The following is a 72089-nucleotide window of genomic DNA, read 5'->3' on the forward strand; positions in this document are numbered from 1 at the left end:
GTACTAAAAGGGTTAAGTACTAGATAAGTAAAGGCGTCTGTCTGTCGCGACGTTGTTTGTGTGTAGGCGTTGATAATCCTACATACAAAAACGACGCATGTTACGAGTTATTTAGCTAAGAGAATGTTCACCGTCATTTATTGTAATGAGAATAAGTTCTAAGTTATGTCGCGTATATAAAGTTATTATTGTCATTGTTCACAACTTGACTTTAGTACTTTATTTTGTCTTACAGAAATGTCGAAAGTTAGAACGTTAACTTATAAAATATAGTTAAGTAAGTAAGTATGTGTAGATGTATGTATACGGAACCTACGTGTGACGTCTTGGTGAGTTTTCTAACTTTAAAACTTCTTACCAGTGATACTTAGCCTTCATTGAAATAGCTACGTTGAAATTATTCTTCTAGCAGCAGTAACAATGTGACTAAATAAGACCAAAAAACAATATTATTGTATAAAATATTATTGTTCACGTACACTTATTTTTAAAATACAAAAACAAGGAAAGGAACATGCAAACACTTAATTTACACCAATGGAAACCAATGAGGATTTTATTGCTACAAAAAATAAACATACCGATTCCCGCTACCGTAAACACTCAACTGTCGATTTGTTTGTTTATCGATATCAATACGATGTATCGATTTAAACTCGATACACCCTCGTCAAACCGTTTGGCGATAAATAAACACGTCTTGATTTCCCATTCATAGGATTATCGATATTTATTGGATTTCGATTGAATTTTAATCGAAGAGTTTCGTCGAGGTTAATGTGGATTAGGGATTCTAGACTAGTTTCTTGACAGGGAATATTCATCATAAAGGAATCGATTATGGATATTTTATATACTTTGTTTGTTGTATATTATGTCTCGGAAGCTTAAGACACCCGCTTCTCATGCATGAGGGTGCGGGTTCGAAACCTACCAACGGCAAAGTACCAATGTAACTGAATTTTTCCGAGTTATGTAATTTATAACCATATTTAGAGCCACTGACTAACGGTGAAGAAGAACATCTTGAGGAAACTTGAACTTATCATTTCTAATTATAAATCTGAAACGTTCGTCGTCAACCCGCATTAAGCGTGGTGATTAATGCTCAAACTTTCTCAGTGCGAGAAAAGGCCTTTGCTCAGCAGCGGCCACTTATAGGCTGTTGATGTTTAAAAATTATCTTAGTAATGGTTTGTTTAGTAACACAAAACTATACACCCTAAAATATTCGATAATGATGGTATGCAAAGATCTTAGACTGACGTTTTAAAAATATTAACTCATCGCTATTTATTCCCATAAACCTAGACTAGCAACTCATTTTAAAATGCGGTATAGTTGCAACTGCATCTAAAATATGCAAGACCATGCTGGGGGAACAGGATACATGATGCCGCGTCACGTTCCTCGCCTCGCCCCGTTGCTCTAGCATAAATCATTCTAGCTTGATCACTTTCTTGGGACACAAATATGCTATGAAATTTCATATTACTAAAAGGTAAGGTAAGGTAAAATATGACTATGAACTTTGTGCAGTGGGCGGAAGGTTAAAGTTTCCACTTTTTAAGCACTAAAGATTTTTAAAAAGGAAAATACTGTTGCCTCGGAAGAATTACCAGAGGATTTACTTGTGTATTATTTTCGTGAGTTTTCCCTTAATTTTTTTTGCGTACAAACAACAATAGAGCATTAACTTTAGAACCTACGTTATCTGAAAACTGAATACCAAATTGTGAAGAAATCCTACATAAAACATCAACTCTTTAAAATATTATCACACTAATATTGTAAGTGTGAAAGTTTGTTGAAATGTTTGTCCATCAAGCACGCTGACACTACTGAACGGATTTTGTTGAAATGTGTTATACGGACAGGGTATGAGGTGACTTCGGTGATTGGATACAAACGAGGGCGAAGCCGCTGGCAGAAGCTAGTGTCTAATAAATGAGTCTATCGATTAACTTAATCATTACCTTCCTTTTTTTGATTTCCAATAAAAGTTGTAATAAATTAGGCCACTTACTAACTAACATTACTAAACCAACACATTACCCCCGATACATCAGAATCGATACTAATAAGCTGTATCGATTAGGTAAATTACTTGGTATTCAAATCTCGTGACTACACCCGTGGCGACAATCTAAGGGAATCGATACACGCGTGAAGATAATCCGTGATTGGGTACGTGTGGGATTATAGGGACCATGTCGCATGGATTATATTGTGTACAAACAACAGATCATTGGCAAGCCGGAGATCCTTGTATGATGTCATGTTTAAGGGCTTGTTGGTATTATTTCTCCTGAGGACATAAAAGATTTGTAGACTAAAGAAACATTCAGTTTTCACACAGTTATGTTAAATACTCTTGTTTTATTAGAGAGTGAGTTGTACTCAATTCTGTAAATTGATCTGGTGAGTCCTCTGATGTTTGTGTCGATGAGCGGCACTGATTGCTTACCATCAGGTGATCCGTTTGCTATTGTGCCTCCCTATTCCATAAACAATGTAACTGTAGGTACTGAGAAATATGAGGTCAGAGTAAATCCACATTGTCAAATTCTAAACTTTATTCTCAGAACTTTCAACTCAACCAATGATACACTCATTTAAAACTCGAAAACGACGAGATCGATATTAAAAATTCCCAACAGAATACCGCAGATTACTAGAAATGCAGAATTTCACCAAATCACTCGAGGGAGTACCTTCGACGTTAAACTGGAGCATCATTTATCGAATAATCGCAACAATTTGTGACGCTAACGTCGATCGATATCGCGTTCTATCGAAATGTCAGTCGAGAAGTTATCGACAACTTTGGATATTATGAATTGTTTGATGTTTTGTATCTGAAAGCGCTACGTGGATTTCGTTCGAAGATCTGTTGTGGAAGGTAAGTCTATAGTTATTACTCTTAAGGAATGCGTAATGAGTTTAGTATACATATGAATAGAAACAAATGATATTTTTTTAGTGGGGATAATTATCTAATGGTTTCTCCCACCTTGGGTGAGGCGAAAGGGAGTGTCAAACTCTTACTGACTAAAAACCACCCCGTTCCTACTCCTGCTTTTCGAGCCAGAGCCCAGGTAACCCGCAAAGCAACCCAAGATATAATTTGTATACAGGTTTACTGAACATTTTTTTTTGTACCAATTAAAGAGTGCTACGTGATTTATTTCATTGAATTAAAACCTAAGACGTATTCTATATGACGAAATTTCGTTTATATTTGTTTGGCTCTTTTTTGGCTTTCTTTTACAATACAAGAACTTGTACTTTAGTATTACTTACACCGTCGCGTCACTTAAATACAGAATACCATTCAACTTAAGACATAAATAACTGCAATGAAACACAAACAGAGTTTTCTCACCTAATAATATAAAAACAACACGATTAAACATCAAATGGAGCAGTACATTGACAAGTTTCTTCGAGAAAGAGTGACTTAGTTACGAACTAAGCCAGCGTTGTACTCGCAACAAAGCGTTTGCATCTAAAGTCGTTAGTAAAGTTGCTGAGTTTACAACACTTGAGAATTTGCTTTTAAAACTTGGCACGGTAGCGTGACTGATTCGAAACTCCTTGTAAACAAGATTTTCTTCCTTGATTATGCCTTACATAGGATGGGTTTATCTTTTGAATGACTTGATATTGCTATTCAGATTAGGATGTGAGGTGAAAATTAAGGAAGGAAAAGGAGGAAAAGCTACTAATAGGACATATATGACTAGTCAGCCAACCTTGGAAAATGACAAGCGTTATATACAATTTCATATAACATAGGACGTAAAAATAATGCCACGCCTTTTTAAACTCTGAAGAGATCGGCAGAAGGGCAAAATATGAAACTGCAAAATATAACACCTACTTTTCCCAAAGTATGTTTCGAGTGCCATTTAAAAGAGGTGAGTTCATAGCTATAAAAAAATAATCACCCTGTAACTTCGGAACGAGTTTTAAGAAAACCGAAAAGACCCGGATATTCCATGAATGATTCCTAAGAACCGTAAATATGTAAAAACATTCATAAAGTTTCGTATGTTTTCGTAATTTCCGGGGTTTTACATATTAATCGAACCACAAGATAGAAGTTTTGGAAACATAATCAAGAAGGTTTAATTAGATTCTTTGATATGAAGATAATATTGTCCCATAATGTCTTTTGTGTTTTACTTCCTAAAGGATTCAGTAATCATTAATTGCCTCTTTACCGCTAAAAGACAGTCAAGTGACATCTTTTTGATTATATTGCTTGTCATTCGCTCAAGCTTTTGATTGATTTCGTAAATTCATCTTTCGAAGTTTTGCTTTGATTGAAAATGTTTAATTTACCACACATTGAGCAAGCGTGGTGATTAATGCTCAAACCTTCTCTGTGTGAGAAAAGGCCTTTGGTTACCAGTGGCCACTTATAGGCTGTTCATGTGATGTGAATCTCCTACACATTACAAATACACTAAATAAACCAGAGATAAAAGAGGAGGCAAAATGTGTTGACGGGCATTTGAGAAAAGGCGAAAACTTGTAGTCTTTAAAAAAATTGTCATAATAAACCTAATTTCTATAAAAAAAAATACAAACTCGTAATTTCTGTAAAATAACTTACGAGTACATATTCTATAATTATAATATACAAATATTCTTTACTGTGGAAATATTAAACAGATTATAATACTCTCTCGGCATATTTAAATTGAATTATCTCAACATTCAAAGCCTTTTACAACGCTCGTGATCACGGTACATGGATGAATGATTGGCTTACAAACTCAGTAATAAATATCTATTTATGGGAAGGTTATTTATAAATTCTTTGTAAACTTTTCACATAAATAACGCAGTGAATAGCGTTTTTGTTATTTATGCAGCGTCGCATAAAACAATGTGCTTTGTAGATACGTAAATAAAAGTAATTTAAAGTACCACATTCATTTTTAGATAATAAAATTACACTGTATGAAAATGTTAGAATTAATAATACTAAAATAACAACATGGTATTGTTGTTGCTACTCTAACTGCCGTACTCAAAGATATTTAATAATTACTTAAACTATTCATTGGTAATGATGTTGTTCAGTTTCTTAAGAACTGGGTTCAGTAACCATTAAATGACACTGAGTACGGCGGTAATTCCCAAAACCAATAAGAAACACTCACAGCTATTGTTTTTTTTATTTACCAGTTGGTGCTATTGTAGAATAAAGTCTGTTTGTTCTGTAACTGTCCTACATACACTATACTAATGACACTACCAAATTCAAATTTGAACAATCAACTCCTACAAAACATAGCAAAAGATAGACGTACCATAGCAAGTACCTCTACTCTACATCACAGATCAGCCTATAAAGAACCTATAGCGTCATGTTAATCAACAGTTACCCAATAACCCCCATACAAGTCCCTATACAAACTATGAGATTAATCTCCGCCACGGTTTATCCAGCTTTGTAGACGTCGAAAGCCATGTAGTTAGTTGTACACACAAGTTTAATTAAATGTTAACAGCGACACTGGCCCGGTGTACAGTCGGCGAACTTACCTCGTATGCGGGCAAGACAAGGGAACAACTTAATAAGAGACGACTTTGTTACCATGTGCTCCTGTGTGCTTTGTGGTGGCTGACTGATGTATGCAAGGTCGGGCTGACTGATATTATGCAATGTTATATATAGTTTTTAACCGACTTCCCAAAAAGGAGGAGATTCTCAATTCGGTTGGTATGTTTTTTTTTTCTATGTCTGTATACCGATTACGTCGTAGTTTATTGACCGATTTGCGTGATTCTTTTGTTTGATGCGGATTAGCTGAAATTTGGTCTGAAACTAAAAACCTTATTAGATAGACCTAATAAAAAGTTAGTCTTTTTTAAAAAATCTTTAATATCGTTTGTATAAAGTTATATTCCTTCTAATTTGTACACCAAACTATTTCGTCGACTGTACTTCGAGGGTTTACGCATTATTATTTCAAAGACTCGGTCCTTCATACTTGACTTTGTAGGAAGACTTCAAGTTAACGTAACTTTTACGTAAAAGTTTACGCTTGCCATGAAATAATTAAGCCAAGAGATGTAAAATGCTTTTAAAACCTAATTGTTTAAGGTTCAAAGTTGCTTGAACACTGCAAAATATTAACGAAAAATAATTAATGATTACTAAGAATTAAAAAGAAAACTGTTTAGTTGCTTTTGCTAAGCACAAAGCAATATAATCCGAGACAGTTGCATACGACCATCAAAAGAATCACATTCAATTTTCTTTCTTCGTTTTTTGTGTGGATCCAACACATTTACTAGTAAGTTAAAGTGCTTATAGTTACATGAGGCGATGATTTAGAACAAACTACGAAAAAATAATAAAAAATCTTAACATTTTAAAAGATACAAGTTAAAAATAATTATCAAAGAAAACATCGTTCACCTACCCCATCGTTAACCCGTAAAGCCTTTGAAACGTATAACTTAGAAGTTTCAAAGGACTTTAGATCACATATTCATAAAGTTATACCGACCAGCTTAATGTGGCCTTCACTCACTCAAAGGTTGGATTCAGTGTTTCTCAAATGCTGGGAGACTCTGTAACCGGTTATCAAAATAAAGTCGAGGATTACTTTATGCTACACTTATCTACATATCATACGATACAACGTCACGCCTTTTATCCCCGGAGGGGTACGAAACATAATGTACATAATCGAACTAAAATTATTTTAGTTTAAATGTATAATATTTATGGACTAAACAGTAATAAGAACTAAGACTTTATTACAACTTTAACAATATAAGAATATAAGAATAAAAATATAATTTGAATGAAGTGTCCAGAAAATTGTCCTCTTCGGATTTGTGAGGTAGGGTGTCCAAAAGACTAGCAGCATTGTCACATTGAATATCAATGCCTTCTTACCTTACCTTCGACCAAGGTCGTCGCCAGCCTGACGTGTCGACCCTAAAGTTTCGACCCCAAACGGCTTAACTTTGAGAAACACTGGTAGGAAGTATTAGTCAGGAACTCCAAACCACACGCGCCGGTCACTTCAGGACAGCTGTAAAGCTGTAACTTCGCTGTACGTTGCGTCATAACTTCCGACTTCCAGTCATAGTTAAATTAAATTTTCTACGGTCGAGCGGTCGGGAGGGTAACTAGGCGAAGTATGTGGATTGGATTGGATGGGATTTTAAAGTTTGTAGTGTTATGGGGTTTTTGATTCTAATATTTTGAATGATGGCATAAGCCTGGAATTATGGCTATTGTACACTGATCTAATTAATTCAAATTATAAGCATAAGCCATTAAACGAGCATTCAGATCACCTGATGGTAAGCAATCGCCGCCGCCCATAGACATCCGAAACACCAGAGGCGTTACAAGTGCGTTGCCGGCCTTTTGAGGGTTAGGATTTTAAGGGTTGTAGGGAAATCGAGAATTAGAAAGATTGGGAAGGGGGAACTGGGCCTCCGGTAACCTCATTGTACACCTGTAATAAAAAAGAAATATAAAATAATATTAATTGAATAAACATTTCTCATATTTGATCAGCTAATTGATTAATATTTTTATATTGTTTTACTTTTAAAAGCACACACAGTTATTACGACGCAATATCGTTATTCCACAAACACATAAAAAAGTCAATCAGAAAAATTGCAATAACGCTAATAGCAATATTCTGTTGCATAGACATTCAAACGTGCGGCAAATATACATCACGATTGGTAATGTATTAAAACTATACAATTCACCTGAATGTATTTTCAAATTGAAAGGCTTATTTGTCTATACAACTGCATCAAATATTGTTCTAAATTTCCATTTATTAAATGATTTCAATATTCATAATTAAAAGGATTTTTTTTTAGTGACACATTCTTAACAATCTGCTGTGTACTCTATGAGTTCAAGTTTGCTATATAATATTTTATTTTAAAAACGTTACTCCACACTAAATTGTTTCCTGTGTCTTGGGTACGTTTATAAACATACAAATTCACATTCACATCATACTCAGACCCGAAACAACAATTTGTAGATCACTCAAAGACTGCTACGTACGGGAGTCGAACCCGTTACACACATATGTGTCACTTTGTCAATAAACATTTATTTTACGTACAAACGAACCGATTATTTTGAAAACGAACTCCAGTAACACATCGTTTACGATATTTCCTTGACCGTAATAGCCGATTGCTTCCAAAAAGGATCACGTACGGTGTCCGCTCGCAGTTTGTATTGGCATTTTACTTCGGAAGTTGCGACCCTTGACGGAGCCTTGGTTTCCTTTCCCGCACGAATTCGGCCCATCATAACAATAATGTGTGAATGTTGTCACGTATTTGACCTTTAAGATTGTCATTTGAAGTATCCTGTGTTGGCAGGAAGTATTGGAAGACCAGTGAGTGGAAAACTGTCGTTGATACGATCGTTGATTTTGACTTGTTTTGTTTGATTGTCTAGTTGAGTAAAAAGTCTCTATTTGTATTTGTATTGTAAGATATTAAAAACTCGTTGGTTGTGCGAGTTTTTAATCTGGTATTGCGTCTTTTATCTCGTATCCCCGAAGAGGTAGACAGTGGTGCAAATTACGACACGTAATGCCGCTGTACAATTTATTCCCAGTTTTCACAAACTGTTGAGTTTTTAATATCACGAAAGAATAATAGCAGTTTTACAATTAATAAAGTTTATAGGAAATATCAGTTTAGAATAACCGTTATTTCAAAGTTAGAAATGTCATAGTATACAATATAAATCCAAAACCATACAAAGAGTAACTAGATAGTTAACTGAAATACATGCAACTTTTCGCAATTAATTTTACATGCTGTAATAATTTTCACTGCCTTACTTGGCACAAAAAAAAACAAAAAAGTTTGAATAAACGACAATTGTAACTGTTCACAAAATAAAATAAAATGGTTGACCTCAGTGCTCGCAAATATAAAATTAATTTTACATTTTCTTTTCACGAACAATACAATAGCGCCACATCTTTTGTTGCAATTGTTTTGTTGCGGTTAGGCGTGCGACATCATCTAAGTAATAAGTAACAAGTATAGCAATGATTACATAAGTTAGTAACAGTTACTACTAAAAATACTACTGTACACTTGAAAAGTCAAACAAAATCACAGTCCAATTTCAATCAATATTACAGCTCAAATAATTTTATAACATTACTAGCGATCTGCCAGCGGTTTCGCCCGCGATCTAGTGTGATAAAAAGTAATCTATCACCCAAGTCAGCTCATAACCCTGTCTGTATGCTAAAATTCTGCAAAATCCGTTGAGTGGTTTCAGCGTGATTGACGGACAAACATCCAAACAAAGAAACTTTCAGATTTATAATATTAGTGTGATATGTTACAGTTGGTAACTGATGTACCAAAAAACTCTGATATACCTCTGGTGTTGCGGGTGTCCATGGGCGGCGTTGATCGCTTACCATCAGGTGACTCGATTGCCCGTTTGCCTCCTATTCCATAATAAAGGAGAATGATATCTGTTATTATCTATGTTATATTTAAAAAAAATAACAAGCTATTATTTAATAACAGGTATTGAAACTTTTTTACGTTGAACAGTAACATAGAACAGGTATTGTGTTTGACCTGTTACAACACAATTATAGTCGTGGCTTAATGTTAATTTAATGTAAGTTTTCTTTGAAATATGATTCGTAAATGTTCTAAGTTTATTTTACATGTAACTATTGTGACAAACTTAAGTTTGATTTAGTTGAACAATAAGATAAATTAATTCTAGTGATAAGTTTACTGAAAAGGTCAGACTGAAATTGAATACTATTTATTAATTGTGGTATTTGTTTTGGAGTATTTTGTGTAATGTCAGTCAGTAAACGATTGTGTAATTTAGTCAAGTTGTTTAGTTTGATTAGTAGATTAAGAAGTTTAAACAATTTTGGTTAAACAACAGTTTAATTTAATTATTCAGGCATAATGAATACTTTCTTTTTGTACTAATGTAATATAAGTTTATAATCATTCTAACTAATCAATATATTACCTAAATTTACATTTAATTCTGTCAATCTAAATGTAATTAAAACTCATTAATTATCATATTGGCCATATAAGACGTCCACGCCAAATAGGCCTCTCCAAAAAAAACGAGTCATTATTTACATAGCTCATATTGGAAAATGCTATACTATATATACACTACCTATGCCGGAAAAACAAACAAAAATATATAAAATCAACTAAATAATTCAAGCTCAAACTGGTAATTAATTAAGCTAATAAAATACTAATAGTTAAAACAAACACACAAACCTAATATTCCATTTACCCAAAACTTTTGACGTATAAGCAAAACCATGAACAGTGTACAGTAACACAGCATTAATGTTTAATTCATCTAGTTAAGCAAGATTACGTGGTATCAAAGCGGTTTGCAAACTCCATGTCACTCCTATGAATATTACATTATTATGCGACGCGACTCATATGGCCAGGCAGGCTTGTGTGCCTGTGTGACTGTGTTTGTTCGCTTACTACCAACAGATTTTATCACACTATACGTTTGTTATAGTTTACTATGCTTGCTTAGTAAATTTTGCTGAAAAAATTACAATTATTATAGTCTACTAAGCTGTGTGTGCAATTTTTGCTATGAAGATGTGAATGTTCTTAATTCAAATAAAAACACGGAACTCGTCCCATACATTAAAAGTAATAATAACAAATTCATTTTGTTAATTGTATACAGGGTGACTTTGAATTCGACGTATTTCTCGGGAGGTTTTAATACAACTAATTTCCCACAAGTAACTAAGAACGTTGTGATACATTATTATGTAAGTTTTAAAGTTTCAAAAAAGCTTCTCTACATCAACAAACTATAGCAAAAGACCTTGTCTCCCTTCTGTAAAAAAATAAGGGAAATGTAAGAAAAACTGAATAAATTTAATTGTAATTAACTTTTTTAACTTGACCTTCCAAGAAGGACTTGGAACCCTTTTATTTTGAAACAGCCTGACGCTGCGGACTGAATGATAAAATGACATTTTTTAATTACTTTTTATGTACGTACACACGAAAAAAAGTTAATTTGAAATATCTAGTTTGTAACTTTTTTTGCGAAAATAAATTATCATCTACCGTACGTATATTGCGTTAAAACTGTTAAAATTTAATGCTAAGTGTGGGAGAGCCTGTCGGCACGAATGGGTCGGCTCGATCGGAGTGATACCACGTCCTCACAGAAAACCAACGTGAAACAACGCTTGCGTTGTGTTTCGTTGTGTGAGTGAGGTTACCGGAGCATCAATTATCGCCCTTCCCAATCTTCCCAATCCCCGATACCTTAATAACCTGTAAATTCCTAACTTGTAACGCCTCTGGTGTTTCCAGTGTCCATGGGCGGCGGCGATTGCTAATACGTCTGCTCGATTGCCGGCTTGTTCCATAAAAAAAAAAAAAAAAAAAATATTGCTTTTGGCATATTTCGATGAAAAAATTGTCCAAAAGTTATCTGATATTTCTAGATATGTTGTTTTTATTTATATAGTTAACAAATTATACACACACAGATAAATAACACAAACACAACTCAATTCCATGAATTCTGCCAAGCACGCTTCTTTCTCTTATCAAAAGAAATATTTAAATCAAAATGTTATCATACTTCCATACATCAAACGGAACGTATAAAAACATTGGTTTTCAAGCGAGTCTCCTTGTAGATGTTATCACCATCCGCCTTAAGGCACGTTGGATGCTCAGGGGATTCGTAAACCGTCGCCAACATCGAAACCCTCTTTACCCAAAGAGTTTCACATTTGAGCCAATGTTGGGCAAACCCTTGGGGCTCGAAAGGAAATTCTGTTAACACTTTGGAAGGATCTTGGGAAAGTTTAATAATAGTAAATTACTTTTGAAGTTGGGTGTAGTTTTAGGTTTACACTATATTTATTACAAACGGTCACCAAATTTTATTTACTGAAAGAAGAAGAACAATATTTGTTTCTCGGACGTCTTTTTTATGATGAAAATTCTACGAGTAGGTAATTTTTTCTTAATTTACATCAAATTACACATTAATTACTTCTTTATGACAAAACAAAAAAACAAATTATATGGTAGTTTATTTACATCAAAGCTTTGTGACAATCAAATAAATTCTCGAAAGTTCTATCTTCTATCACTTTCTTGCTCCATATTGCTATCCTTGTTTCGCAATTGAGTCATCCCGAAAAGCGACATACGGGCGCTGTGTAGGCGCCTCGAAGTCTGGACATAGGGGGACCAAAAATACAAGCTAAATGCGAGAGACATAACTCTTACTTCAAAGACATAAGGTTTAATTTGTTGTATACAATCAGTATATAGCTTCCCTGTCATGGGAGCGCAGGATTACGTCATTCCCTATCTTGCCAGGTCATACTCGACCAATATAAAGTGGCCTACCATTTTATAGGGTTTTAATGGAAATGGTAGGTGCGATTAAATAGTTGACATAAACCTCTTTTTGAGCGAACGGGCCCAAGGTTGTGTTCCATTTGTACATTATATTGGATCGTGGTCAAAACAAGACCAGGGTTCAAACTAACCTTGATCCAGTAGGTTCAGAAACTGGGATACTAGGCCTGCATATATTTATATATTCTTGGCGTTGTTCGCAACCTAATTTTAAAAATAGATGGACACTAGGATTTTTTGTTATTTAGGCTTAAACTCGTCTCAGATTGAGTTTATTAACATTACATATACATACACTCCCTCTCGCCTTGTCCAATACAGCCGCAATTCCCTAAACCCTATGGAAAAGTAATTGGACGATTTTCCCTCTCGCCCAAGGCCGGAGAAGTAATAGGATGATTTTCCCCCCTCAAAAAAAAGTGCAACACAACACTAAACAAACAAACAGACAAACATGACAAAAAGCGCAACACAGGTCTCACTAGCATTACATAGTCAGTTCACGTGTGGTAGGCTTGCAAGCAAACAATATGCGTGATGAGTTCCCTTGTTTCACGCGCCACACAAAAGGTAACCTACATCACCGGTACAGCCAGGATTATGCCAAGCAGGTTTAACGAAGTACTGCCTCAAATTAGAACTGACTTACGTTATGGAATAAGGCTCATTGTTCTCGTGTCATTTTACGGTTATTGTTTCTTGTTTATGTAGGTGGTAGGTAGTTTTGTTGGTGGCTTTCTTCATACAGAGAATGATAATACTGAGTGACGTTGAGTTTAGTTTAAGATCATAGAAGCTTCCAGTTCTTATAAAAATGTCTTGACGTCTCAAATAGTCGAGCTAGAATATATCTAGTTTACCACGACACTTTTCATATCATAAAACAAGTTATAATAGAATTCAGCAGCTATCATCCACAATAATCTAATCGAACGCAGAAATCTACAGCCATTTTATGAAAACAAAAATAAAATGTCCGATGCAATGCAATTACGCGACCCATTTCCAACGCCCGTAGCACGTTGCTACGAGCTCGCTACGAGCTTGCTACGACCGCTACGCGGCTACGAAATGAAAAACAGAATACAGTATGCATGTTTGCCGGAATTAATTCGTTAATAAATTCAAAATGGCTCCCATGTAATGGTTTTTATGCTACCCTAGTCATTGTTCGTGCAATTTGAACTCGGCTATTGAAGGAAATTACTTTTTCTTAACAGCCCCGTGTAAACTGACGGTGTGGAATCCATTTGAACATTTTAATTTTAACTTTTATTAGCTACTCAGGAATTTACTTAAAGATATAGTCTAAGTACCAGGTAAAGTTCTAATTACGAGCTATGAAAAGTAATAAAGTCAAAAGAATTTTAGTACCGTATTTTTCTTTAATTCTCTTGAAGACTTTCTTGAAGGCTTTCATTTCAAAGCTGTTTGTTTAACTTACGATAATAGCTCTTATATCTTTAGGAGAGGCAAAATATTTTTTATAACTATTTAGTAAGGCGTTAAATATCAAAATTGCCTATAATGTGTATATTACGTAGTTATGTATGTATATCATGCTAAGCGGCTCATTTCCTCTGATGTCAGTTTTGGTTCCGTAACATAATTACAAAACACTATACATACAAACACCCACAGATAGTTCTGTGTACTATCGTGTGTATTGCCTGACGATTTACTTAAGTTATCTATTGCTTTAAATGGTTTTGATCCTTAAGACTTAAGACATGTTGATTTAAGTCGATGACATTCCGATATTAAAAAAAATATTGATGGTCTTTTCTCCGAAGTATAGAGTTGCACACTTCTTAACATAACACCCATATTTCACCAATTATTTTATGAGTTCCATGCAATAACGGTGCAAGAATTAGGTCACAATTCACGAAAATTACACAAGCAATGATTTATAACTAAAATTTAATTAAATATCGTGCCGCTAATTAGATGTCACCAAACGTTGCGTGCGACACGACACGCTGGTACAGCTGTTGATAACAAACAGCGAATTACAGCATTTTACATGTAGCGAAAATCCTGAATCGAATTTTTTCATGACACAGCCTTTGTAGTGAATTTTAATGAGTTTCTAATGTCGTATAACATTACCGAGTCCTTGTTGTTAGTATACTATACTTTTCATGAAATGTGTGATATAGGATTTTGATTCTATTATCGTACTAGCTTCTGCCAGTGGCTTCGCCCGCGTTCACGTGGGATAAAAAGTATCCTATCATTTAAGTCAGCTAATACCCTGTCTGTACACCGAATTCTTTATAAAGTCCGTTCAGTAGTTTCAACGTAATTGACGGACAAACACCCAAACATCCAAACAAAAAATTCTCACATTTATAATATTAGTGTGATAGGTAACGATAGATGTAAATAATAATGAATACATTCAGTAAATATAGAGAATTTCAGCTCTAGAACACCCATGCGCGATGACCACCAATACGACTTTTAAGCATAAGAATGTGAGAAGTAAGCATTGTGTAAAATATACTACGGCCTTTGTGTTAAAAAATAATGACTTTCTACTATTTTATACAACAATACAATTTGAATAAAACATGAAAAACTATCTAAATGAATTCCAAAATGTCCTAACTTAATAATCAATAGTAGGTACGCCTTCACTTTCAACGCAATAAGAGCACAGCCTCCCTGGAGCGCCGATAGTCGCGACATCTTGGCGCCCATCGGCCAAGGACACTCGGCGCCCGTAAGTCTGAACCCAAGGTAGCTTACATCAGCCAAGCTTAAAAACAATATAGACAATTTCATTGTATGCTATAGAAGTTTTATTATTTGTATTAGAGATTAATTTCATAATCCAATATTGCTTTAAAAAGAAAATAAATGAAATGTAAAATTGGTGATTCTGAAAGACGTATCCATGGTAAGATGTGTAGGCTGTAAAGTGAAAATGTAAAGAACGGTTGGTGTGGTGGCTGGGCAAACTGCTGCCGTACACAGCAACTCTTTGTGTAATCCACAAATTTTGTTTCGAGTCTGGATGTCATATGTATGTCTTTAAACGCACCCAAGACATAGGAGAAAAAAATAATAAAAAAATGGCTAATCATTTCCTTTCGCCACGCGGGCAAAGCCTCGAGGTAAAGTTAGTAAAATACATAACTAAACACTCCTTTTAGTAATCTATCTGTCTTCCCACAACAAGACGAAATCTTATACCCTTTCCAGTATTTCAATATTTACTCATAAATATTAACAAAGAATACCTTTTACCTTTTGATATTGGAAGGAAGGTTCCAGACTTTCTTTATAAATGCTGAATGGGATCTAGTCAGCTCAGATCCCTGGAGCGTCAGATGTCGCGACTTTGTGACGCCAAGCGGCGAAGGACGTTTGGCGCCGGTCAGTCTACAGCCAGAAATTAAATGCTATCGGATGCGGTATGCTTTTAGGATTTGCGTAGGAGTTTTTGATAGATAGATGTTTGCATAGTTGGTGTTTACTTTTTAGTTTCATGTTTTGGATTGATATTTTTGTGTTTAAGTCTACGCATGGATAAAAGAAGTGACCTTTAAATGTTTATGTAACAATATTAACTTCATTTGATTATCAGATTAAGATTAAAAAAGCAATAGTACCTACTCAAAACTAAGGGTGCTTTTCCACCAGAAATGTGCTATGTAGCTATGCTACGAAGATGTAATAGCTAAGATGTGAAACTATGTGACCGTTTCCACTGATACTAAGCGGTGTAGCTGTGTGAGAAAGATACGGAGTATGCAATGTATCGATAGTAGCCATCTATAACACGCATCCATAGCACGTATTTTTCCATATAAAAACAAAGCTAAGCGCTAAGCTAAGAATACCAATGAATATGATTGATGGAAACCAAACGCATTCGTAATAGCAACGAAGCATAGCAGATCTCTTGTGGAAAAACACTTTAAAGCTACTTTCTAAGATAAACTTCTACTACAAAGCCCTCCTCCTTGCTTACAATTTCGTTAAATTTATTCATTACTTAAACAACATAAAACAAATGAAGTGAGTGCACTAAAACAGTAGAATTGAAACAAGGGTTTGTTAAATAAACATATTTTATTTTAAAACAACACACAGTCACACTGAAAACACAAGAACTTTGTTGGACGGGGAACATAAAGCTGAACGCATACGTAATAAGTACTACCAAAACTGATTTTGTTATTTAAAGAATATTTTTTATAAGCAAATTGCAATCTTATCAAAATTGCATTAAACTGCGGAGTAGAAGTTGGACATCGTATTAGGCAGTATTTCCGGATACGACTTTCAAACCTTTCAAGAAAAGATCATACTCCTTTTTAAAAGGCTGGCAACGCACCTGTGAATCCTCTGGTGTTGCGGGTGTCCATAGGCGGCGCTGATCGCTTACCATCAGGTAACTCGTCTGCTCGTTTGCCTCCTATTCCATAAAAAAAGGAACGGAGTGGTTTTTAGTCAGTAAGAGTCTGGCACTCTCTCTCGCCTCGCCCAAGGCGAGAGAAGTCATTGGATAATATTCCCCCTTCAAAAAAAAAACTGACATAGAGCATAGGGTCACTTATTTTCATTACCAAATGTAAATCTGCAGATTGTTTACAGTTTGTAGCGAAGAATGTTGTTACATCGTCTTTTGGGTGTTGTAAGAAGAAGATTAAGCTCCAGATTACATTAGCCTTTTGAGACGACTTTGTAAACTGAGTAATTAGAAATTAAAGTACCTTATATACAATGTTTTTAGTACGTGACACGATAAAATATGCTTACTTATATGTACAATTAGTGATTGGAAAAATGTATCAGAGAAATTGTAAATATATATATTTTTTAAAGATTAACGAATATAATTTCTTGCTCTTTCTTCTCCATTCGAAGCTACACATACATGTTTCAAGAATGGTAAAGGTGCAAGAAAAAATATTAGGTTATATTTGCTTGTACGATTACCCTAATGATAACAGACCATATATTGTGTTGAAAGCATGTTATGTTCACACAGTATGCTGTCATAACTCATGCCGCGGAACGTATGACGTCACAGATTTAATTTAATGAAACACTTCGTGTTACACTTTTATTAAAAACCTAAAGAAATATTAATAAAGCAACACGTTAGAAGTTATGGGCAATCACCTTTGCCTCAGCTTTTACTTTGTAAAACATTTTACTTTATGAAAAATCCACGATTTAATTTTTTATTTTTTTGTTGAAAAATCATGCAATGAATGAAGAACTAAAAGAAAACTTAGGTATAATATTTTTTGCCCAAGGTGCTCCTGGCGGCATAAAAGAAAATTGTTTTTTTCTAAGCTTTGGTCTAGGTACAATTTGTACTGAAAGAGATAAGACCAATGAAAGCAATATGCAATGCAAATATTGTTTTATATTATAACGGTGCCATTTTATAAAAAAAAATCTAATCTCATACTCAATGAAAGAATAATATACGTAAGTAGCCTAAACATATCTATACATATATGGTAGGTAAGTAATAGTCAGGTATTTCAATGTACCTATCAGTACCTACTCCTGCCATCTTTAATAGAGTAGTTCAAACCCTAACCCATTTCTAAGAATTTCCTAAATTGAAACTCCTTTCTCCTGAACGAAGCAGTTGTATACTATACATGGATAGATGGATACCCCATTATCACCCCTTTTCGCATAAAACGGGTACCTTTTTAGTAGGTATAAAAGGCTGTTAGTAAAATATACGGGATCGTAACGTGTCTGCTGCGTCATTGATGGCCACCGCTATTTACAATGCTAAACGATACCTGGTATTCCAGACTACAAAATTTATCTATGTTTAGGGTAATAATGGGTATTGGTTTCTTTTTTGCAAGGCGTTCTTGTTGGTTGTTCACTTGGTAGAAAGTGCTACGGAAAAAATATGTCATTGTCGATCACTTAGTACTAGTAACGCACTAGTAAACCCCTATTGTGGCAGGTATAGCACAGTCTCACAGAAAACCGACGTGAAACAACGCTTGCGTTGTGTTTCGTTGTGTGAGTGAGCTTACCGGAGGCCCAATTACCCCCTTCCTAATCTTTCCAATCCCCGATTTCCCATAACTCTAGTTTTTCGGGTGTCCGTAGGCGGCGGCAGTTGCTAATCATCAGGTGATCTGTCTGCTCGCTTTGTAGCTTATACTATAAAAAAACGACATCTACGAGTGTGACTGATCAAACGCAATCAAAAAACACGTTTGGCTCCTATTCTATTTAAAAATACATAATAGAAACGTAGATACTATAGATCACTTTCATTAACATTTATTATGCATCTTATCATAGAAGTCATCTAGTCAGTTAAGAGTACAGCTAACTTTTTCTTTTCGTCTTTTCTCTAAATAAAATATTTCTATGTATAATAGAAAGGCTAACCAAAAGAGCTAAAGTACTATTTCACCACATTTACTGCCTTGGTGACTTGAGTGAGTAGTAAAAAGTATTTATATGGGCACAATTAATGGGGCAATCAAATTGAAAAATGCGAAAATCAAGTGAATTTACTGACATTGTTAAAGTTCCATTTTATTCGAACGATCGATTGTCAGAGAGTGGTCGCCATAAAATCGTACTCGGTTGTATATCGAAAGTTGTATTTCATTCTGCTTTAAAGAGTAATCAAAAAGACATTGAACTTCAGACTCCTGACTTGATTAGAAATTGCTACTGCATTTTATAACTTGAAAACATTACATGCATAAAAAATTACTAATTAGCATCAAAAATCTCGAATCTGAGTTAGACATACGAAAGATTTCTTTATATTGTTCAATACGCAAGACTTAGTTATAGCTTAACTTAACCTCAATACTACATTTAGTATAACTCTAAACCGTCAACAAATATCCTACACCACATAAAAACCAATCTTAAATAATACTCCACAGAGCTCATAATAAAACCGACACGGTTACACACAATAATATGAAACTGAGATACTGCAGCTCTCATTCTAATAAGGCAAATGGGCCATCTGTTCGCGGATCATTTCGTTTAGACGACCAGCTCTGAACACGAAGTTTGTGAAATGAAAAGTACACATGCAATGTTCCTATTTACCGCTAACAATGTAGTAAACTTCTGTGGGATTTTAAATTGTGGATTGTTTGTATTATTTTGAACGTTGATAGAACTATAATCTACAATACAGATATGAAAGTGTTAAAGTACTATCACCTCTAATTACCACTACTAAAGGAATGAAAATTATGTTTGCTTCTCCTAAAGTAATAATTGGAAAGTAAAAATCGTCCCTGTTATCAGGAGTGAACATATTATACCCACTTTTATGTCCCAATTCTAGGTACAGGCTAAATATTTTCTGATATAGGTACGTAGCGAAGCGATGTCGATGCATTCACAATACCGCACTCTGGGGACCTTTTGCGAATAGCACGAAGATTTCCATTCAAAAAGTAACCTATACAGAATGTACGAATTCCATAAAATATTCAACTTATAAGTCAAACCATCATGAACAGAACGAAGCGTAATCTTATAAACTTCCACCCAAAACAGAATTTATTCAAGCCCAGATGTGATTCCCTCAGTATCAGCAAAGTAATTCGTTTTATACACATAGGTACATAGAATTTCTTTGAAAATGGCCGCCGTATCCGTCCTTTGTTGGGTACAGAGTGATAAATATCTTATAGCTAAGGTGAGGCGGGAATAAATCCGGTAAAACTTGTATTCTTGATAGATGATCACGAATTTTTCACGATCCCTCGCGTAATCTTAAAACACCTTGTTTTTCCTTCTTTCCTCTAAATTTTTTGGCGTGAAACCGGCTGGAATTCGATGTGCATATTTTTTGTAACTTTGAATCAGATAAAGTATAGAAGTTGGCGAAAGGGTTTTTATTTTCTTTTTAACTTTTCGTGAGACATACTAAATTAATTTATTTCGTTATCGGCTTACTGATGTAACTGTTTAAGCAGCAGTAGTCGTGTGTCGTAAAATTCTGCTCATGAATATGAGCCTCTAGCATGGCTTGAAATCGCAGCGGTAAGTCCCCTCTTTGAGGAGTGGCTAGAGAGGCGCCACGGCGTCCTCACCTACCGCCTGACGCAGGTGCTTACCGGACATGGGAGTTTCGGTAGGTTCCTGTTCCTTATTGGGCGGGAGGAAACGCCCGGGTGTCATCACTGTGAGGACCGCCCGGAGGACACGGTAGAACATACGGTGGCGGTGTGCCCTGCGTGGGCAGAGCACCGCCAAGTCCTCAGGGATGTGGTCGGCGACGGCGACCTCTCGCGCCCGGCACTGGTTCAGGCCATGGTGCGGAGCGAGAGGGACTGGGAGCTAAGCTAGCTAAGGAGGAGGCGGGGCGCGTGAGAGAACAAACCTCCTCACGCCCCAGCCGTCGCGAGAGACACTCCGGGCGTAGGGGATCGCGAGACGATCTCCGGCCACCGTAAGTGCGGGCCTGCGGACGGCGAGCAAGGGTAGCTCGCCGCCCGAACAGATCCAGACCCGTACCCGTGCGTGCGGCGCGTCGCGTTCCGCGCGCGCCTCAAAGAGCCATCAGACCACCACAGATGGGGCCCAGCAGGGCTGATGCCTGATCCGGAGCTGCGGACTACCTAGCGGGTTTACCGGAGCTCCGGGTCGAAAAGCAGGAGAAGGAACGGGGTGGTTTTTAGTCAGTAAGAGTCTGACACTCCCTCTCGCCTTGCCCAAGGCGGGAGAAGTCATTGGACGATTTTCCCCCATCAAAAAAAAAAAAAAATAGCATGGCTTGAAAATAATCGAGTTTCTCATCAAACAGTTATGTGAGTAAGCCAATAACATAATAATTAATTGGCGGATATTTTATTGGATGTATCTTAAATCAGTTAAAATTACAATCTACTTTGAAATACTTGAATATAACATCAAACTAAACTTCGAAACTAACCAAACTGGCCATTTATGTCGGTAAAGTTGACCGAGTCTGGCCACATTAGAACATTTACTGGGAGACGTAAGACGTTGTATTGAATTATTCATGCGTTCGCCAGTGACACCGTCCTGTCAGCATTTTAGTTTGGTAGGTTTTGGTATCTTCCTTCTATATAGCACATAGGTACTAAGTATGTATGCACTTTGTTCCTAGATATGCACTAACTAACCACTTACTGAGAAAAAGTGTTTTTTATGTCATAAAAGTTTCTTTTTATGGAATTGGGGATAAATGAGCAGATGAGTTACCTGATGGTAAACGATCATCGCGCCCATGAACACCCGCAGCACCAGAGGTGCGTGGCCGGCCTTTTAACAGGAAATACGCTCTTTTCTTAAAGTTTTAAGGTCGTATTGGTTCGGAAAGGTTGTTTGACGAGTAGCCGCTAATATTCGGATTTCGGATTAAAGTCCTAAATCAAGCATAATAATTTTTTGATTGCTATGCCATATTATGCAATATTCTTTATTGCAAGATTATGTTTCTGTAATGTTTTGTTCAACAATGTAATACCTCTCAGGTAAGAATATTTCTTCATATTTTACATCAAGGTCGCGAGCTCCGATAACCTCATCTTTAAGCTTAATCCTATCCATCAATTTGTTAGCCGAGTCGATATTTGATAAAGGATATTGGTTTTCTTTTTACAAAGTACCTACAACATTTGTGTGCTATTTGTAAAAAAAGATAGATTTATGTGTAGATATTTGTAGTACACTAACTCCTCAAGTAGGTAATTAGTGTCTACTTGAGATAAATAGATACATTTATAAAATCTACACCATGAAAAATCGCCGTACTCAACTCAAAGTCATTTGATGGTTACTTAACCCAACCCTTAGTTATTGTTTGCGGATCAAAATCGTTACTACGGTTAAATGTCTCTGAGTACGACAGTAGGTCCTTACAAAGCACATTTAGTTTCGATTTAAAATAACTCGTAGAAACTTTCACCTATCTTTTAAAATCCATAGGATTTTCGATCGACCAGCCATACAACTAAGTTACAAGATCAATACAGCAATTATTAGAATAAGTCGTTAAAATGGTCTATTGAAGTCATTTGCAAACATTAATTCTATCAGTAGAGCCAGTCGGGAACATTTATTGGTTCTCTTAGTTTTACAGCGGGAAAACCGATAAAACTCAAAGTACTTTTATTTCATTATCATCCGTCGTCGTTCCAGTAACGTAGTTAAGTAGCTGGTATCATAATAGTACGACTTTTTAATCTCCGAATGGGTAAGTAGAGTTATTTATATAATGCGTCCACTATTCACTAGTTCATAGTCCCATGTAACATGAAGTTATGTGGAGTCAGGGTATCTAATATGAAGCCAAGATACATACACTAACCGGAGCTGCGGACTGCCTAGCGGGTTACCGGGGCTCCGGCTCGAAAGGCAGGAGTAGGAACGGGGTGGTTTTCAGTATGAGTCTGACACTCCCTCTCACCTCTCCCATGGCGGGAGAAGTTATGGGATGATTTTCTCCCCTCAAAAAGGGTACATACACTGAGCATAATTCCAAACTCAATGCTATCACTTAAACATTTTCAAATAAACTCAAAACACCCAATAATTCGATGGGACGACTGACTAGATCGAAGTAAAAACACTAAGTTTGGAATTGTTGAAAAGACTGAAAGTATAGGCTAATGCCCTATTGCGTGAGTCCACCTTTACCTGCTCATACAGATATAAGTAGTGTAAGTAAAAAATATGTTTGTCAGGTAACTTACTAAATATAGGAAAAAACTAGCATAAATATGAAATGAGGTATAAAAGAGCAGCATCCATCTGCACGAGAGTCACGTTATAATGCGGTTGTCCTATGCATTATCTAGGTTAGGAGGTCAGTCTAGGTAAATATAATACCTTTATTCCATCTCTGTTAACTTGTGAGATAAAATTATATGGAAACTTGGTTGTTTTTTTTTAGATTTAACGAGAATTGGTGAGGTCACTAGTAACATCATTAGAACTAAACTAAACTAAGAAAAAAAAAATTAAAAGCATGGTAATATCCCGTTTTAAGTTCTAATGGTGAGAATATTATTGAACAAACAGTGATAACTCATTGATCAAAAGCTATTATATACTCATACAACAAACTATTAAGTCCGCTTTAAGTTAGTACTAGATCATCATACAATATGTCACCTTCTGATACCTAAAGTCTCTACCACTTCAGGTAGAGGTACACAAATAAAATGTTATGAATCCGTGCTGTTACGCTCATATAGATACATGCCCCGTTTCCATTCGACGGTCCCAGAGACTACACTTACGACACCCACAGAAAGAATAGACGTGAACAAATGTCCTACCGTACTATGCCTTCACCACGATTTTAGTTATTTAATAAGACAACATAGGGTTCGATTCCCGGGTCGGGTAAAATATTACTGAGCTTTTTTCGGCTTTTCGAAAATATCTCAGTAGTAGCACGGAGCCTGGAGATTTGTCCAGTATATGGCAATAGGCTCACCACCTATTACATGGGACTTATAAATTGTGAAAAGTGAGTGTACATTGTATGACGGCATTACGTGCCGTAATGTGCACCTCTGCCTACCCCTTCGGGGATAAAAGGCGTGACGCTGCACGTAATTAGACAACATACACCTTTAAAACAAAACCAATTACCTAACTACAAACAAAATCAATAAAAACATATCACAAAAACGGACACCAAAATAAAACAATAGCCATCATTGACAAAAACAGGGTAAGAATGTCACTTATTTATTTGTTCGGTAACAATTTGGTACTGTGGAGATAATACACATGTAGGGTTGACCCTCGTCACAACGCGTCACTGACAACACATTACACGGAAACTAAAAATATTACAGCCCTGTTATACTTTATTACGAGCACATTATATAACATTAATTTTGATACAAATTAGGGTCGTTGAGAGTTTTGAGTTAGTGTTTTGTTTGTGGAATTTGATTAGTAACTTAGTACTACGGCTACCTGTGACTATTATTGAAATGTGACTGTAAGGGTTCTTTTCCACCAGAGATGTGCAGCTATGCTACGAAGATGAAATAGCTAAGCTGTAAAACTATATAACCGTTTCCACTGATACTAAGCGAGTGCGAGAAAGATGCGCAGGTTAAGTATATAAGCCATCCATGGTACGCATCTTTCCAAATAAAAAAACAACTTATTTTAAATAAAGTATGATGTGTACCAACAAATATGATTTGTGGAAGACCAACGCATCCACAGCAACGTAGTGTAATCGCTGGTCGAAAAGCACCCTAAAGCTTGGAGTCTCGAGTTCAATCTTAGACATTGCATCTCACCTATTCATAGAAGGCATTTAAGAAGACAAAGATACAATGTAATGTATACCTTATGATTATCAAATCAAAGAACAATGTAAGACTGTTTTTCTATAATTTAAAATTCCTAATTCAGTCAGACAGTCGGTTGACACATGGTTGTTAATTCCCGTGTGAGTATGTTACGCTCAAAAAATAAATTCACCTATCCGAAGCTGAATTACGGTACGTACGTGATACTATGGTATGTTGTTATATATATTTCACGGGGGTGATATCCCATGGGCGCAAAACGATAGAATATTTAATTGACCTTATCCGACATTTTATCGATCCACGTGGAGGACTAAGGGGGAGGCCTTTGTTTAGCAGTGGGCGTCTCTCGACTGATGAAGATGATGATGATGATACAACATCTTAAATGTTAAAATATTAAATTCACGTTTACTCTGAATACAGTCTACGATACATAGGTAGTTAAAACGGTCTCAACAAACTTGCTAACCCAATAAAGTTTAAAATTCTAGCAGTTATTACTAGAACTATGAATCAACAAAGTTCATCGAACTAGGTTGCTGATAAAGCAAATCCCCATGAACAAGGTAAATAGACCCAAAAATAGACTGCCGACAACCTAAAATGCCAAAGGAAACAAATTAAAACAGGGCCCATTACTAAACCCCTAGTTGTTTCAGCAAATCAGCCTTTTATCCATAGCCGAGGTAGTGTAACGAAATAATTTTCGGTTCAAGTCGTTAAGCCTCCATAAAGGTCCACTTTGTACCCTGTAAAACGCTCATTTTGAACCCAAAGAATATTGTTTACACTCTGTACCCATTTTGGTGTTTATGAAACATTCTGTATATATTTTTTGCATAAATATCGTAATATACACCTTTTTATTATAATAGTCTGTTAATTTATAGATACGCAAATAAAGTTCACTTTAAGTTTCGGTTCTTATTAGTACTTTATGTACAAAGTAAAGAGACATGCAATTGAGTCATAACTTTAAAAAATGCGGATATATAAAATGCTTAATCAGTGAACTTCTATCGCCACCTTTTTATAAACATTCAATCAGTATTTTCGTCTGTATCCCTGCGTATATAAGCACTGATATCACATACATATTACATGTAAACTCAAAACGTTTATATGAACCAAATACAGAGTTCCAATCTAGAATTAAACGTACAAACGTTGCGCATTAACCACCAACTCGAGTGAAAATACCCATTTATTTATGTCCCATAATAAACAACTAGCGAACAAGTAAACTCTCGTAATAGGACATCAGTTAGCGATCCTACTGATATAATAGCAATAAGCTCTGACAATAGGCTTTCAGGCAGTCTGGAATTGTGCCAACCACAATCCAATAACACTATACCCGGGATTGAAACTGGATTTATCACGTGCTCAGTAATCGCACAGCAATAAAGCTTTCTGTAACAATAATAACATCATTGGTAGTACGATTTTCGGAGCGTCTGTTGTGATGATTATGGGCCCCGGTTGTAGCTCGAAACTAGTTGAATGATTTAGTTTTTTTCTCTTAATTTTAATTTTCAATCGAAAATTGGGAGCATTTAAAAAAATGATTATGATATTTATATTATATTGGCTCTGCTCCGACACATTAAGTATTTTTGTAACTTACTGGAGCTGTTTTTGTTTATGCATGAGACAATGTTTTTGATATGAATTTTTTTTTTGCATTTATATTGGCTTATTTTAAATCTCTTTAACACTATCTAACCAGGTATTTTTTTAGTTCATCTTAAAGACTAACTTTGTACCCAGTGAGTGCCAATTAAGAGAAGCACCAAACTACTTAACTGTCCCCTTAATGGTTAATAGTTTAGAGGCCATTGAAGAGTTAGTAAGTACTTAATGGAATAGCCGTGTACAAGTGGAATAGTGGTGTTATTATTCACTTTTCATTGGTTATGTAATGATTAGAGGCTTTTTTCCGGAGTTGAGTAATATCAAGAAGACTGGAATTAGGCTTTTTACGGAATGAGAAACAAACTAGTAGACGGTGAGACGGACCTAGTGGTAAGCGATCAGTGCCGCCCATACACACCCGCAGCACTAGAGGATTCATAAGCTCAATGCACTTAATATAATCATTTCTATAAATATATTGAATTTGTGCAGCTCTACCCTTTCGATTTCAGGGATTAAAAGATATCAAAGTCCTTAGAAATAAAAGGTTAATCTTTCATGTGTATTTTATTTCACTGTTTCTTTTTGTTTCTTCTTTTATTATTTTGTATTATATAAGTATTTATGTGTCTGTTTTTCTTTTTTTTAATCCATGTCTTATGTTGAATAAATGATTTGTTTATTTCTTTTCATGTTTTTACTAGGTAAAACACGAAAGGTTTCATCAATATTACTCAGGTACTATGTTATTGAGATTGCCGATAAATTACAAGTCTAACTTAGTTACTAGGTAACGGTAAGTAAGCAAAAGTTTTGCTTGTTTATGTTTTGACTTGATCGCTCGAACAATTTGGAAGTAATCAGTTTTCCATATTATTTAAATATTATATATTGTGTACCAATTATTTGTGTAAGAACTTATATGGTGTTTTGCTACTTTTAGCTTTTCCGGATATGTTTGCTTCAAGCACCTACCACTGGTATGTCTCTGCATCACCCAAAGGTTTGGATAGTAGAAAATGCCTACGACATTAAGCCCGTCTTGTATCCACATTTTATATGCATGAAAGTACAACCTAAAGAAATAACTTGCTTAATGCCATGGAATTTGAAACAAGACAAATTACTAATTTTATGACTCTCAAATTACCGGGATTGGGACCAGTAGGGCTTTCCTAAAAATCTAGAGCCAGTTTGGCGGCATTCACTTTACTTACATTAACGAATTTAAACCTTCCTAATAAATACTACAGAAAATTAAATACAGATACTATTTATATTTACTGTCGCCATTTCATCTCATTTCCAACAAAAATCTCATAGGCCTAATCTTTAAAAGATTTGTCCTTTATCCTTTATAAAAACTGGAAACGACGTAACTTGATTAAGCTATAGCCAAGCCACCGAGAACCCACTTCAATTCAGTCGTAGTCCGACTCATTTGTGAAACGGCTGCGTCATTGCGGAACCCAAATTCATTAACGGAGACGAACCCGCCAGTCATCGAGCCCGCAAAACGTTTTGACTAATCTTTTGGAAAAACAAATCAAGAGATTATTTTTTGATTATAAATATCGTCACGCCTTTTGTCTCTGAAGGGGTAGGCAGAGGTGCATTAGGGCACGTTATGTCACGCACTGTACAATGTACACTCATTTTTCACCTATGTGAGCACATTTCCAGACTTCGTGCTACTACTGGAAAATCTTCGAAATACCGAAAAAAATTTGGCCGGCAGTTGCACTTGCGACCACTCGGCCAACTATGTAGTCCGTTTTTAAATTCTGTTTTTCGGCTGCCACACTTGCATGTGATTCAAGTGACGTTGTTTTGTTTCTTTAACTTTTACCCTGTTTTTGAAGACAATTTCCAAAGAAGTAGAACAAGTAACACATAAACAAATAAATATGTACTGAAATTAAGATAAAAACCTTCACATCTTTACTTTAAAGCCAGCAATCAAAGCCGGTCAACATTTGTAAGCAAAAACAGAACAATCTGCCACTTTAATTGAATCTATCATAATTATTTAAAACAAAAAATATAAATGAAATCTTTTAACAATTAACTGCCCGTCTCTCCTTCTTAATAAGTCTACCAAACAGACAGACAACGTTTTTATACCCACTCAAAGTGAGTACTTACAATGTTACCTAAAACAAATGCTCAAAAGCTTTTTGGTTCAGTTATAAAAACAAAGATATTTACACGGCCCTCTCACTCCGAATCATAATGAAGCCAAACTTATTAGTACCTAGTCTTGTTTTGTTTTCTAACAACAATAAACGCTGAAATAACTGGACCATTTCTTTCACTCAAAGAATATGTCTGACTCGTCATCAAGAGTCTTGTGAGTGTCCACTTTTGGAGTCTTTTGGAGTAAGGGTTCTCTATATAAGAGGGTGTTTCCATACATCTCTCTTCGAAGATGGCAGTATACGAAGAACAATTTTGTAAGAGAGTACTGCTGCTCGGTTTATGTAGGTTCAGCTTCTTTTGTTTATAATTCTATTTATATTAGTTCTCCACGGACTCTTGGTCCGTGCCCTTGTCATATATTTTGTCGATTTAGCTTAGACACTGCAAGAAAAATATTCGATTTTGCTGTCAACCAGACGACAAAAGACTCTGATGACTCTAGCTGAATTTGTAACAAATATGTCCAAGAACAGTAATGGTACAAAATCTTACTTCGAAACAAACATTTCCCTTACCAAACAGTATCATTAAAAATTAAAACACCGAACAAAATTTACATAAGCCACGAAAATAAATGGCGTTCTCTGGTTAAACGAGCGCAACTTAGCAATTAGCAAAAAGCCTTCAATATTGCCGAAGTTGACATACCATTTAATACCTTCGGGCGGACCTAATGAGACCTTGGATACTTGCAAACAGAGCGGGATTTACGAGCGGCCATTGACGATGAAATAGCGAATGTTTGGCGAGAACTTGGTGAATGGTTTTTTTATGAAAAAGCAAGTAGACGTCTCACCTGATGGTAAGCAATCATCGCCGCCCATGGACACTTGAAACACCAAAGGCGTTACAAGTGCGTTGCCGGCTTTTTAGGGGTTAGGAATTTAAGGGTTGTTTTTCGGGAATCGGAGATTGGGAAAGGAGGAATTGGGCCTCCGGTAACCTCACTCATACAACAAAACACAACGCAAGCGTTATTTCACGTCAGTTTTCTGTGAGGCCGTGGTGTCACTCCGGTCGAGCCGGCCTATTTGTGCCGAAGTATGGCTCTCCCACACTTACTACACTATATTTGCAAACAGAGCGGGATTTACGAGTAGCCATTGACAATGAAATAGCGAATGTTTGGCGAGAACTTGGTAAATGGTTGCAGGATAGCAACCTAATTAGTCGGTCGACGGAACAATAATTGATGGGCCGACTCCCACCGACTTCTAGACTACACAACTTGTTTTGACAACACAACTTCGAATCGACTTGGAAGACTTTTATGCCTTTTTGATGACCAAGTTGGGAAGGAATAGGAATTTAGAGTGGAAGGAAAACGTGTATTTTATACTGATGACTTTTGTTGATTGATTTCATGGAATTATATTTGCATAACAATTTGATACGTAAAAAACTTAGTATTTAATGTCACTTTATTGATTAAGTAATGTTAAGGCTATTATACTCAACCAGGGAGGTCCTTATGAGCATATACTGCTGAGCCACGGCGGCAGATATATGAATAATTCCGATGTCGAAATGACGATGAGTCCAGGTTACGTGTGGCTACATTTATTTTAATGTAGAAGGACTTGAATGTCTTTCTACGTACCTATTTTCCTTCAATACAGATGAAAATACTCCTTAAAAATAAATAATAGATATATTTACAAACGTATACACAGTCTTACATACAAAGGGAAGTCAATATTAGTCGAACCGAACCCAATTTCGGGGTTACCGAGTTAGACAGTTCGACATTTCTCGATTACTATGTCATTTCGATTCCAAAACAAATTTCCTTTTTTCATCTCCTTCTATAAATTACTGAACAAGATAACGTTTCCTTTGTTTTCAAATTAGACTAATCTTTACCTACGTCTAGGTTTATTTCGGTTGTTCAAACACCTAAGCAACATTAAGCTATTTAGAGCTTAAGGCTTTATTTATCTAGGGTCCATTAAAACCTCAATTACTGAACGTTCCCAGAGACTTAGAAAGTTATTTTACGAAAATACCCGCACGTCAAACTTGAGGATTTTCTTTTCTTAGCTTTGTGACCAGCTATGAATAAACCATCGGATCATTTCTTGTGGGATTATATCAGGAGAATAGACCACGTCTTCCTATTGTATACCTACCTATTTTATTTCCAATCATGGGATACTTCGTAGACTTTAATATTATATTTCGAGACATATAAATCTTTGGTTTTTATCAAAACTTAATGCAACACATTGTAACTCTGTCTTAAAAAAACATCTAGTAAACATCTTTAACAATAGTTATGCCGCATGAATGATTATTATTTTCGTTGCGATTTTTTTTTTTATTTGTTTTAATACTCGGTAAACCTAGCCACCTCTTGCTTTTTGTTGCACATTCCCCAAATTCGAGATTTAACCCTGATTGACGTATTATGCAGACAAATTCACACTACATTAATTAATGATAAGTACACTGAAATTGCCGCCACACAGTCATAAACATCACAACGCAAAAGTTGACTTGAAAAGTAAACTCGAAACAGGAATAGAACCGCGATCAATCCATCAATACTTGTGCAAGTTGGTGGCAGTTGAGAAGTACATTGACTGCTCAGTGGCGGCTGATTGATCACCAGTCACCAGCCGTTTGTCGAGCGATCACTGTGGGTAATAAAACTCAAAAGAAATTAAGAACTTCTCGCTTTTATGGGTTCGGTAAGAGTGTCCTCATGATAAAATATAGGTACTCTCTCTGAGGTGCGATTTAATATATAATAGTTAAGTTGTGAAACTATGTGACCGTTTCCATTGATACTAAGCTATGTAGGTGTGCGAGTAAGATATACTATGAAGATGCGCCGCCGTAAAGTAGTTGTGCGAGGAAGATGCGTAGCTCGAGTATGCAATGTATCGATAGTAGGGAAGCCATCCATAGCACGCATCTTTCCATATAAAAAACATAGCTTAGCTGAGTCCGTTTCCACCAATCCTAAGCTATGTGTACCAATGAATATGATTGGTGGAAGCCAAACGCATCCACAGCAACGTAGCATAACACACCTCTGGTGGAAAAACACTCTAATTGTCTAAATATCAGCGCTTACATAAAGACCTAAAGATAGAACCTATATCCTACACTAACGTAAACTAAACAATACACCTACAGTACAAATTAAACAAACTTAGACTATTACCACACACATAGTTTGGTTTGTAATTACCTACATAATGGACACCGTGGTCTCACAGACCCTAGATTACTGCTACACCTACGAACCCGACCCTACATAGTTACAGGGTTAGGTATACTTTAGGCCCCGTAACGAGGATAAAGCTACTTAGAGTATAAACGTCTACACGTCAACCGAACATACACTTTTAAATATACTAGTGGTCGCCTAGTGGTTGAAATTCAACCATATACAATACCACTTAACATACGTTCAAGGATAATTTTTATTTAACTCAAACTCAAACAAACTCTTTTATAAAACTCTATTCATATGAGACGTCAATATCATCGCAATGTCTATCGATTTTGACGTTTTGTCAAATACGATCAGATACTATGCATTAGGGTGGAGTGAAAAAATCTTTTTCTTAATTTGAAGTTTCCTGTGTTTTCAAACATTGACCCATAGTAATAGAAATGTTCATGCAAAATTACAGCTTTCTAACTCAATATCTTGAGGTGGCGCATTAGGTATGAAGTTTGAAAAAAATAACAAAAGTAGAGTTACAAGCCAATATTTATTTCTAACTATATTACCATACATTTAAATGAATTTAAACTTTAAACCACTAGAATAATAAAATACTATATGAAATTACCATAAAAATAAAATTTTGATGTCCAGTATCAGAGGTTCCAGTGTCTTCATTTTGGCAAAAATACTGAGATTTAGTGTCAAAAATAGGTATTTCTTGCCTGGATTTTATTTTAGTACGGGTGAAGCCATTTCTATCATCGGGTCCACAAACAGATGCCGAAGCCTCCGTTATACGTTTGACACACCTTTCTACTGTTTTAGTAGACTCAATTAATTATTATGATTTGATAGAATTGGCGAAAAAAAGACAACCTCCTCTAACAATGAAATACAGCGACTCGGAAATCACTACAATGATTGTACCTGGAGGTAAATTGTTTGAAATTGAGAAGTATCCTTGCCACACTCAAGCAGTAAAGGTGTGTCAAACGTATAGCAGAGGCTTCGGCGTCTGTTTGTGGACCCGATATATTTTGCAGCAAACTCATCATATTATCGCTTCTTAATTTCATGACATCGCATAGATTGAGTTGTCATCTTATCTACAGAACCAATGTACATTTTGCGCTCATTTCGTTGACCTTTTAAGAAGTTTTCCTCAGCAGCAGGTGCTTTATTCACACATTTGCATACTTCTCGGGATAAATATATACGTGGCGCGATATAAAAAAAAATTGTAAAATATTGCTTTTTGGGGCATTGCGTAACATTTTACATATTTGTACTTTTGAAAGTACAAAATAGACAACCTAGACACGACTTGTTGATGGATAATTGTAGAGATAGATGCCTTATTCTATATCGCTTTACTATAGAAAGTCAAAGTCAAAATTATTTATTACAAATAGACCGGGAAGGCACTTTTGAACGCCAAAGCAAATATTACAATGTAAAGAAAACAAAATGTCTGTCTGTCGGTCAGTCCTCTAGTTGCTCTATTTGCTCGTTCCAAAGTGTAGATTCGTATGGAGAAGAACGAGCAAGAAACTCCATAGGTCTTTTACAGTCAGGTTCACAATACAATAGTTGGCTAAAAGCAATCATTTCACATTTTTCTTCTAAGGATCCTTTCCATCATTCAATTCTAACATATTGTTTTTTATCTATAAGTAGTGTTTTATCACATCACAATATGTAGGTAACATAAATTACCGTTTAATTTGATTGGATCGCCAAGTAAAGGACATCAGAAGTCTTTGCCCGTTTTAGGCATTTTTTAATAAAATTTACTTAACTTTGGCACTATTTTACAAGTATATATTAAAGTTTTATAAGAAAATACTGAATTTGCATACGAGATAACACTTAGTAGAAGTTAAAAACAATACATTTGTAAGGAAAACATATAAGCACAACTCTTTTTTGTGGGAGGTCTTAAAAGTAAAAATATGAATTTTCTAGAAACTATTTCCTCGATGCGCCACCTGAAGATAATGTCGTAGAGCTTTGATTTTTTGCATAAACAAAGCTTTTACATATGGTCACCAATTAATAATACAGGACAAATGAATAGAGAAAAAAAATTTTTTTTGGTATGTTTCACTCCACCCTACTATGCATGTGTGTGTAATGTTTTATTTATTGATTTAATGTACTTTATAAGCATTATTTTTGAAAAATATTAGCGTTTCGCACTTCTCCTACACATAAACTATAAGTGTACCAAATTTTATGCTCCTACGTCCGCGTAATTTTCGTAAAAAGCGGTCCAAAGTTTTTGCATCACGTAATATATAGATGAATGATTTAGAAATTTATTTTTATAATAACTATCGTGCGATATATTAAATTAACTAAAAATTACGGTTGTGATCTTCGACTTTATGTATTAAAGTAGAAATTGTATAAACATTTTCGTATATTGAAGGTTGTGATAAAATATTAAATTTATGTCAGCCCTAACGTAGTCCTTATAATTTTCCAATGTTTGCATTCGATTATTAATACCAACAAAATGTTGTAAGCATTTATCGTAAATTAAACATACTCTAGCAATTTTAGGTATGCAATGCAACGTCACGCCGTTTATCCCCGAAGGGGTAGGCAGAGGTGCACATTACGACATGCCACTATACAATGTACACCCAATGTACAATTTTAGGTATGTAATACATTATTATATTTAAAATACATTTAGTAGAACTTCTTTTTTAAGTAGAACTTCTTAAACATTAGCATGCAATAAGGCCTCCGGTAACCTTACTCATACAACGAAACACAACGCAAGTTGTTTCACGACGGTTTTGTGTGAGGCCGTGGTATCACTTCTGTTGACCCGCCCCATTCGTACCGAAGCATGGCTTTCCCACTCTTGAAACAACCGAAAAATGCAGGTGTTTCATAGATCAGAGTCCTCCAGTAACCACTCAACCAACACTTACTTATTCATAATATCAAAATCGTAAACATGCTGCTTCGATTTTAACAATATTATATTAAAAGCAAATTCTTAATCATATTTACGTATCGATCACTAATTTGGAATGTAACCCGTTCCGCGCTAATTAATTTAATTATCGGCTGGCACAATTAGAAAAGCTATAATAACGATCGACGCAGATACCATATTAATCTAATTTATCGTCTACTCAAGTGATTCTCAGTAATTAATTTGTATAATATTAATCAACTAGCTTCTGCCTGCGGCTTCGCCCGCATGGGATGAAAAGTATCCTATCACCCAAGGCTCGGTAGGAGTGATACCACGGCCTCACAGAAAACCAACGTGAAACTACGGTTGTGTTGTGTTTCAACGTGTGAGTGAGGTTACTGGAGGCCCAATTACCCCCTTTCCCAATCTTCTCAATCTCCGATTCAAAAGGCTGGCAACGCATTTGTAACGCCTCTAGTGTTTCGGGTGGCCGCGGGCTGCGGCGATTGCTTATCATCAGGTGATCTGCTATCTGCTCGCATTATATCATAAAATAAACTTCTCACACGCAGAAGATTAATTAGCTATACCTACTTTAGTTTCCTATACTCCAATACCAACATACAAAACTAAATACAAACAAAAACAAAATAGAATTCCCGGAAAACAAGAATAACAGAATTGAATACGTCCGCATTTCGGAACAGGGATATTAAACACGCCAGAAAATGCCCCCTAACACCTTTTGAACCCCCAAAAGCTGTTCACAAAGTTGTAAATGTTACCCCATCGACCACCGTACAGGGAAATCTTACTGGGAATGTATGGGCATACTTTATGACGCAGCTCCTGACAAGCACATCAAAATACCCCTTTATGGAAATTTTCTGTAACAGATTTTGAACCTTATGTTCCCCAGTTATAAAGTTGAAAATTGATTAAAGCATTTCGACTGTTAAGGGTAGCGTGATGTGCGTGCATTTGCACCGACCTATGTGTATGTTGCTCTAAAAATAGAATGTAGGTAGAGGTTTTCCTGTTTCCTCTCTGATTTGAAATCTGAGAATGGTGATGTTCTTTCCGTATTTATCCTTTCGTCATTAAGTGGGTTCGTGTATAAGCCCACTTAATAAAAATAAAGAAATGATAAAATAGAATACTCTTTTTTTGAGGGGGGAAAATTATCCAATGACTTCTCCCGCCTTGGACGAAGCGAGAGGGAGTGTCAGACTCTTACTGACCAAATCCACCCTGTTCCTACTCCTGCTTTTCGAGCCGGAGCCCCGGTAATCCATTAGGCAGTCCGCAGCTCCGGGTCAAAATAAAATACTCTATGATTTGACTCTTAACACGTTAACCATCCGTACAAGTCACTACGCGATCCAAGTTAGTGGAGGATTTCCTCTCAATGGTTTTCAATCGGCTGACAAAGGCTTATAGTATCCAATTTGTATTATGTCTGTCTGTGGCTACATTCCCGGCAAGTATTTATAAAACAATACAGTAAAGTTATTGCCATTTAAGAAGCTTAACGTCCAATACGTCCATTCACTCTGTCCCATTCAGAATCGCTCTGTGTATTGTGAAAACCACGTAAAACTCAATACAGTTGCTTTTAACTTTATCGCAAATAGTCAGACGTGGTAATATTCATTCATTCATATATCTATATATTAATACGTGATGCAAAAACTTTGGACCGCTTTTTACGAAAATTGCGCGGACGTAGGAGCATAAAATTTGGTACACTTATAGTTTATGTGTAGAAGAAGTACAGAACGCTAATATTTTTCAAAAATAATGCTTATAAAGTACATTAAATCAATAAATAAAACATTACACACACATGCATAGTATCTGATCGTATTTGACAAAACGTCAAAATCGATAGACATTGCGATGATATTCTCACGTCTCATATGAAAAGAGTTTTATAAAAGAGTTTGTTTGAGTTTGAGTTAAATAAAAATTATCCTTGAACGTATGTTAAGTGGTATTGTAAATTAAATCGTATATGGTTGAATTTCGACCACTAGGCGACCACTAGTATACATTAATTTTTAACCTTTTTTTATAAAACTAGGTATCAAAATCTCCTGATCTCGAGCTGTGGACTACCTAACGATTTTAGCGGGGCTCCGGCTCGAAAAGTAGTAGTAGGAACGGGGTGGTTTTTAGTCAGTAAGAGTCTGACACTACCTCTCGCTTTATCCAAGGCGTTTGAAGTCATTGGAAGATTTTACGCCCTGGAAAAAGGTATCTAACACTCATTCGAAAAAGTACTAAATATTAAGGTGTACAACATACCTATATCTTAAATAATGCATTATTAAAATATATCATGTGAAATTATTCAAATAATGTGACCCACCCAACAGACTTGGAGAAACTCCCAAGTTTCCAATCCACGTGTCCTAGGAATCCTAAAATCTAAGTGTATCTAAAATTAGACCCAAACCTACAGATCTAACATTAGGTTTATTCTTAGCAGAAACATATTAAAACCAATCCATGTGAACGATAACGTTTCAGGTGTAACCACTTTAAAGCCAAGTGTAGTGAAGAAGATTAGAACTTGCACGATTTATTAAAAGGTTCCTTTACTTTAAAGGGTGAAGCCAAAGTTTCTATGAAATCTGGTCCCACCTTCCAATAGCTATGTATGTTACATCAATGGATAGGTAATTTTGAGCTGAATAAAAGTTCCAAACCTTAGTCTGTTCAGAGTTATTATTAAACAAGGTAGTAGTTTTATCAGTAGCCAAGTAATGTTGTTTTTAGGTCATAGTTGCATTTGAGCTTTATACACCAGGATTTGTATCCTCCTTTATTTAAATTTTCACAGCAGTGTGGCTCTTTATAGAGAATGATTGGAGTTCTTAAATACATATACCAAATACAGCATATTAATGTTCAATTGTCTCGTTTTCGAGTTGTACACAATTAATATCTTACCTAAATAAGTATTAAGTAATTGCTATAATTAATCAAAACTTAATCCCCTTGTTCATCTGCTATAAGTAATTTTGATGAAAAAGATAAAAGCAGTTTACCTCAACACAATCATACGCATACTATTCCCCGGAGAGGCAAGCAAGAATGTATTTACATATATTTACCACAAGCAATTTGCAGTAACACATTTTACTGGAGAAAAATTTTACACACCACAATAAAGCCTTACATTCTGGCGTGACGTCATATCTTTTTCACCCTTTTTTAAGGGGGGAAAATCATCCAATTACTTTTCCCGCCTTGGGCGAGAGTGAGTGTCAGACTTGCTAACTAAAAACCACCACGTTCATACTCCTGCTTTTCGAGCCGGAGCCCCTGTAAAACCGCTAGGTAGTCCGCAGCGGTTTTCACCCTTATCTTTAACTCTCTGTAGTGTAATCTATGGTATAGAAAGCTTCCTTATAAAGATATTTCAAAGGCTTCCCTCATACATATTAAGTAGGGGACATAAAAGAAGAACCACATTGTCACATTGCATGGAGCGATAAGCCTAGCTTTTCATCTGCGCTCGTTTCGTTCGCTATCGCCGTCGACCACCGATCAGCCATGTCGAGTGTCGAGCTATCGATAAATCTGTCAACCAAACGGATGTTTTTATCGACACATTGCTGCTCTAGCTGCTATGATTTTAGAGGGATTCCAATGTGATTTACTAGGGGATAGTGGTGGGTATTTTAACGAATTTGTTCTTTGGATTTTGATTGTGGTGAGTAATGGAAGTGTTTGGTTTTCATTCGTAACAAACATATAACCTAATGATGGTTTAGACGAAGAAACTTATAAAGATATCTTAAATTTTAAACTTTAAAACTTCAGACACTTATGTCGCAGTTAGAGAAACTTTCCGATGTTTTTTCTTACATACATTTGAAATATTGTATAATCGTAGCATGTGCTACGGTGTAGCATGTAGCAATCTACAAGACATTAAATTGCATGCATAGTAATTATTTTAATTTTACATTATTAATTAGACTATACTCCTCCTAATAGAATTTGAAGCAATATAATATGCATAAAAATACTAACTGACTGCACTTTGATAAGTTCGAGAATGTGCCCTAAGCGAGCTCACTGGAGCTTCAAACCTAATTAACATTTTCGCTGTACACGCTAAATAGGCACCTAATAAGATTGCAGTCAGTTAGTCGAATGTGTACTGAGACTAGGATATTTTACTCTCAAACAAACCTTTGACTGCCAACAAAAAAAAAACTGTCGTGTTAATAAACCTTCTAAATCACAGCAGTAAACAAACCATTTCTGGTCAAATAGTTACAGATAAGTGTGAGACAGCCATGCTTCGGCACGAATGGGCCGGCTCGACCGGAGTGATACCACGGCCTTACAGAATACCGACGTGAAACAACGCTTGCGTTGTGTAAGTCAGGTTACCGGAGGCCCAATTATCCCCCATCCCAATATTCCCAATCCCTGATTCCAAATCAACCCTTATTCCTAACCCCCAAAAGACCCCGACAACGCACTTGTAACGTTTCTGGTGTTTCAGGTACCCATGAGTGGCGGCGATTGCTTATTATCAGGTCATGAAAAAAAAAGGTTTACGTCGTACCTATATTTAAGTACTTAAGCAGAAGTCAGTGACTGTCTACTCGGTAGGTACTAAAGCGTAAATGTACCTACTCTTATATTCTTACATATATACCTACCTATGTATGCAAATGTAGGTACGTACTAAGTGACTGGATAATCTGGATATTGTTTATCTGGATGATATCAAGAGGATTATCCCTTAATGGACGTTGGGAGTACATTAGTAGTCCTACCTATCTACTGTACCTAATGGGTAACTGAGTAAGTACCTACTTAAGTACGAAAGAAAAGCAAAGGCAGTAACGATTTAGTACGTCAGGCTATGTTTTTTAGAATAAATAATCGAAAATGACTTATGGTCAAATACTCAAACGTCTATCAATTTTAAGACGCGCTCAATTATAGTTCTGTCTGTGTGAGATAGAACGATATTTAAGTACATACAACTTAAAATTTGAGTAGCGTTTCAGTATTTGGACGATAGTTCCATGGTTAACGAACAGAGTGAGAGATTGTTTGCTGCATATGTCGTCGGAAAAATTCTCCGTGTGGTACTTACTGTGGTCTGCAAATACCTAGTTATTCATAATCTGGATGTATACTTAAGTGAAATTTTGGGTTTGTAAACTCACCCTTGACCTATGCCAACCCGCATTGAGCAAGCGTGGTGATTAAAACACAAACCTTCTCTGTGAGGCATGGTGCCAGCAGTGGCCACTTATAGGTTAGGTAATGATGTGATGATGTGAAACTCACTCATGCGTCTGGCGAAAATCCTTGTATACATGTGGCAACATTTTATTAAAAGGGAAAGGATATATATCTCTATCAGAATAACATCATATTATCTTACTGATTCAACAAAATTGTATTTAGTTTTACAACGCATAACCATGTAAGTACACAGAGGATACTTATAATAAATCACTTGACAAAAATTGGCTGCGAGTACCAAGACTCGGGTTCCGTGTTGCTAAAGCCCCGGGGGAGTCGCAAAGCTTGTCAAAGACAGACGGGACTCTAGTCGGGCTTGCACCTCGAGGCGATTTAGTACAAAAGCCACTTTGTGGACATTTCAACGACTATCTTCGAATTATTTTACCATTTGAAATAGGGTAGGTATTGTATTTTCTTTGTTAATATCGAAACATGTATATTTTAGAGGTCATTTATTTTTCAAGCTGTTTTAAATAGGTATGTATAGTAACCTAACCAAATAAGGCCTATGCCCCAATAAAGCCTATTTTGAAAATTTCCCTCTTCCCGATGTCAAATGGTCGCCAAAGTTTGTAGAAGTGTGCATGCACATTACTTAACTAATTTAAGCACAGCAAGCAAACCTTGCCGTGATTATGTTGGAACCTACAGTCGAAAACAATCACGACGTGGAGCGCACTTTAGTTTTTATAAAATTCGAGTAGCGTAAACTGTTAGTATTTTTATATTTATCAGTATACGACGTGCCGTGTTTTGTCTATATGACAATTATACATTTAGCCATCTCCTCACATTAGTGAAATAGCTATAATATCGGTGTATTTCATATAATCGTTGTTTTGTTTACCTATGTGCCATGCCCTAATAAAGCCTACAAAAAAAACGTGTAGGCCTTATTACGGCATAGTTGTTTTTCAGTAATTTCAAAGAAAACGGATCACCAGCTTCTGTCAAAAAGAAAGCCAATGGATTTTGCAAAAGATGGAAAACGCTGTTAAAATGGTAGAAAGGGGTAAACGGGGTGAATAGATACAGAAAAAGGGTGAATGGATATCGGGAAATTCTTCATAGTATCTAATCACCCTTCGAATTTTATGCACCCTGTTTTACCCGGTAGGCTGCTGCAGCCAGATATAACTTCCAAAGAAGTACGCACCATCTAAAGAGTGGTTTCCACTACACGAAAGCTAGGTCGGTCGCTAAATTGGCTACAGAACAAGAAGTTATTCTCATTTGTTTGACTGATGCTGGGGTACCGATGACTTCAAAGATGGGCATTACATGATGAGAAACTCGTTTACCCTGATGTATAATGACCAAAATTAATTAATAAGATCTCATTACATTTATTATAAGCATTGACAAAGTTTTGTTATAATTAAGAAGTTGAATACTTACTAGTTTTTATTGAGGCCTTATTAAGACATAGGGTTCCCAATAAGGCCAAAGTGACACTTTAGTTATTTGTGTTTACAAAATTGTAATTTTTGTTTCTAAAGCCATTTTGATTCCATTATTACAAAGTTTAATAAATAAATATAAGATTTTGAAATTATCAGCCCATTGTCATTTTAAACCTACGAGCTAGGCGGTAATAAAAATAAGGTAGGCCTTATTTGGTTAGGTTACCTTATGTTTTAAATAGGTAGATACCTTTGTATTGTCTTACTCTGTAAATTATTGTAATTACAATATAATTTTAGAACCAGTAAATAAATACCGTATTTTTTCAAAATAATGTACTTCATAAATATCTTTACAATAATTTATTTATCAAGAGTCTTATCCAAGAAGTTTGTTTAGCTTTTAAAACTTTTTGATAATTTATAGTTACGTCTAACAAAACTAGATGGCGTAACGTTCGTATCATGAAGTAATTCTCCTTTATTTGTCTAGATGGCACTGTTCACAATTTTGTTTGTAATTTGAATACGTAATTTCAAGTTTGTATTAATTTAAAAACATTTTACGTATTTTTTTAGAAATAAATACATAATTTTGTAATTGTTTTTTTATGGTTAAGTTAAAACGAAACCATAGACAACATGCAATCTATTTTACTTTAGTAAACTGGCAACACTCAGCAGTTTGGTTTGGTTTATGGTTTCATCACATGACCCTTTTATTTTGTTCCCGTGATCAAATTGTGGAAATTCAAAAATAATTACAATGGCAATGGCCAAAGTGGAAATTGACGTTGATGACATGCATGAAAATTCACTTGATAACAGGTAATATGCTGTTGAATTTGGTGTTATTTGTTTAGTGCATTATATAATATGATTTTAAGGCACCGAAGGTCATCGCTTTATAGTTTTGCAACTTGGCAGTCGACGCAGTATCTCTCGATTTAGATTTTATTTTCAAGTGTTGTATTTTAATTTATCGCATTTGTTTGCAGTGCAGATATTGAATATTTGGGCATGGTAGATGAAGGATCTTTTGGTATGTAATATCTATGTGTTTTGTTTTCCTTTTATTTTTATTTTCTTCTTCGTAACAAGTAGTCACAACTAATTTGTTTACCATTGCACAGAAGTAACCCTAATTCGCTGTAACATGTTTCAATTTAATTATGTGCGTGCATTATAGTGCTGTCGTGTGTTATTCAATTAGTGATAGATTTGATTATTATTAATTTCAGGGAGTAACGAAGAGAAATCCCAACTAGTGTCTCAGCCCTACTTGGAGCCCCACGACACTAATACTACGTATAGCTTCAAAGATCTATGTAAGTAAAGTTCTTTTTTTAAACTAGAGTTACACAGATAATGTCTAATTTGAGTATTTCTTACTGGGAGACTCATAAGCTGCTCAATTTACTGACTATTTTTAATTTGATTTGCTAATTGAACTAATTCTATGTAACACCAAACTTTGTTGTATGAATCGTAAACTAAATGTCCTGGTAATATAATATTAATCTTGAAGTTTTGAAATACATTTTATTTACATTGAAACTTTTTAAATGAGTGGATAGCTTTGACTAAGTTTGTGGGAAGCGAAAACGCTGAAACGGTCATTATTTCTTTACCAATAAGATTTAGAATGCAATCAACATTGTAACCTTTTAATTGTAAATATTTTCTCAATGAAGAGAGTTGTTGGATCATCTCTGCTATCAGTGTTTGTTTACAGTATTTAATATTGTAAATACCTATGTATACTTACACATAATGTTGTTATTTTATCATCCTGATTATAACTTTGAATGTCATCATAACATAATTATAAATTGATGAATGCTTCCTGAAGTGTGATACTTAACATTATTTCCTTAATGTTAAATAAATGATTATATGTATATGAAGCTCAAACTCATTTATTGCATTAATGTGTAGGTATGTAGATTATGCTGGTGTTTGAGAAAACGTCTATAACAAATTCAACTTTTCTATATTCTCATCCTATACATATTATAGTCCTTTTTTGATTACATACATTATTTATTTTGTATTTAAAATTAAAATAATTTAAATTGTTAATATTATCTCGGCTCCTTTTGATCAAAGCATTATGTTTTATAGCCTTCCTCGATAACTTGAATATCCAACACAAAATATATTTTACAAATCGGAGTAGTAGTACCTGAGATTAGCATGTTTCAAACAAACAAAACAACTCTTCAACTTTATATAACAGTTAAGATTTATCATATTATACTAGTACATAACACTTGTAATACAAAATGCATGCTGTAACTTGATACTTCGGTAGTGGTGCACCTCGCCTCATGCTATTTGTGTTATTCATTAATTATTATGTCAAATTATCAGCCATTAGTCACCCGCTGCTGAACATAGACCCGTCCTAATACTACAACAACAGATAAATAATACAAAATATTTGTCCTTCCAGCTGGTGCAGTCAAATACAAATTAATAACTATGACAGGGGAAGAAGCTGGCATCAACATCACACACTCGCCATCTCCTGGTAAGGATTCATTGGTATAACTTATAACTACGAAATTATACATAATATTTGTCCTTCCAGCTGGTGCAGCCTGAAATACAAATGTAATAACTGCTGGACTATGGGGCAGAAGCTGGCATCAACATCACACACTCGCCATCTCCTGGTAAGGATTAGATTATTGATATAACATAAGAAGTAATAAACAATAACATAATAATATGTCAGCAATAGCCTGACAGTATCATGGACTATGGGGCAGTTTAAAGGATCACCTGATGGTAAGCAATAGCCGCCGCCCATGGACACCCGAATTACCAGAGGTATTTTCATTGTGAGCCAGCCTTTAGGAATTTAAGAGTTGTTGGGGAATTGGGTATTGGGAAGATTGGGGAACGGGTAATTGGCTTTCAGTAACCTCTCTCACACAAACGTCGAAACACGTCAATTTTAGTACTGTGGTATAATTGCTCTAATTTTTATGTTCTTTTCAGATGCAGAATATTTTGTAATTAGCAATCCTGTAGAAGTTTTTGGCACTACAACTACACCAAAGAAAAATGCACGTAGAGATCCACTGCAGACAAAAGCAGTCACAGCAAAAAAGGTTTGTGTTAACTTATAATTCTCTAACACAGTATTATCCTGATATAATATCCTATATTCGGGTCAATGACAAATAATTATGTATTTCTTCAAATGAGAAAAACCATGCTCAATCAACTCTTAATGATATCTATATATTAATACGTGATACAAAAACTTTGGACCGCTTTTTACGAAAATTGCGCGGACGTAGGAGCATAAAATTTGGTACACTTATAGTTTATGTGTAGGAGAAGTGTAGAACGCTAATATTTTTCAAAAATAATGCTTATAAAGTACTTTAAATCAATAAATAAAACATTACACACACATGCATAGTATCTGATCGTATTTGACAAAACGTCAAAATCAATAGACATTGCGATGATATTCTGACGTCTCATATGAATAGAGTTTTATAAAAGAGTTTGTTCGAGTTTGAGTTAAATAAAAATTATCCTTGAACGTATGTTAAGTGGTATTGTAAATTAAATCGTATATGGTCGAATTTCGACCACTAGGCGACCACTAGTTTTAATTAAAGCATTAACTGCCGAAAGAAAACTATTGAAAGCAAATCCTCCACTAAACGTTGGTCATCAGTATCCGACGTGGCAGTTAACATGTTAAAAAGCTCCCATTTTCTATTCAACCATAACCACTGTCTCTTTCAGCGTGACGACAAAAGGCGAGCAACCCACAACGAGGTCGAAAGACGTCGTCGAGACAAAATCAACAGCTGGATTTCTAAACTGGCCAACTTAGTTCCCAATTCTGGTTTACCGGACTCTGCGAGTAAAGGGGGAATATTAGCTAAAGCATGTGACCATATCACAGACTTAACGGAGAAACAAAAGAGGTTAGTATACTTTTCTTTTTATTCCATATTCCATACTATGACTTTCAATATTGTTTTCCACCTGTGTAAATTCTTTGTGGTACAAAAACATACAATTTGAGATGAAAATATTAATTTATTCACCTTCAGTTGTTATTTCCTTATATTGTAATTCTATCTACTGTACTAAGCTACTGCAATAAATAACAAAAATGGGTTAAAAAATAAAACTGATAAAGTTGGGCAAGTCTAATGCTGTATTTCTTATCTTTGTATTTAATCTCTAATCAATGTTAAGTGATAATGTGGTGTCGGTCAGTAGTGTAGACTGTGTAATATTTTTGTTTTGTTTTTAGAGATAAGTATTAAGTGATTAGGAAGAAACAGAGAGCTTAGTATGAGTTTGTTTTACGTTTAACGAAATCGAAACGTTCGGCGCTCAGTTGGTTGGTTCATTCGATCCGGCCAATCAGAGTACAAGTACCAACTAAGGGTACAAATTTACATGATGTGCTTCTTTACCTCCTTGGTTATATACTTTACTTTTCGATTTCAAAGTCCCAAAGTCGTCAATAGTGAAAGCTGGCTGTCTTCAAAGACATTATTTTCAATTTTGTAATGTTTTAAAAAGTCTAATCCAATTATAAACTGTTTCAGATTAGAAAAACTGGAAGTTGAGAATGAAAAACTCGTACTAGAAATATTGAGACTAAACCAAGAGCTGACTGAAGTGCGCAAAGAGAACAGCTCAATGCGCAACCAACTCGCGGACAACTGCATAGTGCTATCACACAGGCCTAAGGGTCAGAAATCTTAGTTCAAAGTGATGTGTAGGACTTGATGACTGACTAAACCAAGGTGCTGAATGCTGTGTGAAGTGACAACTGAATGATTAAGCTAAGTACACATTGGAATCAATACTGTCATTTTGACAGGCTGTATGAGTTATCTGTGGTGATATTCAACCTTTTTTTTAATCTAAGATGTTGTGTCATTGGTGTAGATGTAATTGGGTAGTTTCCTCAGTCAAAAATAAATTATTTCGACTTTTCAATACAATAAAATAATAAAAAATAATCACACTTTCATTCATAGATTTGATGATCTACTGGATTGTTAATTTTTTCTAGAAATAAGTCTGCTATTTGACGCAAAAATCTGATGACGTCATAACCGTACCGAACCGAAAATATCGTTTTTGACGCTTCGAAAAAAGTATTGAATTTGACTAGTAGGAAACTAGCCTATTGCAAGTAATGAAAACGTTCAATGTGCAATCATTTATTTTTTCTTAATTTTTAATGATTACTAGTTAAATTAAACCGTGGTCTTGCTGTGGCAGCTAGCTGAGACAGTATTGTGCCAATGTGTTGTTTATTGTCCTATTTATGCATGTGCATTATGAACACCAATGTTTTGTTGTTATTATTTTCGTTTTATGAATATAATTAGTTGATGTTTTAAATTGATTTTGTGAGTTATTATGTGCATATACAAGTTGTATCATCTCTTTCATTTGATTGCAAATAAGCAATACTGTACAATTGATCTTGTTATTGTGCTATTTTGCAATTTATCTGTCTCCACTTAAAGTTCACTTTGCATAATTATATTTGTTCAAAGATTTGTAGTCAAAAGTAATTAGTTAAATTAATAGATGTGTCTGTGATCAATGGCACTAAAGTTTAGACGCCTAATACTTAGATGTAAGAATTGAAATCCAAAAGAGTATGATTTTAAAATTTATATACATAAATTATGTAATATAATGTTGTTTGTGTATTGAAGTGGGGTTCCGAACTGTAAAATAATGTTTGAAGTAAAATGTTAAGCCAAAAATTATAAAAAAGCGCCATAGCTGTTACTTATCGACTATGAAACCGATATTAGGTGATGGAACAGTAATATGCCTAAAGTTTACGCATTTCGTTGTTTTTAGGCTTGTTAGATAAATTAATAATCTGTGTTCCGCCATGACAGGCAAAGGTACACTGCAATACTGCCTTACAATGAATCATTGCTTATTTTACAGTTAGGAAGCTTTAGTAAAATCCGTTTTATAATTATAATCAAGTTCAAGATGTTCTGTGTGTGATGTCACACACGTACTGTTGTCTATCACTGGTTAAATCTGAACAAATATTATATTTAAATACTTGGCACCCATTTGCACTGAATGACGGCTAACTTATTATCGAAACAATAATTATTATTTATTAACTTCCTTCGTGCTAATGGGTCCAAAACCTGTATGAATGTTCTAAAGTAACTATGTATGTTGTTCTAGTTATACATTTTTATATGATACTAGTTATAGCTACTTACAAAATGTGTAAGGATAGTACTAAAGTAGGGTATACTAGCTTTAAGAGTTGAGTTGTTCTTAATTTAACAATTGGCTTACATTTGCATTTAATTTGAAATCCTCATACAAATGATCACATACTGTATACCGGTCATGTTTCAGAATGAATCAGGTATTTTGTATTCGATTTTTTTTTATTGTAGCACAGTCCTACTTGAATATAATCAGATGTTGTTGAAGATTTTGTGTTTTATTGATATTTTCTTTCTTACTACATATCAGATTTGTAAGTGGTTTAGCATATTACAGAACTACAGGTGTGTGATTTAATCTTATATTTACGCTAAAAATTCAAAACTATGGATTATTTCCTATCAGACTGTTAAGTACATTAAAATGTGAGGAAGAAAATAAAACAATACAAAACCATTTTAAAATTAAAATATGTTTTCTTTATATCTTTTTAATTATTCAGTTCAGTTTCCAAAAACGGTAGCTCCTTTTTAATAGTTTCGTTATCTCCTACAGCATATAGTACAGTGATATTATTATCTAATTTTGCCACTTTTTTAATCAGTCTGTTCTTTACTTGTCTATCAACATCTTTATTTGGTTTCGGTCCGCACTTATTTTTCTTTAAAAGGTGTAGATACACATCATACTTTCTTTTGAATTTTAGATGACACGTGTCGCATTCGTATTTCTTAAAATCTGCAAAAAAAATAGTTTTATTGAGTGATTACAGAACCTTTAGTACGAGTTTGCTTTACGTATAAAGCAATCGAACGAAGGCGCTTTCGGCACTCCGATTGATTGGTTCATTCGTGCCGACCAATCAGTGTCGAAAGCGCTCTCGTTTCTTTTTAAACTTGTACTAAGGGTACAGATATTTGATAAATCGTACAAAAAGGGTTAGTTGGGTAGATATAAAACAAGTGCAAAAACATAGATTTTAATTAGGATATGATTAGCATTTATGTGCCTTTGAAATCATTCTGAAAATTTTTGATTAATAAATACTTATTTGCTAAGTATGGATCAGCCAGATCAATGAATTTTCGCGCTGATCTATGGAAACAAAATGTTTTAGTAATGAAACAAACATACCAAAATGAACTTTCATGTGCCTACTCAATATGTCTTGTCGGGTGAATAAACGGGTGCAGTAGTTACAGCTAAACGGAGTTTCACCTGTATGTTGTCTGTGAAATAAAAAAAATAATATTATAAACAGCCACTCAATTATTAGCAGTTAAAACGGCAATTAAAATACAGAATAAACTATCGTTCTCCAACCCCCCACTATAACGTTTTAATTTATTCATAGTTGATACGTATGCGGATAAACTAACGAAAAACTACAAAGCGATACAATGACAAATTGGGTTTGTGTAGTTCGATGTGTAACCATAACATGTTTGCGTTTTTATCCTAGTTATACTTACATAAAAATGCAAATATGATACTATAATTTTTTTAACCTGGTTATTAATAACTAGCTTAAAAAAATAACAATATCAAATCAACTAGCTTAAAAAAGTCTTGAATCATCTAATCAGCCAGTCATGATTCCGGAGCTGCAGACTACCTAGCGGTTTACCGGGGCTTCGGTTCAAAAAGCAGGAGTAGGAATGGGGTGGTTTTTAGTCAGTAAGAGTCTGATACTCCCTCTCGCCTCGCCCAAGGCGGGAGAAGTTATTGGATCATTTTCCCTCATCAAAAAATAAAGCTAGCCACAATGAAAGTTATATCAAAGATAGCAATAAAAAAATCTTAGTTCTCTTACCTCATATGAGCCGTCAAATCTGAAGCTCTATAGAAACCTCTGCCACACTCTTTGCACCTTATGGAATAATTCTTCTCATGTCTTCTAATATGCAGAATAAAGTTGTTGCGCTTATGCATTATAGCGTTGCAAATCGAACAAATATATTGCTAGAACAAAAAGTTGAATAATTTTAAAATTTTATAAACATAGGATACTTATGAAATTGCCTTTGTAGGCAGTATTTTTTTTTCACAATGATTTTCTCCTCTGTTGTGACCATTTACAAACATACAAGTTCACATACACATGACACCCAGATTCGAAACAACAATTTGTGGATCACACAAAGAGTTGCTCCGAGTAGGAATCGAAACCGCTATACGTTACGCGGTAGCCGGTTGCCCAGCCACCGCACTAACCGTGTAGTCAATATTCAGCCAATCTAGAAACGTGCTTATAGTATTTTAAAATGCGGGTGAAGCCAGCGCAAAAGCTAGTTAAATTATAATAAAATAGATTTACGTTTTGAGATTTCTGTCTTGGGTTTGCCGAATGGGCCCTCTTATGTTTCTTCAGTTTACTTTGTGAAGTAAACGATTCTCCACAACATTCACAATCATATTTAGCCTTAGGTTTCTGAAAAAAAAATAAAAAAAATTAAAATCTAAACTTTAGTCACGTTTAAACTACTTCGTATTTTATGTTAAAAAAAGAAATTTTGCTGAAAAGTCTGCAAAAAGATTTTCCGATACCGGGAATCGAACCCGAGCCTCCTGGGTGAGAGCCAGGTATCCTAGCCACTAGACCATATCGGATATGAACATCGCGTCGAAATAGCATTACTTATTCTCTCATTGAATTTCCCCAACTTTACGCTTTTTATCCCCGAGGTGACAAGCAGAGATACACATTACGACACGTAATGCCGCTACACAATATACAACCACTTTTCACCATTTGTGTTATAAGTCCCGAGCCTATTGCCATATTATTATACTGGGCACAATTCCAGACTCCATGTTGCTACCTTTTTTTATGTTTTTTTTTTAACTTATTTTTGTGCAATTGAAAATGACGAATAGTTATAGTATTATTTCAGTTATTCGAAAAAAAATAATAATAATAATAGCAAGGAGTTTGGAATTGTGTCTGGTACCTCCAATAATTAAGAACTGATAGAACTCATAAATAAAATAATTGATAAAAGTGGGTGTTACATTGTCTACCCTTTCGGGGACTAAAGGTGTGACATTATAATATTCTACCAGTTCTACTTACCCCACAAACTTTCAAATGTCTTTTAAAATTTGACGTATCTGTCGTCTCCAATCCACATTGAGTACATAATATTTTAGAACTTTTATTATTTAATACTTTCTTTTTCGCCAGTCCATGTATTTTGGCCAGATGAATATTCAGTGCTCTGGCGTTTTTATATTCCTTGTTACATGATTCACAGTGCGATTTCTTATTCACTTCACTTTCTTCAACAGTTGGAATTATTTCTTCATGATTTTCAATTTGTCTATTTTCATTATGTATAAAATCCATGTCATTTGAATCTCCATTTTCAACTTTAATACCAATCGACTGTGGGTCTCTTTTCCATTGCCCTTTCGTATCTACATAAGCCCTTTTAATATCATCAATGTCAAATTCTTTAGTATCGTTTTGGAAGAATTCTTCGAATATTTCTATATCGCCTTGGACATTGTCGTACGGTTCTATGCATTGTCCTATTTTTTTATTGGTGTTCACGTCAGTGTCAGATAATCCGTATTTCACATTAAATAATATATTTCTGATAGTTGGTGTTGATGCTGCTGATGTTTTTTGGAATTCTGAAAGTTCAAATTATTAAAATTAATAAAACAGGATACAATTGAGCAGGCTGCGCGACGTCACCTCGTTTGCGCACGCTGCTCATGATGAAGAGTCTCTCTGTCACAGAGGCTCTGTGACTCGAAATTAGTAGATAGAGCCTTTCTTCATTAATATACGTGATTTTTAGTTAATTTAGTAAGTATGTCTCACGATAAGAAAAATATAGGATACAAACGATTGCATGTCTACATAATAATTACTCTTATATACAATTTTTAATTACCTGGTGGAGAAACAAGTAATTCATCCAGAGAAAATTCTTTATTGTCAGGATTCTTTAATGCTTCTTCTAAGTTCCTATCTATCGTACACGGCTTGTCTTTTAAAAGGGCTTCAATATTAATACTACTGTTGCTCATTTCTGCAACTGATTTAACTGATCCCATATTTTCAGTATAAAAATTCATGGCACTAGTTCTATCCTTATCTGAATAGTCTAATGATGGTAGATCTAAATTGCTAACAGATTTATCAAGACCATCAATTTCATCAATACTAAAATCACTAATTACTTTATCCTCATTCTTTGCATTATTTACTGATTTTACTTCACCAAATTCATTTAAAGTTGCATCACATAATTCTTTTAAACTATCATTTTTATTGCTATCTGGCTTTTCTAAAGGACTATCTAAACTAAAATCGCATAGTTCTTTCAGATTTTTGTTTGCAAAAGTTCTTTTCAGTGCAATCTCTTTGGTGGATATTTCTTTAGTTGCAAAACTGGTGATCTCTTTAATGTTTTTTGTATTGGGTTTATATGGTTCCTCTGTTGATTTTACAGGATCAACATGAACAATTGGTTCATCTGCTTCAAACGGATAAAGGCTTTTAAAACTTTCAGGTTTCTCCATAACTTTGTTTTCAAAACTATCTGGTTCCTTAATATTTTCGTCATTTTGGAAAGCTTTTGTAAAGTCGTTGAGTATTCTAGTTTGTTTCTCAGTATTTACAGTTTCAAAGCTGATTTGTTCCTCTTTTTGCTCAACATACTTTTTAGGTGTATAGCAATGATCGTTGTTTACGGACCGAGGTGTTGAAAATGGGCTGAAACTGAGAAAGATAGCAACATTAATAGATGATAAATAACAATGAGAAAAATATAGTGATAATCCCACCGTAGTAAACATAAGAAATCTATTAAAATGTTTAAAAATGTATGATTGTGACGGAATGAAGTCACATGAAATTATTCTAATTCTTAATTAATGGTTTCCAATAAAGGGAACATGCAAATTGAGGATAGTCCTCAAAGAAAGCTGGGTAACTAAGTAATGCCAGATAAGAATCAGTGGTGTAGCATGCCTTAGGTGGGCTCTGTATAAAAATTTGTTTAGGAGGGGGAGGTGGTAATATGACCCAATGACTCTTCCCACCCTAGTTTTCAAACCTCAAAGAGACTTATCGATGCTACAACAGCTGAGCTGATGACACTAGTTTTGCTGTAGTTGATGCCAACTTATTGATTATTTGCAATTTCTTGAAAAATTGGTAAATTTGTTATTTGCTTACCTACGGCCCCCAGGTAACGGGGGCTCTGAAAAAATTAAAATTTAATATATAGAATAGTTCTCTGTACCTACCTAAAATCTAATCTGAAGTCCGTATCAATAGACACGTCATCTTGTAGCCAGTGGGAGTCCAGTGAGTCTTCCAGCACATCAGCCTCCTCTTCAATGACCTCTCTGATGATCCGAGCCTCCGTGTCAGGCATCTCCTCTCCTTGTAGGATGTCCGTCATGAAGTTACGTATACTTGTGCATGTTGATTCTGAAATCAAGTTTTAGATTGTTAAAATGTGCAACACCAATTAGGTATTTTATATTATTATTTCTGGTCCTCCACCTCTGCGGTTTAACAAAAACACAATCTACTTCATATTCTGGATGGTATGTGTTAAATAGGTAATAACTATGTGTAATTGTATTGATATTTGTTTCAATATAACAGCAACGAATCTTACCGTTGTCATCATCTCTCTTCTGTGTAGCTGGTGTACTACTTCCACTTGCTAATGGTAATCTGAAATGTCAATAGTAAAAGGTTTTATTCCAAATCCTGTAGTAGATAAAAAATCGTACATAATAAAATTTTGTGACAACTTTTCCTTTATTTTTAATAAATGTGATGGTCCACATTTATTAGGCTTTTCTTCTGTGTCGTGGGTGCTTTTACATACATACAAGTTCACATACACAAGAAACCCAGACCCGAGACAACAATTTGTGGATCACACAAAGAGTTATTCCGGGAGGGAATCGATTCGCTATTAATTGCGTGGCAACCGATTGCCAGTCACTGCCCCAACTGCCAACTATGAGGTGCTTGCCTAGGGCGCATTCTAGGTTTGGGCATGGACAGAATACGCTTTGCTGTAGTTATACACATAACTAAGTATATTGTCACTTTAACCTAATTAAGACTTAAGTTGAGTTTAAACTTACCGGAATGTTAAAGCATCATCACAATTTTTAAGGAATGTACAAAAATCTATCGGGTCTCCTACATCTTTCAACGCTTTGTAGTTTTTAAACTGTTTGTCTGTGGTTCTACATTGTTTCTTAAACTTACAAGCTTGCTTCATATTCAGGAAACAATCTCTACATAGTTGGAATGTGAATGTGTCATTTCTTTTCACCTGGAATTAAAATAAAATATTTTTGAAGTGATGTACAAACTATGTGATTAACTATAATGTTGATTTATTTCATGTTTCATCAGGAATGGGCCGGCTTGACCGGAGTGATACCATGGCCTCATAAAAAAAGCAACATGAAACTATGCTTTTGTGGTGTGAGTGAGATTACTGGAGGTCCAATATGATCTTCCCAATCAACGATTCCCCTACAACCCTTCAATTCTTAACCCATCAGTAATCTGTCTGGACATTTACCGGCTTATATCATAAAAAAAAAAAGTTATATGTAATGATTGGATTAAGCTGGATATGAAGGAAGCAATAGATAATATTTACACATTATTTTACTGCTCATCATTGTTTACACTTCATTACTATGTACTAGTAATAGACAGTACTACCTACAGTGGATTTTATATTTTTTATTTTTACCTGTATCCCAGTGGAATACACGAACAGTCTTCTATATTTCTCTGTATACTGTAGCAGCTCCATTGGATCATTGTATTTTATAAGACAACCCCTGCAAAATCCTTCCATAGTTCCCATGTTATTGCAAACCTTATTGTTTACTTTTACTATGTTTTAACTTTAACGTAAATAGAATTGGATAAAATGATTATTTTTCACAAGAATTATACCGTCGTATTACTTGTTTTAATACCTACAATATTTAAAACTACATCTTATACAGGTTGTTAGTTTCTGTTATTGTTTTTAAAAGATATTATTTGGAAAAATCCGCTTTCCATATACAGACTTTGACATTATGTACACAAATCACTAATTACAGTAGTGACATAATTATACTGACATGACAGTGACAAGTTGGTGAAATTGCTCTTTCTACGGCGCGAAGCAAGAAAGCAAGACATGCCACAACACGCCGCTGCATCGTGGTATCAAGATAAATTATAAACACTATCTCGAAATTTATTGAAATAAGATTCAAAATAACTTGATTACTAATCAAATTGTTTGTTATGCTGTGCATACCGTGCTGAACCGGCAGTGATGTATTGAATAATATGCAAATTAAATATTATTTAAGATAAATATGTATTTTGCATGTCATTGTATTTTGACTGAATACTGAACCCATAGACATTTTGTGACACCTTTTATATAACTTCATTAGCAAATAAATCCTTTGACTTTGATTTTGAGCGGTGGCCCTAAATTTAAATGAATTCGGAAAGTTACAAAGTTTGTAGAACGGAACAGTGTAAAGAAACGTCGTCGTCAAATTGACGTCTCACGTCATTCGATAGAAATAAACAGTGACGACTACTTGACAACATTGCTCTTTTGTAAATAATTTTAAAATGGAAAATAGTTCGGAAGTTCAAGTTACAATTAAAAAACCTGGAAGGGTTCTGCATTTCAGCGATGGTGTTGAAGAAGAAATAGAACAAGAAGAAGTAGCGGAGTTAGCAAGCGAACCTCAAGAAACAAATGTTGATCCGGTGAGTAACCATAATGCATACATTGTTTGTTTTATTACCTCCAGCAAAGGTAAGGCCTTGATGTTATTCGTTTCTAATAATATCAATGACGGTAAAGATCCGCTTTTAAGGCTTTTTACGCGTTTCATTTAATTTTATTTGCATACTAAGTTGATAAAGGATCTAATGCACAAAGATGATGTTTGTTGTTTTTACTCTTTGTTCTTTATTATTTATATGATAAATAAATTAAATTTGACACGGTGTATATTATTACCGTAAATCCATGCACTATGAGAAATTGATTTTTTTTACTGTTTGTTACACAGTATGAAATAATTCGATTTTCTGCTTTGATTAATATGGTAATTGCACTGTTAAATATTGTTTACTATTTATAATATGAATACCTAAGTGATCTACTGCCCAAAATCTATAAAAAATCAACAATAAGTTATTAAAAATTAGCATACAAGCACAAATAATTAGTATACAAAATTACAATATATCAAAAATATCTGTATCAATACTGTCTTTTTAATTTCCAGAAAACTCTAGAATGGGGTCCATGGTTCTCCCATTACGCATGGAAGTCAGGTAACAAAGTTCTTAATGCAGTGGACTATGCTGGCGAGTCACTGGCTAGTTTCTTTGGTATTACTACACCGAAATACCAAATAGAAATAGATGAATATGAAAGAATGAAGGAGGAAAAAAGAAAAATGGATGAAGATGCTGTTGGTTGGGTACCCAAGAATGGTGGTGGAGACATACCCTTAGTTCTTAATGAACCTGGCAAGGACAAAGCAGAAGTTTAGAAAAAAAAAACCTATTTTAGGTTCTACAGATGTAACTAGTGACCATGTCAGTTTAAAAACTTATAAAAAAAAATAGATTAGTCTACTTCTCTTTGGAGTAATCAGTATTGGTATTCAAAATGTGACATTATTGATATTACTTTAAGATTTATTTTTCAATAACCAGTTATGAGTATCTGTCAAATAATAAATATTTATTTTATTTGTTCTGTAAGTCATAATTTATTTATAGTCTGTTATAGTTTTTTTTTTTTGTGAAATGCAACTAGTAAAGTTCTGAGTACATTATATTTAAGCAATAATGAATTTATTTTAATATATTTATAGAATGATATTGATCAATTTGTTTCTGGATATTAATAAGAAAGGAATTTGATTATGGGTCGATTTTATTTGTGTTATATTGTAAAACAATTTTAACTAACATAGTATTAGATGTGACTAAATCTATGTGCTAATGTAATTCGCATATTACGAGGGACTGAATGTATTAGAGCTTTATTTTGTTGTACATATTAATAATAAAATTAATATTTAACTCAATATTTGTTTTTAATTTCAAACATGAATCAATTCATCATCAAACATGATTCAATGTCTACAAAAATGAATCAATTGTTTTTTTTTTTTTTTGTCTACAAAATTTAAATGAATAAAAAAGAAATAACAGTATTTTAATATTATTGGTGCCAAAAATATGAATGGTCACAGAACAGCAACTGTTTTTGTGTGCACTCTGTGTATGTTCAAAATCTATGAAGATTTCTTTTTTAATTTTAGTAAAAAAATATATTATCAGAAGATGTATTAAATAAGTTAATGCATAAGCAATAATACTTTCAAATAAGAATTTGAATTGGAATTTCAATGTGTAGTTATTTGATTACAGCGACATCTATGTTAGCAATAAAATGTCGACGAACAGCGACATCTTTTAACTGGTAGCAAACACTAATTGAACTTATTGTCACTTTAGTTGATATGAACTCCGCTAGATGGCAACATATTTGATAATTTTATGTTTATAAAAATCTTAATAATTCGTGTTAAATACATTTTTAGTAGTCACAACTACTTGTCTGAAATAATGTTAAGTTCAAAAAATATTGAGACAAGATTGCGCTTACTATTTTATATCTTTCGAATTTTGACGAACACCAACAAATTATTTTCCCTGTTTGAATTAAATACCTATTTAAACTTAGCTAAATACTTTTGAACCTAGTTACAAAATATTTTAGTAGAAATTTAAAATAATCCGTTTTAATCATTTTAATTTCATGGCCTTATGCACTAAGTAACAAGGTCCACTATCGTACGAAGTCCACACACATTATAAATTACACCCATTCTAAACAGCTAAACGTAGTATGCGACATGAATTTCTCCTTCCAATTTTCGACCATACACCTAGGAGATAAGGTTGAAACTCGCATAGCAATTAACATATGTTATTGTTTGTCGGTGTTTAGCATGTGATATGTCGAAATGTAAACGGTTCGAGCGGTGTCCGCAGATCAATATGCGTGTTGCGCGGCCCGTGAGGGTGTTCGCCCCGTGCGATTGGCCGGCGTGTGGGGGGCGGGGCGAGCGTGTGTGAGGCGGCGCGCGTTCTCGCACGCGACGCGCCGTTTTGGCGCCAAATTGGGCAATAGGCATTCCATTTTCAAGTTTCGCGAATGAGTATTAGGCCGTAAGCCACTAAGATAAGCTAAGGCCGTAGACTAGGGTAATACTTTTTGGATTTTATCGTCTATGGTACGATCTGTATGTAGGTACGGGTTAGAATTAGAGGTTAGGGACCTATTAGAACTTTACCTATAATATTTTGTATAAGTATTCCCTATAGGTACGTCTACTTCGATTCGGTACCTATCTACCTACTTAAGCAGTCTTTTAGTTTTTTCGGCCGCTGTAGGTACCTATAACGGAATTCTAAACTTTTTAAAGTAGGTACCTAGGTACTTAGCCGAATCATACCAATGCGACTATCGAATGCCGAGGTTTTGGGTTATTTTTTTTTCAGTCGGGCAAAGCACCCGTTTTCCAAAAAATAATTTTAATTAGATCTTGTAACTTAATAAAATTAATTACAATATTGGCACAGTAGGCTGGGTGACCGGATGCTATGCAATGTACCAACTTTCCTACCTATCGTAGATTAAATTCTTGCGTCAGGCGGATTGCACTACCAAATGAATTTTGGTAGACCAGAGTTAGGACATTCAACGCTGTAAACTCCTGTGCATCGGAGAACACATTACCCCTTCGATATTCGTTTAGGTACCTATATAGGAATATCCAGATAGGCACCTAAGACATCCATAGCATGCATCTTTCCATATAAAAAACATAGCTTACTGAGTGCTGAGTCCGTTTTCACCAGTGCTAAGCGAATATGATTGGTGGACCGTGGAAGCCAAACGCATCCACAGCAACGTAGCATAGCACATCTCAGGTGGAAAAGCACCTTTTTTGTGGGGAAAATCATCCAATGTCTTCTCCGGCATTGGGTGCGGCGAGAAGGAGAATCAGACTCTTATTGACTAAAAACCACCCCGTTCCTACTCCTGCTCTTCGAGCCGGAGCCCCGTAAACCCACTAGGCAGTTCGCAGCTCCGGAGGAACCACCCTTAAGAATGGATCTCCCTCCTGATACCAAAAAAGTGAATCAGAACCAAAATTGTCAAGCAACAATACCACAAAATGATTTACGTTCTCCGTCCAATTGCAACATAAAATTTACTACAAACGCGTATAATTATAAACTAATTCAATAATTCGTTAACATTACAGGTCATTCCAGACAATATGGCACGGGACATGGGACAATAAACACGCACCAAGGTTGCCAGTTCAAAAAATATTGCGAATTAAAGGCGCGTGGTCCGTGGCCGAACGGGTTTTACTTTTTAAATAGAAATGAACTTGAATTTCTGGTTTTTGGCTCGCTTCATCTATTGTGTCAGAATTTTGCGCGAATTTGCCAAACATAATGATTTTCTATAGATTTTGAACTAGTTTTCTAGTAGGTTTGTAAAGGTGTTAGTTTTTGTAGTAAAACGTATTTCTATGGTTGTCAGGGAATTATTGCGGAATCCTGTGGGCTGGTCAGCTGTTATTGTGCACGTGGATTTTATTAAAGAATTAGGAAAACTGGTTTTATGCACGTGCTCAAACGCAATAATAATTAGGTAGGTAATCTAAGTTAGTGTGGGTTATACTTACACCTATTTTATGTTATATTCTTTTACAACTTTATTTGGGACCTTTTGAATCCAAATGTGACCAAATAATTAAATTGTTGCCTCACAGAGGTACAGTTTAGACATACTTAGGTTTGTCTTAATTGGGTGGATGTAACAACTCCTTTCAGCAGACGCAACTGTAACAGGTGTGGTGGCAATAGTGGGGTAAACTTCGGTTAATTTTTTTTCTATTATGTATTTCAACACCGAGATAATGTCGTCGTTTCCTTCATACACACGAATGAACATATTCAGTTCTTCGTACAATTCATGTCCATCAATATCACATGATTCTCCTACTGTCATTGATATTTGCAAGTCGCTGCATCGTTTCAAAAGTTTACTATCACTAATTTCGTTTAATCTTTTTGTATTACCTATACATGAAACCAAATATGCTCTCATGGTGTTTAAGTGCCTCAAACCTAGGATGACAGCTTGCGCGCACGTTGTCGACAATAACATAAAAATAGTTTATTTTGAAAATCTCTTCCGCATTCAATTCATGAACTGTAATTATGCAACAAATGCGTTGGAAGTACACTACTTCACGCCTTTTATCCCCGAAGGTAGGCAGAGGTGCACATTACGGCACGTAATGCCGCTATACAATGTACACCCACTTTTCACCATTTTGTATTTAAGTCCCATGTAATAGGGGGTGAGCCTATTGCCATATCCTGGACACAATTCCAGACTCCGTGCTACTACCGAGAAATTTTCGAAAATCCGAAAAAAGCCCAGAATCGAACCCGAGACCCCTTGTTCGGCAGTCGCACTTGCGACCACTCGACCAACGAGGCAGTCCAAGACATTTTTGTAAAATTAAAGCTGTTTTAGTAATTTTAATGGAATTAGTTAAGTAACTAACTTTATTTTAATTTACCGCTATGTTATAACCTGAATAAGTAATTAAGGATCAAAATAAAAAGTTTAAAAAAATCTACTTATATTTTTTTAAATTTGCTTGGGTTGTGTAGCGCGAGGCCCTTGCAAGAGCGAGGCCCCGGGCGATTGCCCTGTTCGCCACCCCCTAAGGCCGCCTCTGCTATTAACCTTTTAATAAAAGTTAATAATAAGTATCTTTTTATCCTTTTCCAATCCACACAGGTACGAGTAGGTAGAATGTGCAACAACGCTAATTCTATCGATATTCAAATTTCTGCGCAAGCGGTCTCTCCGACCCCACACAGCAGATGTTCTACTTTTAACTTTGCATGCATTCGCAATGTTGTTTATTAAAAAAATCTTTTGTGGCCATTTACAAAATAAAGCTTGCAACACAATACCTCATGCAAATTAGGACCCAACTTGATACGACAGGTCATAAATGCATTGCAATCATTTTGCGAATTTCAACTGTATTAGCGCGCAAAAGCTCTCAAATTAAACTGCATAGCTATAAACTTTTTATTGCAACATCAAAAATTGTAACAACCGACCTTATTGTGTACGTGATAAGACTTAAATTTGCGCAGCGTATGCAGATTAAGAGAGAAATTTGCATAAACGACGCACACCTTTCGCGTTTGATCCTTTTTATGCAATTTGACTGACAGCTTTTATTGAATAGCCGATATTATTAGAATTTATATTTACTGCTATTGGTGCTTATGTACTTCCGATTTAATGCAGATTATAAACCATGTACAATACCTATTGTAAGTACAGTTTAGGATCTAATAAATAATAATAGGTAATAAAACAATATTTCTGAATTAAATATAATAATATAAATTACTACATTTTAATTCTGGCAACACTACTAGATAAAAAAAAACAACAGTCAGTTACCAAACATATTCTAATTTCAAAATAAAACAAAAGAAGAAAAAAACAGAAATGCTTTATAAACAGCCTTACCTACTTTTGAAACAACCATTAAAAAAGTTTGTATACCGAAATTATGTCCGTTGGAACACCTTAAAATATTAGTGTTAGCTTGGCCTGAGTAAGTTGGTAGCTTTGGGCCCAAAGCTCATCTAAGATGCACATCTGTAGCACCGCTAGTTACACACGAGGGTAACATTTCCGGTGCATAAATAATAACAATAAATTGTTAACTATTAGAAAGGGGTGTGTTGCTGTATGCAAAATAGTTGTAGGTTCGTTGCAAACGTTGCTGATTTTTGTGTCGTGTGTGCATGTGTTGTGTCGTTTACTGGTTGTATTGGCTGTTGTGTGATGATGATGATGATGAGTATTCGTTGTTGAGGAGTATTAGAGTTTTGTGGTTGGATTTGAATAATATTCATTGAATCAAAGTCTTTGTTGAATCCAAGGTATTTAATGTGAGATGAAATGTGCTAGGTTTAATGAATCTCATTGTATCAAAAACTAGCTACTTCCGCGCGGTTTCACCCGCTCTGCTTGGCTCCTATTGGTCATAGCGTGATGTTATATAGCCTATTGCCTTCCTCGATAAATACACTATTCCGAAATCCACTATAATTAACTATAATTCCACTATAAATACACTATAGGTCGATTTGAATAATTCTGTATTGAAACAGAATTATTCAAATCGAACTAGTTCTGGAGATTAGCGTGTTCAAACAAACAAACAAACTCTTCAGCTTTATAATATTAGTATAGATACCCAATATTGAACTGTTCACGTACAAATATCGAACTATCTACTCTTAACAAATATGGATTGTTTTTATATAATTATTTTCACCTATAAATTCGACAAAAATGAGATAAAATACTTATTTATTTTAATAACACCACGTAAGAGATTAAAAATAAAAATAATCTAACCGACCGACGGACGCATTTATTTGCCAAATCTAAAATAGATAAAAATGATAACTCACAATAGACACAATACGAAACCAGTTTTGACCGCTGCGCCGAACTAAAGCAAAAGCAAAAAAAAAAAATTCGCCAACCAGTTTCGCAAACCCTAAACTGCAAGGGGGACACTTAAAAACTTTTAATATAAACACAATGACCGACGAACGAATAACGGGTGGGCAGTGTCCATACAATGGACATACTAGCCGATTAATTCGCTACACAATGACCAGGGGCTAGGCCGAGAGGTCATATTTAGGTAGAAGGGTTAAGGGTCAGTAAGGGTTATTGGTAAATAGGAGCGTATGCCTGAATGCCAGGGGAGTGACGCGGCCGCCAAGTTTTGGAAAACATGTCGCCGTTGACGGGTTAAAAATTTATGTGTTTTCATGTTTGGTTTGTAGTCGTAGTTGTGCTGTTTTTAAATTGTTGTGCGTAGTGTTTTGTGGTTGTAAAAAATAAATGAAATAAAAATAAAATATTGAACAAAATCAATTATATGGTACCGAGATTAACTTGACCATAATTAGACTGTTTAGTATTTCCGGAGCTGCGGACTATTTAGCTGGTTTACCGGGGCTTCGGCTAGAAAAGCAAGAGTAGGAACGGAGTGGTTTTTAGTCAGTAAGAGTCTGAGACTCCCTGTCATCTCGCCCAAGGCGAGAGAAGTCATTGGATACTTTTCCCCCTTAAAAAGACTGTTTAGTATCTACTTTGGAGTAGAATACATTTTCTGTTTTCTTCTATTCTGCAGATGTAGTAAACAGTGAACTAAGCGTGACGTACGGACTGCACATTTGACAGTGTCTGGCCAGAAACGTTCTCTGTTATACTTGAATTTTGTTCCATTCTCGCACCTGCTTGTTCAATGACTAATAATTGAATTATCTTCTATTCTGCACTAAGTATGTACCTTCCCCATACAAAGGAGGTCTACATTCAATAGTGGTCTTATTTGAAATATTGAGGACAAAAAGAACGAAATTGTATATTTTTAAATGTAAAGCGTAAAATGTAAAACGTCTATTTTATAAACAATACCTAATAATTTAAGATAAAGACTATTCTATACAATAATAATTATTAAAAGACCTTAATACAATCATATTTAAAGAACAACATGGTCTATTTACGTCTAAACTTAAAAAAAAACACACACCAGAAGCAAAACACAATAGCATAGCAATACAAATAAATTACAAAATCATTGAAAACTTTTTATCTTAATTATAAAATCACATAAAAAGTCAATAAGACCAGCACACTCGAACATAATGTCATCAAATGGAATCAGGAGCGATACTTATCGCACTAAATAAAGCACTCTTCTGTCAAATTGAAAATATGTGACGCATGCGCACTAGGTGTGAAATCGTTGATGATATCTCTTAGGCTTTTTGTCTGATAGTTTTTTTTGTGTTCTGGTACTATTGTACCCTCGCGGGCTTTAAAGGGTTGGTAGGTATACTTTCTATTGAAGACGGTTTGAGAATTGTAACGTTCGATTTTGTTTCGTTGTTGCTTTTAAAATTAGTTTTTTTATGAAATAAGAAAGTGATTGGTGACACAGGACGATACAAAGATTAGTTTACATGTCATTGTTTTCTGCTTACTTTTAGAATAAGAAGAATAGAATAAGAATTAGAACTCAAGTGCGGGAGAGCCATGCTTCGGCATGAATTTGCTAGATCGACTGGAGTGATACCACGGCCTCACAGAAAACCGACGTGAAACAACGCTTGCATCCTGTTCCGTTGTAAAGTGATTACCAATCTTCCCAATCCCCGATTCCAAAACAACCCTTAAATTCCTTACCCCTAAAAGGCCGGCAACGCACTTGTAACGCCTCTGGTATATCTGGTGTCTATAGGCGGCAGCGATTGCTTACCATCAGGTGATCCGTATGCTCGTTTACGGATTTATACTCGTATCATAAAAAAAAAACTAAATAATCAGAATGCAATGTTTTATACGACCCAAATAATTTTCCTGACGAAAATTTAAAGATCAAATCATAACTTTCCCAAATAAAAGTCATCACAATATTTACCAATACAAAAGTCACAAAAAAAATCAGTCGTTGCAAAACGCAAATTCAACTTTAACACTAATATAACGAACCGTCACGAACCGCATACGCAGGGTTAACTCATTGTATGTAGGTACGTCTCAAAAAAAAAATCACATTCAAATCACTACCGATGCGTCTAACCCTTTCGCCGAGCACAAAAAGACCAATTTTGTATGCGTACCCGGTGTCTCATTTCAATAAAGTGTAATAAAAAAAAAAGATAAAACTTTTTTACCCACGATGCTTTTGGGGTCACATTTTTTTTATAAGGGTTGAATCCTTAATTTGCAACAAGGTGCAACGCAGGCAAAGTAGGGTGCATCGAGAGATTTAAATGAGTTGCATAGAGAAAAAGTCGATGGGGTACTAGGTACTATGGAGTAGAGATCACTCTCGGTTATTTTTTCCCATCGATATGACAAAAGATGTTATGGTGTTTGACATTGATGTGTGGATCGTTAAATAATATTGACCTGTGCTTTTCTCATGATCTGTTTAGAAATGGTTTATTAAGTGCCTAGCTTCACTGACGGACAGACTGACAGACTTTTATTTATTTTTTCTTTGTTGGCGTTTCAAAAGTACCTAAGTATTTATGATTTAATTCGAATATTTGACATTGACTTTAGATGGCTTTCATGGTACTCAAAATTATTGATTTGTAATTATGTTACGAATAGAGTTTCTTGCTCGTTCTCACGTTCTCCATTCGAAGCTACGCTTTGGAACGAGCACCTAGCTTCACTGACGGACAAACTATTATTTCTTTATTTGTTGACATTTCTAAAGTAATTGGAATAAATGATTTTATTCTACTTTGAATTTGGCTTATTGTAATTATAGTTTTCGGAGTAGTTTTCTACTATACAAAGTTTTCTACTATTTTTATCATCTTTGAGTGTCTAAAACACATTAAATTACACTCAAAGTAGATAACTAAACTTTACTATATAGAAATATCATTGTAGATACATCAGGTTAACCAAAAAAACTAATTTATTCATTTCCAAACTAATTACTGTACCACAACATACATTTAGATACATTACGATTCCATTTGCTCTAATATTCTATACATACATACATAACAACATATATACATAGACCTACTTTCACCACTCGCACCGTATAATATATTCACGCCGTGTTAAATTATTAACACGTCCATTACTGTTCGCTATCAATCAATAGAGCTTTGAATTTTCTAAGGAGACGCCACTTGAGTACCTGTGCTGAGTAGCGGGTATAAAATGTGGGTAAGAAATGTTCTAGATGTCTTGTGGAGTATTAGGGAATATTTTTCTTTTAATGTCTGAAGTTAATTATATCGTAATTTAGTTAAAACTATGAAAGTTTTTCTGGTCCTGCTTCACAATGTCTCGGATTACGGATTTTGTGACTAATAAAAGAAGCCTAAATTACTGTTAAGTACATCAGCTACTTGCTCGTTAAAATCGGTTCATCCATCTCAGAGATTAGCTAGGCAATCAGACAGTAAAAAATTGTAAAAAAATATTATGATAGTGTATGTATCGTATGTAAAAAGCAGTTATTTCAATATTCCAAACAGCCACTCCAATTTTATTTTTTATTCAGATCTGGACTAGATAAATCGAAATAGGCTTTCCTCAGTGATATAGTAATACATTCATTATGTATTATTACAAAAATCCTGATTTTGGAAGAAAAAGGGATATTTTTAGCTCATCCTCCAAATACTGGTCAACAAACCCCTGTTTCAAAGTAAAAGTGGACTCCATACTTGGAATCGAATTGTGCCTCTAAAAGGAATAAGCCCTTTCATCTGCAAGTATCATCTGCAAGGGATTACGTTAAGTGACACACCAGTGGCAATCTTCCGTGTGATGATGATCAGGTGCTGTACTTTGTCCATCAAGTGGTGAAGGATCACTTCTCTCCAAAATTCAAAGCAGTTTATTTCGGTTGATCCGTGTGGATCAATTACCTGTATAGGAAGGTATGGGCACTTTTTAACGTTTTTAGAATTTTATTATAACTCTCATGAGACATAATAAAAGTTACGCACGTAACTGTTTGACAAGGAACTGGACTAGTTTCAAGCCATGAATAAGCTATAGTTGCCTACTCATAAATACTACTCTCCGAGTCCAAACTTCATACAACGAAGAGTAACTGAGTGTTAGTAAGCATTAACCAATGAAAATGAGTATTTGGGAACATAATATGAACTTAGGAAACCACACGAAAGTGTGTGTGTTTTTTTGTCTGGTTTTGAAGTAACATACTTCAAAAACCTTCTAAAAAAATCCTACTCTTTATTACATTTCATTTCGTTCACATACACGTTACCATAGCAACGAAAACCCTCAAATAAAATAACAAGTAGTGAAACCTATGTACACTGTACAGTCTTCCCATAATCTCAGGCATAATCATAGATACTTACGTTTATTCATACTAGCTTCTCCCAGCGGCTTCGCCTGCGTCTCCGGGATTAATTACTCCATATGTTATTTCAGACTTTACCTCATCTATCTTTTTTTATATGAAACACCGCCGGTAAACGAGCAGACGTATCACCCGATGGTAAGCAATCGCCGCCGCCCATGGACACTTGAAACACCAGAGGCGTTACAAGTGCGTTGCCGGCCGGTTAGAAATTTAAGGGTTGTTGTGGAATCGGGGATTGGGAAGATTAGGAATGGGGGAATTGGGATCTCTGTATTAAAGTATTTATTTGTTCAGTATTTTTTCCTGATAGTATAACAAACAAATAACCAAATATATACAATATACATCCATACTCACAAACTTTCGCATTTATAATATTTATAGTACGTTACCATGATTACCGAGAGCTCTTAAGCCCTCAGACAACTAGTAAAAGCATTATACAGCGTTCCCATAATCTTCTCAGTAATAATCCTAGATACTCGTACCTGCCTACTATCACAACGGGCAATTTTAGCGTTCTGTCCTGTACAGGATTTCCCTTTGCGACGTGTGCCTTCATAGAGGAAAACGTTACCCCCTCATACACCCGTTGAAACACCCTCCTCCCTGCTTAGTTGACGAATAAATGTTGTTTGAGTTATAAGCGGTGAGCGGGGAGTTGATTAGACAAAGGAATAGTTGTTAATTATTAAACTGACATGGTCACTAACACTAGAATTGGAATTTAACAGGATATGGCGCTTGCAACAGTGCCAAAATATCGGAAATTAATAAAAATTTAAAAACATGGTAAATATCCCGTTTTAAGTTCAAATATTAAAGGAATAGTTGTTAATTATTGTACATCGAAATAAAAGTTCGACCATTAGCGGCAACAACGTCACACCTTTTATCCCTGAAGAGGTCGGCAGAGGTGCATATTACGGCGTGTAATGTCGGCTTGTAATCCTGTAATACATTATATACGTATATGGAGATTAATTGTAATTACTTATGTTATTGGTGCTCTCAAATGTCCACTCTGTGGAAGAATATTTATAAATAAAGGTGGATTCGCTAGCCACATGTGAGCCCATGATAGACCAGTATTCGTGAAACGATCAGATTTTATACGACTACTCAGAATTATGAAATTGTCGTTTTGCTTGTCACTAAATAGGAAATGAAACAAACATTTATTTTAAAGATGTTTATTAGAAAAAATATTTGCAATTAAGTAAGTAAAATATAAGAAGAAGCTAGTCAAACAGGTTAAGTGGCGTACCATTGAAGAGCCTTGGATCCAGTGATGAACCAATACGAATGATCAGGTATCTGAAACCCATAACATGTATTAAGTTTTAATACCGCAGCACTAACTCACTAATATTTTTTTAAATGACTAAGAATTAGGTATGTTTATAAAATAACTATCGTGAGACATGCTAAATTAACTAAACAACACGGTTTCCTCACGTACATTAGGCTGCGCCACGCCTACACACGCTACTTTTGATAAAGAGTCCCTCTGTGACTCGAAACTAGAAGAATTTTAGTTAAACTAGGTATATTTCCTTCTGCGGAAGAATCTGGACTCCCGCCCCCACGTTCACATGCGAGAAGACACCGGGGGGTTTTAGCCGGTAAGAGTCCAGCATACCCCTCTGTCTTTCCCCGGACGGAGGAAGTCCCTGAGGATTTCCCCCCGACAAAAAAAAGGTATATTTCCTTAATTTTATTGTAACTTTCGTGAGACATACTAAATTAATTATTATATGTTATCGGCTTACTCACGTAACGTAGTTTCAAGCCATGCTAGAGGCTCATATTCATGAGCAGCATTCGGCGACACACGACGAGTTTTCGAGTCCCTCGTCAAACCGTTACGTGAGTAAGCCGATAACATATAATAATTAATTTAGTATATTTCCTTGATGTAGTTTTCCCCTCATAACAACCCACAGATACAACCATCCGGCATCAGCTCAAACCTTGTACCCCACACCTAAACATGCGTTACAGGACCACCCTGCTTAGGCGACCAAACAGGCGGGGTGGCTACATACCGCCATCGCATGATATATAGTGCCCCTTAAACTTAAACGGATTACCTTTGATATATTACGTGGATTCGCAATTCAATCTCGGATAGTCGATCTCTCCGTACCTACTCGTACATAGATGTGATTGCTTTTTGAAAGACATTCGTCGTAATTACGTGTTGGCAAGTCGTGATTGGAATTGAGGTATTTTTATTGCTATATGTAGTATGTGTGTATATGTTTTATGGCTGTATATTATGGTTTTGGAATGTTATTTTATTAGTCGTGTGGTCCTAATTATAAGTGCCTAGAAAGGCGTCTCCGGTTCGATTTCTGGATCGGTCAAAGTATCTTTGGGTTGTACTCGGGTTTTGAAAAAAATCTTAGAAGCACGAAATATGGAATCGGAACCCTTATTATATGGGACTTATTACATAACTCATTCATAAAAAAATAACTAGTATAAAGTTAGTGTAACATTGTGTGTAATACGGTGTGTAATACGTTGCTGAATCAATATCTTTTCTTTCTTCTTTCTAATATAATTATGATAATAATGCTTTATTGGATTTATACAAACAAAATACATACGTGCTTTTCTACTGCTTCGCCTTATTCAGGGATTAAAAGCCTTGACACTGTAAATTCTTTCAGAATTGTAATATGTAACATTCAATTAAAAAAGTATTACAAACCTACCATAAAATTAATCACCACATTCTTGAAAATCTCTTACGAAGCCAATCTTTTACTTCAAACAATCTTCAATATTAGTAGGAGGTGTTTTTAAATTAAAAGTCCTACTTCGCAAGGCAGGTGAGGGTGCTGGGTTCCCCTTGTGTACCTCAGGTTGGTTGCTGTGAAACAACCACAATAGGGGGTGCATCACACATCCTTTCATCACTTACCACGGAACGAAGGCCTTGGGAAGACGAAGATTGAAGTTGATAGGTTTTTGGATGTGGTATCATTGTTTTAAATTTAGAAATAAGTGTTCAAATAGGCTAGTTTCGTACTGGCCAAATTCAATACTTTTTTCGAAACGTCTGAAACGATACTGGCTATGAATTTTGTATGAAATGGTGAGTTATGACGTCATCATAGTTTTACGTCAAATACCAGATTTAGTTCTAGAAAATTAGGTAGAAATAATCGAAAATTAAGATCGTGACATCTATTAATGAAAGTGTGATTATTATTGAACATGTTACTGTGTTGAAATAGTTTATTTTTGACTGAGAAACCTACCCAATTAAGTATGTTTTAATTTGTAAGAATATCAATATGATAGACTAGATGATTACTAAGATGGTAACCGAATTTATTCATTGAATTTTGGTTCATTGTATGAATAACGATATCATAGGATATGGGGAGTAAGCTAGAGCTTGTGTCTCTAATAAATCTTTCGATACCATGACAAAACTTCAAATTAAGCTTCTAGAAGAAATTAAGATATTTAAAGTTAAAATAAATAGTGTTACTAACTTTACTACGCTTTTGTAGCCACGCGTAGCATTGTAGCTACATATCGTAGCGGTCGTAGCTAGCTACGAAGATATTTCGTAGCTAATTAGTTCACCACCTACGTCGATAATAACTCACAATGTTTTTAAACCTTTGACATTAACTTTGGTATATATTTCACATACATAGTTAAATGTATGTCATTACCAGTCAAAATCTTTACTCTTTTTTTTACTAAAGTCTCCAAATTAAGTCATGTCTTATTTCCTTATATAAAATGTAAGCAAGTCGCCTGTATCGTGCGACATATCGGCGAGTTCGTTGTTCTGTATCCCGATAGGGGGTGTACACACTGGGGTAGCGCGGGGCGCGCGTGGACAGGCATTCGAAATGAAGAGTGCTCACAACTACGTCTGTCTGCCCTCTGATGTTGTTGGGTGAGGAAGTGGATTCTTTTATCAGTAATTTTTTTTTTGTAATTTTTTTTCAATATTTCTTTTGTATTATGTTTTGATATGGAAAGTAAAAGGAGCATTCTACAGCCTGTTTTTATCAAACACCAGCTGATCAGGCAAAATTCGTACCGCTTCAAACATTATTTTTCGCACCTCTTAAACCTTCCCTGAGCTTCTACAAAATTTGCTAAAATGGGTCAGCCTTTCTCGAGTTTTAGCGAGACTGACGAACAGCAATTGATTTTTTATAAAGATATATTTGTGTATCTTGTACAGTATTAAATAGTGTTGATATATTTGACAAGCGGATACTGTTGGTATAATTAACATCTCTCGGAAAGACATTTGACAAATGTAAGAAGCAGTAATAAAAAGTTGTAACATTATACGTCTAAAATCCCATATAATAATTGTATTAACTTTTTTATTAAATTGTAATCGACAAGCGTTTACGCCAACATTTGTTTGCAGGGAGCTATCGAGGTTGCTCTGTTTAAAAAAATATCTATATTTTATAGGATTCCCTTTCCACACTTAACAAGCCAAAGCCCGCAGCTACTCATATCTTGGGCCGCGACTCCGCCTGCCAACGACGGACCAACGTTTATATTGAAATACTCCATCGAATTGCTGTACACCACTACCGAGGAATCCTAAGATGAGGACAATGCACTCCTTGTGCCACTTTAATACCCTCTTGCTTTACGACCGGATTGAGACAAGGGAAATGCATTCCTTTGAATAGGCGTGCAAGGTATAAATTTGAATGGTTTGGGTAATTAGGTAGGGGTCAGGAATAGAGTGATGTGTCGTTTGTCTTGTTTGTCCCTATATTGGTGAGACATGATCCAGGGTGAGTGTAACTTCACTAAGGGTTTTATTTATTGGGAAATGGAACATTTGTTTCTTCTTTGTGCCTTATTCCAGACTACATTTGTGCAAGTTCATTCCGTGATATATGCCAGTAGAGCTGCTATAACGTTTTTTTTAAGATTCTAACGTTTTACATATTATACTAAAATCTACTATAGCTGCTCACCTTGATATAGGTTTTATATAAGCTAATTTTAATATAAAATATTTTATTACTTAGAACTACTGGGCTTTTTTAGTCTTTTTGATAATTTCTGTAGTGGCACGCAGTCTGGTAATGTGCCCGGTATATGACAATAAACTCACTCCCTATTACATGGAACTTGTAACACAAATAGTGAAAAGTTGGTAGACATTATACAATGGCATTACATACCGTACCTCTTTGAAGTGAGAAATATTTTAGTACAGACTTGTAACTACGCCTACTATAGAATCCACTACGTTTGTAGTCAAAACAAAACAGCTATCCATGTCCATCCCACCTTTCCAAAAAACCACTCATTCACATCCCCATCACAATATCCTCATA

At 35.1% G+C, this 72089-nt stretch overlaps 3 protein-coding genes and 1 non-coding gene across 6 annotated transcripts; 2 read left to right on the plus strand and 2 right to left on the minus strand.

Moving 5' to 3' along the window:
• Positions 1-42055: 42055 nt before the first annotated feature.
• On the plus strand, positions 42056-47873 carry LOC118267669 (upstream stimulatory factor 2). Of its 3 annotated transcripts, none has more exons than XM_035581779.2 (7): positions 42056-42222; positions 42393-42436; positions 42636-42722; positions 43850-43927; positions 44401-44513; positions 45166-45350; positions 45987-47873. In XM_035581779.2, the coding sequence occupies exons 1-7, from the start codon at positions 42161-42163 to the stop codon at positions 46144-46146; spliced, it is 729 nt and encodes a 242-aa protein (XP_035437672.1). In that variant the 5' UTR covers positions 42056-42160; the 3' UTR covers positions 46147-47873. The 3 variants fall into 3 exon arrangements, with proteins under 3 accessions (XP_035437672.1, XP_050550047.1, XP_035437673.1); XM_035581780.2 differs by having other exon boundaries at positions 42094-42222; positions 42398-42436; XM_050694090.1 differs by lacking the exon at positions 42393-42436 and having other exon boundaries at positions 42084-42222.
• Positions 47874-48072: 199 nt separating this feature from the next.
• LOC118267803 (uncharacterized) lies at positions 48073-54705 on the minus strand. Its single transcript, XM_035581996.2, has 10 exons — positions 54357-54705; positions 53731-53924; positions 53250-53308; positions 52870-53056; positions 51510-52339; positions 50681-51243; positions 49925-50038; positions 49421-49569; positions 48742-48836; positions 48073-48345 (listed from the first exon to the last, which is right to left on the minus strand). Exons 1-10 carry the CDS (start codon positions 54471-54473, stop codon positions 48098-48100), a joined length of 2556 nt encoding a protein of 851 aa, XP_035437889.2. The 5' UTR covers positions 54474-54705; the 3' UTR covers positions 48073-48097.
• On the minus strand, positions 50146-50217 carry Trnae-cuc (transfer RNA glutamic acid (anticodon CUC)). Its single transcript has one exon. It is a non-coding gene; the product is annotated as a tRNA-Glu (tRNA).
• A 464-nt stretch (positions 54706-55169) lies between the features above and the next one.
• LOC118267554 (protein FAM177A1) lies at positions 55170-56730 on the plus strand. The gene is made up of 2 exons (XM_035581615.2): positions 55170-55390; positions 55918-56730. The coding sequence occupies exons 1-2, from the start codon at positions 55250-55252 to the stop codon at positions 56185-56187; spliced, it is 411 nt and encodes a 136-aa protein (XP_035437508.1). The 5' UTR covers positions 55170-55249; the 3' UTR covers positions 56188-56730.
• Positions 56731-72089: the final 15359 nt, after the last annotated feature.

The sequence above is a fragment of the Spodoptera frugiperda genome, chromosome 6 (genome assembly GCF_023101765.2).
Source record: "Spodoptera frugiperda isolate SF20-4 chromosome 6, AGI-APGP_CSIRO_Sfru_2.0, whole genome shotgun sequence".
In the NCBI taxonomy this organism is placed as follows: domain Eukaryota; kingdom Metazoa; phylum Arthropoda; class Insecta; order Lepidoptera; family Noctuidae; genus Spodoptera; species Spodoptera frugiperda.

What these genes read in the sequence shown, in the direction of transcription:
- LOC118267669 (XM_035581779.2), top strand. Translation starts at nt 42,161, where the DNA reads ATGGCAATGGCCAAAGTGGAAATTGACGTTGATGACATGCATGAAAAT. An exon ending in GGTAGATGAAGGATCTTTTG is followed by an intron (nt 42,437 to 42,635) that starts GTATGTAATATC and finishes TATTAATTTCAG; the next exon opens with GGAGTAACGAAGAGAAATCC. An exon ending in GTATAGCTTCAAAGATCTAT is followed by an intron (nt 42,723 to 43,849) that starts GTAAGTAAAGTT and finishes TTGTCCTTCCAG; the next exon opens with CTGGTGCAGTCAAATACAAA.
- LOC118267803 (XM_035581996.2), bottom strand. Translation starts at nt 54,473, where the DNA reads ATGGGAACTATGGAAGGATTTTGCAGGGGTTGTCTTATAAAATACAAT. An exon ending in GATGATGCTTTAACATTCCG is followed by an intron (nt 53,309 to 53,730) that starts GTAAGTTTAAAC and finishes TTGACATTTCAG; the next exon opens with ATTACCATTAGCAAGTGGAA. An exon ending in GACTTCAGATTAGATTTTAG is followed by an intron (nt 52,340 to 52,869) that starts GTAGGTACAGAG and finishes TATCTTTCTCAG; the next exon opens with TTTCAGCCCATTTTCAACAC.
- LOC118267554 (XM_035581615.2), top strand. Translation starts at nt 55,250, where the DNA reads ATGGAAAATAGTTCGGAAGTTCAAGTTACAATTAAAAAACCTGGAAGG. An exon ending in AAGAAACAAATGTTGATCCG is followed by an intron (nt 55,391 to 55,917) that starts GTGAGTAACCAT and finishes TTTAATTTCCAG; the next exon opens with AAAACTCTAGAATGGGGTCC.